This window comes from Coenobita brevimanus, chromosome 63 (genome assembly GCF_032717465.1).
Source record: "Coenobita brevimanus isolate Jiangsu-jjx chromosome 63, ASM3271746v2, whole genome shotgun sequence".
NCBI lineage: Eukaryota > Metazoa > Arthropoda > Malacostraca > Decapoda > Coenobitidae > Coenobita > Coenobita brevimanus.
The window spans coordinates 2,014,851-2,086,939 of NC_137016.1; positions in this window are offsets into that span (position 1 = coordinate 2,014,851).

Here is a 72,089-nt window from a genome sequence, read left to right on the forward strand (position 1 = left end):
GGAAGCTCCGTAACACCAATTCCTAAGCGATTTGTTTTGCTTAATACACATTACTGTCCTCTTCTGTGTTACATAAAGAACCCTGTTCAAATAACGTACAAAACCATACTAATCAGCCCTATTCAAAAATAAATTGATAAGGATGAGGTGTTAGCGAGCTTCGTTAACCACCCAGAATACAAGCCTAAACCTATGGACATGGCATATGACCTTCTGCCCCCCCTCTTTTCTTTTCTTTTCTTTTCTTTTTCTTACGTTAGATAATTTTACTAATCTCAGAGGCACGGCAAAGCGAAAAGGTAGAGAGAAAATGGCTGTCTTCATATATGTTTTATCTGAGAATTAAAAAAAAAACTTGCATTTTACTACGTCTAATACTATGTAGTTTTATCCACCTCCGCGACACGCAACGCAGCCAATAGGATAAGGCCTGCATTCCAAGACTTGCAAGAAGTCTCGTAGCACATTTTCCTTTGCTATTTATTATCCATATTACACCTTTGCACCCTCTTGTTTTACTTATAGCCTTTTAATGTGGACGTAGTTTGCATCATTAACATACATGACGATACCGAAGTGTAACATGCAAATTAAATCGCTAAGGAAGGGGCATCACGATATCTCCAACAAAAAATGCGTCCTTAAATCATTTACTAATACACTATACATGCCAACATAGGCAAATATGAATCAAGTATGCCGCATCAGATATGTGAAATCTCTCATGAAATCAGCAAAATATTTCATTGAGTATAGGGAGTAGTATCTGAAATTTTAGAAATATCTCATGAAACTAAAGAATATTATTTTATGAAACCTAAGAATTTTCTACATGAAACCTAAGATATACTTTATGAAACATACCTGTACATGTATACCAAATGAAATAAGAAGTACATCACGAAATCTGTAAAGTAAATCATGACATATTGGATGAAAATCATGAAATTTTCAAAGCAACATAAAATGTGGGAAATTACATGATATCTACGGAATACGTCATCAACTTCACGCCGGCGAATGACTAGATAGGACATTTGAAACCTTTGATATGCCCCATGAAATCCACGCACGTAAATGTTAATTGCGAAAAATTCATGCTATCCAAATGGGGAAATGCTTATCAAACCTTGAGACGGTAAGGTGATATGCTGGTTGGTGACGAGAGGGTAATTTGTGATGGTGTAAATTAGCGAGTGTGGGTGTGAGTGTAGGTGTTGTGGGAGTGGTGGTGAGAGAGTGGGTGGGTGGGTGGGTCTGTGAGGTCGTGCTTAACTATTACTTTTCATCATTCTTCTTATCTCCGAGTAGGAAAGGACGTAGAGGAAGGAGTGAAAAGGTGGAGGTTTAGAGATATCGATAAATGGATAGATATTCAGATAAATACACATACTCGTATTGAACAAAACATATATATATATATATATTATCTATCTATCTATCTATCTATTTATCTATATACTCGTATATTCGTAGAGAGAGAGGGAGAGAGAAAGTTAAATCTTACAAGAAAGGCCAAATGAGAATTGGAGAGACAAGTTTGGGAAAGGCTCTTCGTGTTATTGGTCTGTGAGTGAAATGCGTCGGTGGGGCTTTCCTCTGCGGCGCCTGATGTGCTCCGGGGCTCCAAGTTCGAGTTGTCACAGTTGTTTTGACAGGCAGGACCAACTTGGACTGGGGACTCATTCTGGCCACGACTGGTGCGAGATGCTGCTCTTGATCAACTTGTCGCCTTCGCCACCTGCCTTTAATCAACCTTTTTACTCCTGTATCCTCCAATCCCCTCACTGGAGTGGTTGGCCGTCGTTCTCACTCAGTTTTTAGATGTGTACCTTTATTTCCTCTTTTCCACTACGTCAGGGGAGTCCTTAAATATATATATATATATATATATATATATATATATATATATATATATAATGTGTGTGTGTGTGTGTGTGTGTGTGTGTGTGTGTGTGTGTGTGTTTACCCGCCTGTCTATCTGTCTGGCTTTCTCCAAAGTCTTTGGAAAAGACCAAATTTTCAGACTCTGAGCATAAGTTTAAAAAAGAAAAAGCTTTAAAAACAAACAAACTGAAGGGTTGACACCAAAGTTCCATTCACTCTGTAATTCACCTTTATTTCTCTAACATTATCATGTATATAACTTTAACCTCAACCTTATCCTTTCTTGCCGTGCTACGAACCGACGATACGTATTATTGACATTTCGGATAATACAACTTTCACGTAACCCTATTATCCTTTTACGATGCGCTGCGTACTGACAAACTGTATAATATAGACATTTTTAATTATATTTCTTCTTCTTCGTAACGTTCTTATCCTTCCATGCTGTGCTAGGGACTAACAAGTTTTAATACACAGCAACGTAATAAGGAACACGAGAAGCAGTACAGTTAGCTGCTGATGGCCCCGATAACAACCACTTTGAGTAATTCCTTTTTTTTTTTTTTTGCTCCAACTGAACACACTGCAACTGCTTCTTCCTCGAGTAATGCCATATTCATTTCCAGCCTCTCATCCCCAGACTCCCTGATTTTCTATTCATCATCCTTGCCTCTTTTACGTGCCGTTCTCTTTCATCCTCCCCTCTCGTCTTTCCCCCTCCCCTCTCATTTCTGCTCCTGGTGATATGTGGAATTAATCACAGGCGTCCTAGTGGCTTTGGACGGGGATATTCTTCTTTATTTCGTGTAAGCTTTTGACATTGCCCTAGTTACCCTCTCCCCTCGATCCCTGTTATCTGCACATCTACCTGCTTTCCTCGGTTATCATAATGAACATCTGCCAAATAAAAGCAGGCAGAGGGGAAGCATATACAGGTATGAACACAAACCTAGAATGCTGAAAAGTTTGTTGCCGTTTCAGTTTGTTATTTTACCCCCTACAATACTGAGCTATATTTAAGCATTTCCATACACTTACACATTTTATTTATTGTATTCTACTGGTTATTGGATATTTTATACATCCAAGAAAATTGTCGTAGTAGTGATGGGAAAAATGAAGGATGTGTAATTCATTCCTCCAGCCCGAAAAATCTATCCTAATCTTAATTCAGTGGTCTCGAGGAACCAAAAATAAACAGGAAAGGTGGCCACTAGAAAAAGAAAGGAGTTCATGTTTCCTTGCTACCACCAGCTGACTGGGGTTTAGGTATCCAGTGTTATCTCACCTTGCTTAGGCCATCCACATTTAACCATCTAAGTTCAGTGATGTCTTTTATATTTCATTCTTCCCACCACCAGCTAATTATTCTCTGCTTAGGCTTAGGGATGATATCTTGCAGTGAAGAAATTGAAGGTTATGATCGAAACGTTTCAGTTCAAATAGCCTTTCGTAACCTGGAAAAATCGTCTGGAGACAGGAAGAATAATATGTAAGTAGACTTCTCTCTCTCTCTCTCTCTCTCTCTCTCTCTCTCTCTCTCACACACACACACACACACACACACGAATAATGGACGATCAGGTTAAAGTGATGATGATGACGATAGTTGTCATGTAAGGTAACTTCAGGATAAAGGGACACGGAGAGGTACAAAGCTAATTAACAAAGATGCCCAGATTTCTTGTTTCTTTTTTTTTTTTTTTTTGGCTACTTTCACACGATTTTGTTCAACCTAAGAGAGACTTTTCTGCCTGGAGACGTTCGAAATAGCCTTCATTAACCCATCATTGATACTCATCATGCTTAGGGTTAGTTACATCGTCTGGGGGTGACAGCACTGAAAAGGAATATACCTCATGGGATTAAAAGGGTTGATAAGTGACAGAGAAGTAAATGGAAAGGACTATTAATCAGCCTATCTATCTGTCTATCTATTTATCTGTCTTCACCTCTAATACAAATTTCTGTAACCAGTGCTTATCAAAGGAAAGTTGCCTGATTTAAACTTTCCTTTTCCCTTCCATTCCCTCGCCTCCTTTTACCATTACATTTCCTGTCATTTCCTTCTTTAGTCTCCTGTCCTTCTTGCTTTCTCTCTTTCTTCTCCCTTCCTTCTTACTTTTCCTTATCCCTCCTTTTTTATGACCATATTCCTCCAGCTTCTAATCTCCTACCTTCCTTCTCTTACGTACCCTTTTTCTCCCAGCAATATCCTCCTCCTCCTTCTCCAGGAAATGGTGGAATGAAGGAGGGAGGTGGGGTGAGGGGGGGTGGAAGAGGAGGAAGAAAGTGGTAAGGGAGATGGGAGATGGGAAAGGAGGGTTAAGCAAGGGGATGAATGGGAAGGGGAGGAAAAGGGGATGAAAGGGAGGAGGAGGAAATGGGGAAGGAAGAGATGGACGATAGGGAAGGTAAGAGAGGAGAAGTGGAATTAGGTGAAAAGAGAGAAGGGGAAAAAGGAAGATAGAAAGGGGATGAGGCGGGGTGAGAGGGAGGGGAATAGAGGGGGTGTGAGACAGGGTTAGGGGAGAGGTGAAGGAGAAGGATAGAGAGGTGGAGAGGAGAGGGGAGAGAGAGAGAGAGAGAGAGAGAGAGAGAGAGAGAGAGAGAGAGAGAGAGGAGGGGAAGGGTAAGGGGCAAGTGGAAAGAGAGGGTAAGAGACGAGGTGAGGGGAGAGGGGAGGGAGAAACATAGAGGGAACAGGAGGGAGAGATGGGTGAGGGTATGGGGCAGGAGTTTCCCTGCTATGCCTTATAAAATATTTGACACCCTCTGTTCTATTATATCTCGAGGTGCGGTGGGCAGCTGAGAAAAACACAGGGAAAAGTAGTAGGAAGGAGGAGGAGGAAAGGGATAAGGAAAAAATGGAAGAGAAGGAAGGGAGAGAGAGAGGACGGGGAAAGAGGAAGAACTGGTGAAGAAAGGAGAGAGAGAGAATAGAGGAGGAACTGAAGAAGGAATCCAGAGAGAGGAAAAGGATGATGGAGGAACTGGAGGAGAAGGAAGAATGAGAAGAAAAGGAAGGAAGATGTTATGGACGGGAGAGGAAAAGTGAAAGGAGGGGGATATGGAAAAGGGAGGGAAAGAGGAAATAGGAAGGCCTAGAGGAAAAGGAAGGGAGAGAGAAAAAAGAAGGAAGTACTGGTTAGAAAGAAGGGAAAGAGGAACAGAAAGACGAGAAACTGAGGAGAAGGAGAAGCAGGAGGAGGAGGAAAAGATAATGAGAGAAGGATAAAAGGAGGAGAAATGAGATGAAATGGAAGGAGGGAAAAGGAAATGTAAACAGAAAGGAAAGGGGTGGAAAGGAAGCAAGAGGAACAGCGGAGAACGGTTAGCAATGGATGGAGGAGAGGAAAAAAGAGCATTAGGGGAGGAAAGAAAAAGAAAAGTGGAAAGGAATGAGATGAAAAAAGAAAAATACGAGAGAGAGAGAGAGAGAGAGAGAGAGAGAGAGAGAGAGAGAGAGAGAGAGAGAGAGAGAGAGAGAGAGAGAGAGAGAGAACTGCCAGAAAAGAGGAAGAAGTGGAAACAAAAAAAAAGTAAAAGAAAAAAGTAAGGGAATGGAAAGATAAATATTGCTAGAGAGAGAAAAATAAGCGAAAGAAAGAAAGGAAAGAAATGATAAGAGAGAAAAAAAAAAGGAGGTTAAGAGACTGGAAGCAGGGAGGAAGGAAAAGAAACTACAAGTTGCAGTGGCGGATTAAGGGGGGGGGGGCTGACTGGGCTGCAGCCAGGGGCCTCCAGTATTTGGGGGGGCCCCAATTCCTACAGTTTATCAACAGAAAATCTGATACAAAAGGTCACCTAAGGGGAATGCATGATTAAGGGCCCTCCAGGGGGGCCCCTTCCCAATCCCCCATAACAAACCTTCCCTCAGGTATTTCCCCACGGCTACATTAACAATATATTTAAGTTATCATTATATAAAGTAATAAAAATAACAATAGGCCTACATACAACTTAATTGGACCGGTGCATAAAAATAAAATAGTTACCGGTTCAATTACGTTTGGGCTGTGGTTTTCTTTCATGACTTCGTTATTTTATGCAGATATTTTATACAGATATTCAGGATAATTTCTCCTTTTTTATTGAGTTATATTATGTTTAGTACATAATAATTACTATAGTATCTGTGAGACCTAGAAGAGAGAATCAGAATATTATTATTTATAAAGTATAATTTTATTCCTACTCAAATGCTGAAGTCTTTGTTGACATGACACTCCGGTACTCGTGTGTAGTAGAGGGAATCCAAGACCGTCCTAGGCGGCCAAAATAGCAACATTTAGACGTAAGTTTCTCTATTTGATATTTTCATTACTTCTTTTATAAAATGGAGTACCTCAAGCATTATTGTGAACTCTACTAAACGCACATCGGAAAGACAGAACAAAGGTGCAATGCTTCTGCAAGCCGACCTGCCACTTAGCAGCTGTGCAGCATATTATTGTACAGAAAAAAGAGAAAATTACTCTATCACTATTCCTCACTATGGTGGTATCGATAGGCAGTTCCGGTTTAGGTTTTGTGTTCTGCTTACTTAGTTTATTTTTACTAAAGATAATTATCGAGTAGGCCTAATGCCTGACGATTTTTCCCATCATTTTTTATCGTGCTTTTCGAGCTAAGAAACACGGAAAGATTAGGTAATTGTAAAAGCATATACCGGTAGTACCTAGTTTGGTATTGTTAGGTTCATTTTAATAGGCTAAGTAAACCTAGTTACCTCCGCCAACGAAGTTGGAGGGGTTATGTTTTCACCCGTGTTGGTTTGTTTGTTTGTGAGTATGACACATTTCTTGCAGAACATATTAGTAAGCATGCCAACAATGGACGTGGACACACATCGTATCTGTCTTCATCCATCTGTGAAGAGGTGATTGAGCTCATGGGTCAAAAGGTATTATCTGTTATTGTTGATGAAATTAAGACTGCAAAATACTTCTCAATATCTGTAGACTCCACACCCGATATCATGCATGTGGACCAGCTGACAGTGATAATCCGCTATGTTATAGAGTCAGGCCCAGTTGAGCGATTTGTAAAATTCATACCAATGTTTTCTCACACTGGATCAGAAATTGCACAAATCATTCTTCAGTTCCTAGAGGAGAATGGCATAGACATTGAAGATTGCCGTGGACAGTCATACGACAATGCGAGTAATATGAGCGGCAAGTACAATGGCGTCCAGGCCATCCTTCGTGAGAAATGCAGTGTTGCTTATTATGTTCCATGCACAGCACATTCTCTTAATTTGGTTGGAAAATGTGCAGCAGAAGCTTCTGCTGCAGCCAGATTTTTTGATTTTCTATAAAGCCTTTATGCCTGGTTTGTCACATCTACTCATCGTTGGCAGGTACTCCGAAAACACTTGGAAGGGCTACCTGTTACCAAGGCCTTGTCTGACACAAGATGGTCAGCCCGACATGATGCTGTTAGAGCTGTAAATAGAGGATACAGTAAGAATATTTCAGCACTAGAAGAATTGGCAATGGATGAAAATCAGCCACGAGAAAGTAGACTTGTGGCAGAAGGACTTCTGGAGAAGCTTCAGCAGCTAGAAATCTCAATCTTACTTGAAGTATGGGACACAGTTTAAAAGAGGTTTCAGAAAACCAGCTTATCCCTTCAAGAAAGTGGACTCCCTTTGAATGCAGCAGTTAATTTGTTGAAATCTCTCCTCGAGTTTGTCATCAGTCAGCGCTCGGAATTTGAAAGCTATGAAGAAAAAGGAATGATGAAGTCAGTGGTCAAAGAATACAAAGAATCTTCAAAACGACAAAAGAAGAGGAAGCACCAGTTTGATGAAGGTCCTTCAGCTGAAACAGTATTTTCACCCAGAGAAAGTTTCAAGGTTGAGGTATTTTTACCAATCACTGACAAGCTAGTTTCAGCTCTCAAAGATCGTTTAAATGCTTACAGAGAAATTGAGGATAAGTTCGGCTTTCTTTCCAACCTAACCAAGCTTAGCAATGATTCCATCAGAAAAGCAGCAAATAAAATTATGGAAGAATATTCAAATGATTTTGAAGACTGCTTTCCTTCTGAATTAGTACAATTTTCATAACTATTCAAAACTGTCAGTGCCCAAGAATGGAGTAAAGCACAGAGCACAAGCCCAGAGTCAAGGATGTTATTGCTTCTGAATGAGAATAAGTATACTCAATGCTTCCCAAATGGCAACTTCAAACTGCAGTGGAGAACGATCCTTTTCCAAGTTGAAAAGAATAAAAAATGAAGTTCGAAGTACCATGGGACAGCAGCGACTAAATCAGCTCTCTCTTATGAGTATAGAAAATGATATTGTAGAGAAACTGAGCTTCACTGGCTTAATCAATGAGTTTGGCTTGAAAAAAGTTCGTAGACGTGCAATGTAATGGCAGCCTAGTATCATATTTATGAACTGTTCATTCAAGTTTTTAGGCTTATTATTGTTTTGCAACATTAGAAAGAAATTATTTTCATATAATAAGTTTGATACGTTAGAGCTGATGTTATTTTATGCTTTTAACTACATTTTTACCTCAGGCTTTGCATATTGATTTTCTTAATGCCTTATTTGAAAGGGGTTTAACAAATCTGTCCTAATTGTGATATCGGTAAAGATATTTTAGCTTTGACTTAGAGATATAGGTCATTTCAAACCCAATCAGTTGGCTGCTGAATACAGTGATTTTCGATCTGAATAAAATAATCGAGACTCGCTTCGCTCGGCAACTGTTTGATAAAAGGGCCCCCACCTGAAGTTTAGCCAGGGGCCCCATGCACTCTTAATTCGCCCCTGACTACATGATGGAGTAAACTGGAAGGAAAGAGGAGACGAGAAGACGGAAGGAACAGAAAAGAAATGAAAGAAGATAAGGAACTGGAAAGTTGAGGACAATAAGACAGTTACGAGAAAACAAAATTCCAGAAGAGACAGAGGAAACAAATGCATAATGACAGCGAGGCAGAAGTATCTCTAAAGTACTGAAAGCAGGGAGAAAAATAGAACGAAATTTAATAAGTAATAATCGCTCCTATGGTACCCCTCCCGAGGCTTAGAAGGTCGGGGGAAGGTTACTGCAGTCCAAAACATAATTTAGTTACACGTACAGACTGATCTCTCCCTTAATAATAATGATGATAATAATAATAATAATATAAATGTAGCCTCTCCGAGATTTACATTCATGCGCGCAGTACAAGACTGTGAATCCGGTGATATATTTTAATTTACTCTTACTGCCTCCAGACGATGCTCTTCATTTTTAGAAACACCATTTTTTATGTCTAGGTCAGATTCAAAGAACATTCACTTCTTCACAATTTGGTTTATCTCGCAAAATGAATAAAATCGTTTGAAAGTAGCAAGAATGAAAAAAATAAAATACTTAACTGGGGTGAAAGGGTTAACTCCAACTGGTGCTTTAGATCACTAGGCAGAGGAAAAAAGGAAAACGAAAACAGACTGGAAAAAATGGTAAAAGCAAGGAAACACAACGAAATTTGAGGAAAGAGAAATAGGGATAAATGAAAGGGAGTCCAGGTCAGCAAAGAGGAGAGCTTATGGAGGATTTCAGATGGTAAGGAGACTGGGATGAAGGCCAGAGAAAGAGACGTAAGAGGAAGTATTAAGGAATGTAAGAGCGTGTCAGAGGCAAGAAGACGGACAGGAAAGAAACGAGGGCCAGGTAAAAGCCGAGGCAGACTAGTTAGTGAGTTCAAAGGCAGAGTGAAGTGAAGAGAGTCGGGGGGAAGTGAAGAGAGTCGAGCTGAAGATTTACGGACACCATACATCCTATACCAAGAGCACAGATTTTCGGTCCGTTCTCTTCTTGCCGCTCTGGTATATATCTGCTCTATTTTTTGTGTTCTGACCCCTCCATTACTTCATCTCTTTTTACCCCTGCCTTTACTTCTTACATTATTAGTGTGTTCTTTTTGTGATTCAACACTTTTAGTAATGAAATAACTGTACGGCGTTGACAACAGTATAAGAGAACAAGACTGAAAGATTACTGTAGGACTGTCGGAATAACGTTTACAGAAAGCCAATAGGAGGGTAACTCAGGTGTCTGGCTGAAAAGGTCAACGTGGAATATTATCTTGGTTACAAATGTTGTCAGGTCAAACTGATGTTCCCTAGAGTCACTGAAGGGCAAGAGCTGAATCACATAAGGCCGAATATACCAGTCGTTTGGGAAGGGCGGAATATATACAATCTTGAAGAGCGACTGTCAGATTACGTAATACAACTTGAAAAGTGGAATTACCTGCAGGATATCCTGGACCCTAGGTGCCAGTTACAAAGAATAGTTTGAAAATTTAAATTACATCAGGTGACTTGAAGATCACTGCGAATGATACGGGATGAAAATGAAGTAATCTGGAGTTCAGGTGACAGTATATGGGACAACCTGAGGGAGAGTACCAGAATTAGTTACAGAGAACTTGGTGTACCCTGAGGGGCAGAGTAAGCTGAGGTGGCTGGAAAAGTACAATAATGCCCGTGCAGGAGAACATCTAGATTATCCGGAGATCTTGAAAATGGGTAGGACGAGGTTTGATTAAGGAGATCCTTCACAGAGTTCTACAGCAATTCAGTTAATACCTTAAAACACGGAAGTCCCTTTTTTTTTTCTTTCTTTCTGCGACGGCCCAATATTTATTCTGTGGCCACAAGCTCCACTTCTGTACAAGGGTATTGTGGATGGCTCCCACAATTGCACTAGGGAACGAGTACGAGCGTGTAACTGATGCCGAGGAAGATGAGCGTGAGGAAAACGTTCGAGAGAAGTTGAAGAACGGAGATGGTGATAAGAACACCAATGAAGGAGATAGATAACTCTAACGCCTGGTAAAATTATTTAGAGAATTTTTAGAGTACTCTCCTGGGTTTGCAAAATTTCTGGATGGCGACAGAAGACCGATGACTGCAGCAAGTGTTATCTGGTGACTAATGAAATATTGTTGCTGGTCCAAGGGGTGGCGCAGGTGTTGGGAAGTTTCTTTAATTGGTCAAGGTGAGGCGCTTTGAGAGCAACAGATACCAAAGTCATATCCTATTTTCATTAGAATGCAACTAAAAAGAGTCAGTAGTTTTACTTCACTACCAACTTTGGAAGGACACAAGTCAAGAGTAATAGCAGTGGAGATGAGTTGAGAGAAGCCTGTGGAGTTACCGGTACATGGAGAGAGAGACATAAATGAGGAAGTAAAGCAGCGTCTTGGTTTTGACATGTATAAGACTAACAGTGATAAGACAGAAGCTCTGAGAGTGTTTGGCCATGTGGAGAGGATGGAGAATGATAGACTGACTAGGAGAGTGTATTTAAGTGATGTGGAGATGGAAGGGGGAGGGGGAGATCAAGGATGAGATGGAGAGAAGAAGTGGAGATAAGAGTGGAGGATATTAGTGTGAGGAAGGACAACCAAATGGCAGAGAACAGGATGAAGGCGTCCGGTTATAGATCGATGGATAGATAGGTAGACAAAGGAAGACTTTCTTTGTGCTAAACTTCTTTGCATGTGCAGTATATTTTTAAACCACAAAATATTAAGCACTCTTGGTATCACCGATAATCAGTATTAGTTTCCCTTTTGATAAATTTCATTATTATTATCAGGTCTGACAGTCATATATCTAACAGTTTCTACGTCCTGTCCTCTAATGAAGCCTTCCATCCTTCATCAACACGCACGAGTAACTTAATAATTCTTCACTCGTCTGGCCTTGCTGCCTCCCCCACCCACAATCCCTCTCCTCCCCCTTCTCGAACTCCCTCACATTTCCTTCTCCCTCCCCCACCCCCTTACATCCCTCTCCCTCCACGACACCCTCACATCCCTCTTCCTCCCCGCACCGCATTCCTTCCCACACCAATATCTCGGATGCTGTTTGAGTCGTTGTTCTCTTTCATTTGTACTTCTCTCCCTGCTATCAACCCATCACATCTCCCCCATTTGTTCTTCTCTCCCTCTTTCCACTGCTTCTCCTCAGCCCTCTTCTACTTCTTCACCTCTCGCTCTCCTCCCCACTCTCATCTCCCTCCTCCACCCCTTCAAATCTCCCACACCTCTTAGTCTCTCCCACCCCCAATTCTTTTTCCCATCACTTCATATGCCCACACCCCCACGCCACCAGCACACCCTTTCTCCTCCCCGTATCTTTTCCTCCTTTCAATCTCCCTCCCCTACTCCACGTCTCCCTCCTCGTACCTCCTTCTCTCTAGTTTTTCTCTACCCTCCTCTCCCACCCCCTCACATCTTAGTCGGTTTTTGTCTGTGAGCGGTAATCCCTTCAGTCAAGAAGGCTCCCTGGAACTCTGTCTGTCTGTCTGTCTGTCTGTCTGTCTGTCTGTCTGTCTCTCTCTCTCTCTCTCTCTCTCTCTCTCTCTCTCTCTCCCTGTCTCCACCCCAGTAAACCCTTATCCGTTATCCCCATCTGTCAAGCCCTTCACTACCGCGTCTTTTCATATTGTTCCTGCTTCAACTAGACGATAATATTTTGTGGTTAAAGCCAGAGGTGAGACCCACTGTGGCAGACGGGCTAGATACATTCTCCTTTAACTACTATACTCACTTCACCTTAACTTGGCTCAGATTTTCGTCCTTTTGCAACTTATTTCCCGTGGCTCAGTGGTGGTAAAAGACAATGCTACAGCTCGACACCCTTTCCAAAGCACTTCTTCCTGATTAACAGTATACTGCAGTGTTAATTGCTCGTTAAAATCCAGTATTCAAAGTGGAGAGATGGCAATTTTGGGCCAAGTGAATGTTAAAAGGTTATAGACGTTTTCCCCACAGCTAAATGATGTCGTCAAGTGGTGGCAAAAATAAAAACAAAAAATAAAAGAATCATCATAATAAAGAGGTACAGGTGGCGTCAAAAGTCCTGTCCCCTCTCTTGCCTCTCTCTCTCCACGGACGAAGGAAATCGGTGTGGTGGACCTGCTGTAAAAGACGCCTATGGCACTGCTCTGAGGCCAAAGGAATTAATCAGTATCAGTTGCTGCGGATAAACCACACTGATTTTCAAAGGGCATGGAGAGTTGGGCAGGACAGATGCCATGACTGATGCTGGGTGTACGTATCAACAGGCTAATATGGATTTTACACTGGAACATATTAGAATACACTCTGATCACTTTAAATAGCCGTGAAATTGCCATCCCACCATCTTCATCATTGCCCAACAACAAAAGATTAATACTGGAATATGGTGCTAGTCACGAAGAAGTGCAGTGGAACGGATGTAGCGCTGCAGTACTGTCTTATTCTGCCAGTGAGCAACCTGAAACAAGTTGCAAAAGGACGACAATATAATTCTGGTTAAATATGAACGAACTGCAGGTGTGTGTGGAAACAAACTGATAATAGGTGCTGGAAAGCATCCTTGATTTCTGTATTCGTCAGTAAAGAAAGCGCCTTAACACCTTTTCCTTAGCGATTTATTCCTGGTTATGGCACGGTAAAATTATCTTGCATGGTTATTTCAGTAGCCAGTGTCGGTATTAGACTTACAGATAACATACAGGCGAATAGTTAAGGTATAGTATGCGAAATGAATCGCTAAAGGAGACGTGCTACGAAACCTAGCCAGACGAAAAGAAGAATCCTGTTATTGCTGTTGTTGTGACCCCAGGTTCATCCAACAGGTGAACCCGGTGGACTGCAGACTTAAGTTCCTGTTCTCCTGCACTCCACCATCCTTCTTTAGAGAGGTGTGGAAGCAGCTGAAGGACAGAATATCCAGGCAGAAGAGCCGTCCGTTTATATCGATGCCATCACGTGAAGGCGTCCCTCTTAGCACCATACGACCCCTACACCGAAGGAAAAACGGTGCTATATCACTAGAGGGGAAGTGGATGGAGGACAAGGATGATGAGAGGTGAAAGCGAGGGTAAAAGAACTGAAAAAGACGAGAAGAACGAAATGGAGGAGTTGGACAGGGAGGGAAAGAGGTCTGTAAGAAAAATATAAGAGAGAGAGAGAGAGAGAGAGAGAGAGAGGGGGGGGGGAGACGAAGAGAGGAGAGTGGAAAGGCGGAAGTAGGAGACAGAAAATGGAAAATCTTAAGGGAGCGATAAGGAAAATAAGTGAAAGAAAAGGAAGAAATCGGAAAGATGAGAGAGAGAGAGAGAGAGAGAGAGAGAGAGAGAGAGAGAGAGAGGGTGGGGGACTGATGAGGGCAGAGAGGGAACTAAGACAAGAGAGGGGACGTGAAGGAAGTGAGGGAAACAGAGAAGGTTATAGAAAGAGAAATGGGACGTAACAGAGGTGATGGGGCAGGTGAGATGATCCGGGTCGTAGGAGTAAGGGAGGCGATGGAGGTTAATAGGAAGGTGTTTGGGGGGAATGTCAGGGGTAATAAAGACAGGAGCAGGCGACGGAGGAGTGAGGAGACTGAAGATATGCAGTCAGGGCCAAATTATTTTCTAGTGAAGAAACTCTCTAGTACCTTTTTCTTTGCCAGTTTATTTCCCCGTATGGCACTTTATTTTTCTCCCAGACGTTGGAAGCAAGGCACTCTACGTCAGTGTAAAATATGTATATAAATAATAAAAAAAGATGGGATATATAAATTAAATCGATAAAGAAGAATGGGGGGAAAAATAAGCATGGGAGAATACTGCTCTTTTTTTCACTACCCTGCAACCTTTTGTTTATTATGACTCAATTAAAAAAATCATTGCTAATTTAAGTCAACTGACGAATATCCAAATGGCGCTAATCATTTTACCGTGTTAACAATCAATCTGTTGTTCGTTAGTGCACTGATCCATGGTTAAAGTGAAGCTTTTACGCCTAACTGTAAAGAGATTTAATCGTTGTATACATGGATTTGCTTTCTACTAAATCTGTAATCGATATAGATTTTCAAAACGCAATCTGTTCACAGTTCTCCCATGAAGCGTTTAACACCGTCAGTCCGGGTACCTTATGCATATTTTATTCTTGCCACGACCAAATGACTGTACTAAACTTAGAGCCATGCATAGTAAAAGGGTTGAATGAAAAGTATATCTCTCCCCACCAGTTCGAAAAAGTTACTTATGGTGAATGAACTGGTCTAGAGATGGGAAAATTAAGCTGAAAACTGTGTCATCGTTGTGAAAAGATTAAGACCAGTATTGTAGGTTAATGAAGCTCCCAAGCTCCTTTCTCTATTCAATTTATTTTGTTCATTACACCTTACTGCTATCTACTGTGTTACATAAATCCTTCCAATATCACCATACTCTACATAAATTACGTACAAAAGGATATTAATCATCCGTATCCAAAAATAAGTCGCTAAGGAAGAGATGTTAGGGAGCATTCTTAAACGACGAGAATAGGAACCTAAGCCTAACTGTAAAACAATCTAATTAACGTTGTTGGTGCAAGCGTCAGAGAACAGCATCATAACACTATGCTATTCATATTTCTAGGTGTGACACGGAGTTCAATGACAGGTGCTTTCACTGACTAATTGTACCCACTCTAATTAATTACTGACTACCTAACGCTGAACCTGATCCTGTCGCCCCCATAGCAGGGAATGTGCGTGTCATTAGGTGTATTGGGACCCGCTGCGTTGTGTGAAGACCTGATATATTCCCGCCATTTCCCAACACAAGGCCAACAAGAGCTCCCCATTTCCAGCCCCTGTCAAAAGCATCAGAATTATGTAACAGTATGGGCTTGTTTGGAAGATCTATTCTAACCTATTGTTACTGCCGCTTCTGGTGCTGGTGCTACTGGTGCTGCTGGTGCTGTTGTTGTTGTGACCTCAGGCTACTCTGAAACGTGAACCCGTGGACTGCACGCTTACTACTCTTCTCCTCCAGTCCATTATTCTTTTTTCGGGGGGAGAGGGATGTAGCTGAGGGCCTCTTGTATGACCAGGCAATGGAGCAGCGTGATCGGTGCCACCAAGTGAAGGCGTCTCTTCCCAGCACCATTAGCTTATTGGAATTGTGTACATCATGAAGCTGCAACATTTCCGGTCCAACTTTAACATAAGATGATTTAAGTCGAGCTTTTGTATCTTCATCCTAAATATGTTTTCAGAATGTGGGTAATAATTCTTCCATTTGAAAAATTTGCGACACCAGGTACTTAGAATCAACACACATGGGACTGTTAGTTTCAATTCTTACCTAAACGAAACGTCATGAACTCGGGCCCCGAGCTGTACACGCAAAGCGCCGCTCGGCATGTTCCTGCCAAGCCTTGCACATTGACTCACCATACAGCCTCCATGACACTGCTGACCTTATCAATTCATCGTCCCTTCATACTTTATCACTGACAAAAGTTTGGTTTAAATCCGTCCAGGAGTTCAGGAAACATCGCGTCCACGATGATATACTAAGTCGACCCCATATGATCTTGACCTCTGACCCCTTCACCTTCCTGAGCCTAATCAGTTCATCGTCCCTTGATACTGTACCACTGAAAAAAGTTTGGTCAAAATCCGTCAAGGGGTTCAGGAGATAACGTACCCACAAGGATAAACTAAGTCAGCCGCATAAGACTTTGACCTTTGACCTATTGACCTAAGTAACCTAATCAACTCATCATCTCGTACTGCATCACTGGGAAAAGTTTGGTGGAAGTCCGTCGATGGATTCAGGAGATATATCACCCACAAAAGTGTTACTGACGCATGGACTCACTCCCGCACGCATCCATCCATGCACGCACGGAGGGACAGACCAATCACTTAATGCCTCCTCCACCGTAGGCATAATGAATGCAACAAATTTTCACTTACAACAAACTTTCCATCTTACGCATCCATAGGAAAAAAAAGATTTCACAGGTCCATTTGTCTTTGTCCTAACTCGCCCATATGATATATATATATATATATATATATATATATATATATATATATATATATATATATATATATATATATATATATATTTTCTCACTTACACCAGAAGCAAGTTGAAGGAAATGTAATACACAAGTTTTTCTCTCGCCCGTAAACCCACTTAATATCCTAGAAGTTCACCTACAGTTAAGTAACATCTACAAAAGATACAGCTCAAAGATCATATAAGGTCCATCTCTTCCCACCTATACCTAGCCTCAGTCGGACTAGACACCTTCACTTCTAATAAAACCTACATTAAAAAGTGATCACTGGCTTCGATAGGTCCGCTTTCTCTCAACTACAAACTCAACTACGCCAAGGAGTCACCAGTCAAAACACCTACAGTGGAAATAGGTAAAAGGCAATGTCACACGTCTGTTTTCTTTCACTCATTTTCCCATAACTCTCGCAAATATTTCAGCTGCGAAATAGGTGGAGTGAAAGGAGTGATTTTGATATAAGTACGCTGGATAGTGAGCCGTAGTGACGAAGTGGGGATGATGCCCTGTTACCTCAATGTCGTAGATCCATTATCGACATCACCTAATGCGGGTGACGGGGAGGGGAGAGGGATAGAAAAGAAGAAATAGAAAAGTGAAGAGAAAAAAAAAAAAGATAAGAAAAATGAGAAGAGCTGACAGGAGAAGAGATGACAGGAGAGGAGAGGAGAGGAGTGAGGAAGAGGAGGCGAAGCAGGGCAGGCGTGAGAGCAGAGTAGAGCTGTCGTGGGAAACGGAAAATCAAGTGAATCACGATAGGGACCAGAGGGTGAGATAGGCTGGGTAGGGGTATGGAGGTAGGGAGGAATGGGGAGGGGGTGGAGGAGGTGGGGGAAAGGGAGGGGGAACGGGAGGGCGAGGAGGTTTAGGGGATGGGGAAAGTCACTGGGGAAAAAGTGGATGGGGGAGGGGGTAGTGGGGTGGGAAAAAGGACAGAGGAGAGTTGTGGGTGGTGGAGGGAGTCTCGGGGTGGAGAGAGGGTAGAATAGAGCTGTGGATGGTGGAGAGCGTTGGTAAGAAGGAGTTTGGGGTAGTGGGGTGGATAGGAGGGTGGGAAATGCTGGGGATTCGCAAAATTCAAGAGCAAAGGTTAAAGAGGATCAGACTGAATAAGCTGAGAGAAGAAAATAAAGAATGAAAGAAAAGTTAATTGGGAGCTGAGAATGGAAGAGAGGTAATGGAAAAGAATAAGCTGAAAGAAGTAAATAAAGAATGAAAGAAAGTAAATTGGGAGCTGATAAAGGAAGAGAGATAAAGGAAAATATGGTCGAGTAAATCAAATGAAGAGGACTTGAAAGAGAGCTAATAAATATGAGGATAACATAAAATAAAGGTTAGAAGCAGGAATGCTGAAGAAAGTCGAAGAGAGCGAAGTACAAAGGAAAAGAAGGAACAGACTTGAAATAAGAAACTGGAAGAGGACAGGGAAAAGACGGTTTCATTGCACAGGAGGAAGGAAAGCATTAAAGACTGGAAACCAAATAACAGAAAGGAAACGAAGAAGAGATGAGAGTTAAATAAAGGTGAGAAGAGATTGGAAATAAGGATCTGAAGGGGACAGAGAAAACGGGGAATTGAGAGGAAGAGAATTAAAGGCTGATAGCAGAGCAGTACGAGGGAGGTGAGGAAAGAGAATGAAAAGGACTGTAGAAAGGAAAGAATAATAAAGGAAGAGGACAGATATAAGGGAGTGCGAAAGAGTAAGAGAAAGGAGAGACGAACGAAAACTATGAAGTGGAAAAATATGCGATGTAAGCGAAGTAAAAAGAAAACTAAATCAATGCAAGGAAAAGAGAGGAACAAAAAAGGAGGAAATAAAAGAAAAGATAGGAGAGTAAAAGAGCGAAAGTGAGTAAAAGAGCACTGAGTAGGAAGAAATGAGAGTAATAAAACAAAAGGAAAGAGAGATACTGAGAAAAGAAACAATAAACGATAACAAAGGAAAGAAAGAGAGTACAAGGAGACATATGAGAAAAGAAGAATTAAAATGACAGAATAAGGAGAAACACGAAAGAAAAGTTATATATATGATGAAATGTGTATTATTGTGAAGGATAATAAAAGGAGGAAAACGTGAGAAAGTTTACTGCAATAACACTAGCAAATGAAAGACTAACCAGAAGACGGTGAACAGGAAGTGGAATAAGAAAACCTGGAGAGCTGAGGAAAAAGTTGGGTGAAATAAAAGAAAGGAGAAACGCGATGGAAAAAGACAAAGTGAAAAGCAAAGTACTAACAAAAGAAGCAGAAAAAATGGGAGAGACAGAAGAAGAAAGACAGAGAAAAGAATGAGGAGGAGATAAAAGAAAGAGTGGGAGGAAGGCAGAGAATAAAGGACCAATGCAGGGTAATAGGAGGGAATGAGAAAAGATGGGCTTGAAAGAAAAGAAATACGAGAAAAAAGAATATTATTAAATAAGAGGAAGAAACGGTGCAAAGGGAGAAGCCAAGTGGCCATAACTTAGAAGACATGGCCATGGAAGAGGGGAAAGGGCCATGAGTGGGTTGTAAAAAGTAGGGTAATAGGCAGGATGGGGGGAAAATGTGATGTAAAAGAATGGGAGACGCGAGGGGAAAAGAAATGTTAATAAGAGGAAGGCAGAGAATAAGTAAGTAGAGTAACTGGAGTGAAGGGAAAAAAAGAGAACAGAACAGTTACAGGAATGGAAGAGAGATGCGAGAGGAAAAGGAAGTCTTACTAAATGAGAGGAAGGAAGAGGGAAAAAGAGAAGAGGTTAAAAGAAGGAAGGGATATAAAAGAGGGAATAGGGTTATTGGCCTACTTGTAGATGGAAAAAAAGGGCCATGAAAGTGAGGAAAGGGGAATTTATGAAAGGGATGGTTATGGAAGAGACAGATGGACAGGAAGAAGAGGGCCATGGGAGAGGAAATATATGGCCATGGGAGGGGAAAAACATGGCCACGGAAGAGGAGAGAGGACCAAGGAATGGGACTGATGTTCGTGGGAAAACACTGAGGGTCATGAGAGAGGGAGAGGGCAATAGGAGAGGGCAGAGAGTCCTGGGAGAGTGAGGAGGGTCATGGAAGTGAGGGAGGGGCAAGGAGGAGGGTAGGAGGACCATGGAAGAATCTGTATGGGCATGGAAGAAGGTGGGAGGACCATGGAAGAATATGGAATGGCATGGACAAGGAGAAGGACATTTGGAGGGACATGAAAGAAAGAGGGTGGTTATGAAGAAGATAAAGGAGGATGGAAAGGGGAAGAGGGTCATGGAAAAGGTGGAAGGCCAGCGCAGACATGAGAGGACCATGGCAGAGAGGACAGGGCCATGGAAGAAAGGGAGGGCCATGGCAGAGATAAGAGAGCAGCAGCAGACGGGAGGGCCATTGAAGAGGGAATAGGGCAGTGGAAAAGAGGGGATATGGCCACAGAATATGGGAGAGAACCATAGAAGAGAACTGATGGCCAAGGTAGAGAGGGAGGAGGGGGAATGAAGGCCATTAAAGGTGGACGAGAATAATGGATATGTAAGGCAGAGTAATACAAGTTAGATAAAAATAGAACAAAAAATACAAGGAAGAATGCAAGAGAGATCACAGGAAAATTCAACATAGAATAAAAGCTAAAAGAAAGGAGGGAAACGGAGTAACGAGAGGGATAAGAAAAGAGAAATTTAAGTACAAGAATGAAAGCGTGGATATGGAAAAACTGAAGAAAGACAGGGGGACAGACGAGGAGGGAAGCATAGGAAAAGTGGAGATAATAACAGAGAAGTGAGCTGAATAATAGAAAGGAGAGGCAAACGCGGGGGAAAAGAAATGGGACAGTAAAAGTAAAAAAAAAAAAAAAAGGAGGAGGAACTAGTACGGGTGTCAAGAAAAGTAAATGAGGGATGAATAATGGAATATTGTATGGTAAACAAGGGAATACACACACACGAGGGCAAAGAGTAAGTGGCTAGACGAGGGAAAAACCCGAGATACAAAAACTTTAAAAAGAGAAAATAGAGATGACTTCATGACAGGGAGGGATGATGGGAAAACAGAAAAATACGAGAATGGAAGAGAATACCCGAGAGAACGGGAGCGGTAAGATGGGTAATTACATATAAGAGCAGAATAAATGAAGTGAAGGGAGATAAGGGAGAAGCAAGAGGAAGTAAATAAAGGAGTGAATGAGACCCGTAGGAGAGATGGGAGAAACTTGAGAGACGAAAAATATGGAGAAGCAAGACACAAGGGGGGAAAGAAATAGCAAGAGGTTAGCAGAATGAAAAGCAGAATTAAATATAAGGTAAGAACAGAGATGAGGGGAAATAAGATAAAGCAAGAGAACAAAGGAAGAAGGCTGAGTGCCAGTGGCATAAAGGAGTGACGTGAAAAACAGAAGTAATAAGAGGAAAGAGATTAAGTCAGAGAAGGAGAATAAAAGATGAACAAAATGCAGCCAGAAAAGCCGCAATGTTTGTTGCCGGACTATTGAAAAAAAAAAAAGGGCTTATTTTAAAACACGGGACTCCGGCGAAAAGTACTTTACCTTGACCTTCATACTAACGAAAAAGAACATTGACATCTTCTCGGCTGCTGCCAGAGACACTCCAGATGCCACATCAAAGGGCAAAAATGGGCCAGACCAAGGACTTCAAATGGCCAATAATAGGACCCCAAGGCTGCAAGTGGTTGTCTCGAAAACACAAGGGTCTGGCACAAATCACAATATATACCTACAGACTCAGGACAGATCTGTTTCATCAAAACTTAGCTTCAAACCTACGTAAGTGTACCCGAAATAACGAAAACGTAGCACAAGTTAGTGAGTTTTTATTTAAGGAAAACTAAGTCTCTCAAAAACTGTGCAACTTAGGGCAAAACTCAAACACGATAATCCCCTTCCAAAACCAACCCATAAGATTTCCGTCTCCTTTAAATATTCCCAAAAGCTATAAAGAATCAAAACTTCAAAACATGTACAACGTAAAATGTTAGAAAATCATAAATACGGTATCTTGAAAACCATACATCCTAGGGCAACCGACCCCATTCCGGAACTAACCCATCAGATTTCAACCCCTCTGCACATTCCTAAAGGTTAAACACCAAATTCTCAAAATTTCAAGACTCACCTACTCCACAAACTCATGACAGAGAACAGATCCCACAGTAAGACAACGTAGACGTGTCAGGCGCTAGGTTGGGCAATGTTAAGAATGCTCCCCCCACTGTTAATTAGTAACTCAGTAACTCAGTGGCAAAGGTGTTTTTAAGCCTGGCCACTGGGGGCGGGGGGTCTGAAAATGAAATATAGCAAAGGAATGAAAATTAAATAAAATGACGGAAGAGGATATATGAAGAAAATTGAGTGATAGAATGGACAGTGAAATAATAAGAAAGAATTGGCATAAAGAGGAAAGAAAGTAAATAAAGAAAAGGAGATGGTGCGACTGAACAGGAACAGAGAAGAGAATATAGGATGGAGGCAGAGTAATACAATAAAAGCTGGATATGAAGGCAAGAGTTTGGAAGCTCAAGGAAAATATAAAAAAGAACATAGGAAATAGAGTAAAACCAAGGATGGGAAGAAAGAGAATAAAGTTGAAAGCGGAGTCAAAGGAGAGGTAAGAAAATCAGCTGGATGAAAGACAGACAAGGTTGTAGATAAAGATGTGACGAGAAAAGTGAAGAAAGACAGCGATCAAAGAAGGGAAAGTAAGAGACTAAAGGTTGGAAGTGGTGCAATATGAGAACCAAGATTAGCTAAATAAGAGAGAAAGGAGAGGCTGGAAACAGAGAAATCAAGGGGACAGAGAAAGGAAGTTGCGAATGATGGCGGGGAAAGGAAGAGAAGAGAAAAAGAAAGCGGAATTACAGAAGAGATAAAGAGAAAAGACAGAAGTGAGGGTGGAAAGTATGAAAGAAAAAATACAAGGAAAAAGGAAAAGTACTGAATTGGAGGGAAAATATAATGCCTTGAAGCACAGTCAAAGATAAGTAACAAGCTGAAGAAATAATAGAGATTGGAAATGAGGAAATGAAGAAGACCTGGGAAACAAAGATTACAACTGAAAAAGAGCAAAAAGAGCAAAAAACAGAGAAAACCCGAAGCGTATGAGGGAAAAGAAGAGAGACGAATGAACAAGGATACCGGATTGGAAATAAAGAGTTCAAGAGGAGGGTGGAACTGAAGAAAAAGGAGTAAATGAACAGAAAAGAGAAATACAACGTCACAGGAGGGCTGAGAAATGGGTATACAATAATGAAAGGATGAGGGCGACACTTGGGGATAAGGAATAACAGAGAAAAGACGACAGAGAAGAGAAGCAGAGAAATAAGGAGGCAAAGGAACAGGAGGAGGAAAGAGAAAAAAGAGGGACTGAAAGTTGTTAAAAATATAGGAAATGTACATGAAAAGCTGAGACACAAGAAAAGAAAGAATTATATGCAAGAAGCAGCAGTAGAGGGTTGAGAAAAAAGAAGCGAATGGAATAAGATAAAGGAAATAAGTTGTAAAAAATATGAGACAAAAGGAAGAAGAATAAAGCAAAGAATGTAATATAAGGCAAGAAGGAACGGGAGAGAGAAAGAGGAGAGGAATGAGAAGCAGAATAACAGAAAGTGGATCAAGGAGCGGATGGAGTAACAGAAGAGTGTCACAATGGAAAGAATATAAAGAATAGGAAAAGAGAAGAAAAATACAATTGAGGAATACAGAGAAAAACGCATAGGACTGAAGAAAGTAAGAAAGCATAGCATGAGAGTAAGTGAGAGAGAGAGAGAGAGAGAGAGAGAGAGAGAGAGAGAGAGAGAGAGAGAGAGAATTATAATGTAAAATGAAACAGGAAATGTGCCAAGGGAAAAATGAACTGGAGAATGAAAATAAAATAAGCAAGAAGAGTAATATAAAGACAGGGAAAAAAATAAGGAAGAGAATCTAAGGGAGAAGCAAAAGTTAAAAGGATGAGAAAGGAACACAGGATAAACTACAACAAACAAAGATTTAGACACACGCAGAGAAACAAAATAAGAGTAGAAACGAAGGCTAACGGTGGGAAACAGAGCAACAGAAGGGAAAAAGAGGAAGGAAGATAATATGAGATGGAAGCGGAGTAGTAAAAAAGATGAGAAAAGTGAAGATGAAAAATATAAGAAACACAAAAATACAAGAAGACAAAATTAAAAGGGAGACGATAGGATGAAACAGGAATGCAGAGTAATGCGAAGATTAATGAAGCAAAAGGAAATGCACTAAAACAGGATTTATGAAAGAATAAAAATTGAAAGAAAACAGAATGTGTGTGTGTGTGTGTGTGAGAGAGAGAGAGAGAGAGAGAGAGAGAGAGAGAGACGAAGACTGGACGGCAGAGAGGGAAAAAAGTATGGACAGATAAAATGAAAAACGGTCACAATGGAAAAACAACAGGAAAAGGAATGATGATATACAGAAAAGCATAACAGAAAAACTGGAAGGAAGAAACTAAAGCTGGGAAACAGAAAAATGAGTACGAGCAGTGAGCAGAAGGAGAAAATAAAACACGAGAAAGGAGGAAAAGGAAAGAAAGAAAACTGAGAGAAACGGAGTAATTGGACAGAAGCGAAAACAAAGGAAACGCGAAAACGAAAGTGATAAGATTTTTAGTAGGAACGACGATGAAAAACAAGAGGAATTACAAGGGAGACGAGATAATAGGAGGGAAAAATGATAAGGGAGAGAAACAATCTAGTACAAAGGATAAGGACGAAGAGGAAGAAAAACAACTGACGAAGGAACCAGCATAATAAAAGGATAAGTAAGGAAAAGCGAATAAAAAAAACAGCAGAGAAACTAACAAAAGTCGAAAGAAGGGAATCCAAAAGAAGATAAGGGAGAGAAACAATGTCACAAAGGCAGAGGAAATGATCAGAATGAAATAAATGAAGGGGACAGCGATATGATGGGGAAAATACAAGGAAAAAGGAAGAAGAACAAAGAGGATGGGGACAGAATAAAACTAGTGAAACTAAAGAAAAGGAAGAAGGCGATTAAATGTAGTCTAACAGAAAGGACGACAAAAAGAAAGAGAACTAAAAGAGAAAAACATAAGGAACAATTAAAATACTACAATGGAAAGGGGTAGGAAAAACAAAAGAAAGAATAAAAACAGAAAATTATAAATGGAAGGATAAGTATGAAGAGGAAAATAAATAAAACTAAGAAAGAGGCTGAGGGTCGAGGAAAAATGAAAGAACGAGAAAGAAAAATTAAGAACTGGAGACTTAGCAGGACTGTGGTGAAAAAAATATCAAATAAAAGAAAGGAAGACAAGACCCAAGGTAAAGACAAAAATTGTGCTCTGAACTAGACCGGAAGAAGAAAAACTAAGCGAGGAGAGGGCGTTGTGGAACAGGAGGGAGTCGGAAAAGAGAAAAAGGAATATAAGGAAAACTTCAGGAAGGAGGAAGGAGAAAGAAAAAGTAAACGAAAAAAGGAATTGGGATGCAAAGAGAAGAAAAATATATACGGTATATATATAGAGGGAGGAAAAAAAAGTATGTTGAGATAATGAGAGATAAAGAAAATACGGAAGGAAAACACAGATGTAAGAAAGTGGGAAGGGAAACCGGAAGTAAATGAAAAGAGGAAGAAGAAAAGGAAGAAAATGAAAAATGTAAGAAAGAAGGAAATAAAACAAGGAAAAGAAATGAGGAGGATGAACACAATGAAAAGAACCATGAGGGAAAGAGAGGAGACCCAAGGAGACAAAATGAAAACTCAGACTCTTGCAACTCACTCTCAGTTGACTAAAATTGGTGTATACAAGCTGGGCGGAATACTAGAGTTGTCCCGACCATGGAAGGGTTATTGGCAACCGTATAGCCACTCACAGGCTCTTATAAACACACACTTAACTGAATAAATCGTTTGGTGTTGGCTGGAAAAGGATAGAATTGGAGATAAGGAATATCAGTTAGAGGTTAAAAAAAGGAGCAGCTCGAAGGAAGGGATTGAGTGAGAGAGAGAGAGAGAGAGAGAGAGAGAGAGAGAGAGAGAGAGAATGACGAACAAGGAAGAGAAAGGAAAAATAATGGAGAAAATGGTTGAAATAGAGAAGAAATTGAGAAGCGAGGAAAAAAATAAAACGATAGAAAGGACAGAGAATAACAGAAAGCAGGAAAAAGAAAAAGAGAAGAAGCAGAAAAAAAGGAGGAAAGACCAGCGAAAGGGATGGTAAACAACAAAAAGGAGATCTAGCGCGGAACAAAGTGGGAGTGAACGCCAAAAAAGGGAAAGAGAAGGAAAACTAAATGGAGGAGAGTATGCGGGAAAAAAAAAAAAAAACATACGAAAGCAACACACACACACACACACACACACACACACACACACACACACACACACACACACACACACACACAAAACAAAGTCAGTTACAATGAAAAACCAAGAACTGGGGCCACAAACTGTACGTAAAGCGTCGTTTGGTATGCCTCCGTCAAGCCTTCTACACGGACTCACCATTCAGCCTACATGACAGGGTTTATTGCGGGCTGAAATGAGACTAACGATAGACTAAGTGGTCCCCATATGACCTTGACCTTTGATCACTTAACCTAGCGGACCTAATCAGTTCATTGTCTCTTCATGCTGTATCACTGACAAAAGTATGGCCGAAATCCGTAGTGGGTTTCAGGAGATACTGCGCCTAAACCCGTCTGACCTTGAACTTTATCCCTTTGACCTTGTTGACTTAATCAGTTAATCGTCCCTTCATACTGTATCACTGACAAAAATTTTCTCGAAATCCATCAAGAGGTTCAGGAAACATCGCGCTCAAACCCAAATGATCTTGACCTTCTACCGCTTGACGTTGCTTATCTAATAAGAGGCTTCAACAAACCTGTTTCAGCGGTCTGCCACCAGGTGGTCTAGCGTCGCCCAGCCTCGATTAAATATTTTTGCGGGGTTTTAAAGACCTGTGAAATTGTACCTAACACTAAGTTTATAATAATCCTGCTATTTATAGGAATATTTTTTCCTATTGAATCAAGCACATATATATATACCTGTAAAGAAAGAATAACCAGGCTTTCAGAGACTCTTAGCTTGGGGACTAAAATAGTGTGCTGTCTATTTACATATATTTGAATAAAGCGTGTGCCGTTAGTAAAAGGAGATTACCTTCAGGACTTCTGATTTGTGTGTTTTTAAAGTATTAAGCAGTTCCTCTGAAAATAATGTACTGAACGATTGCTTAGTTGGTGAGTCAGCCATAATAATCCAAACAAACGGCAGTGCGGTACGACACTATAATAATAATAGAATACGAGGAGTTGAAGTTTAAACCTACTAAGCTGTGCAGTGGAGCCATTGAAACATTTAAAAGAATTATTTGTATTAGACTTGGTATCTACTAAGATGACCAAGACGTCCAACAGGTCCGTATTGTTAGGAGAAGTCATACGTCAGGCAGGGCAGCATATCGAAAGGTGTTGCTTAATATGCGGCTACACATCTATTTTCTTTTGTGGATACTAACGAATGACAAATATTTTAATCACTGTTTACTTACTTTATGGATGGTTCTAGTAAAATTGCCTAGGTTTTGTCTCTATGTTATGCTTACAGAGGTGAGTGGACGAACGAAAGCTGAGTTTACAAAATGACATTTATAATACATTATATATAATCAAAGGGCTCCCATTTTGTAATTTCTTTGTACCATATCATGCCATCTGGGTAAATTGATGAGTAAAACATGTTTTGAGATGTTTTACAGTGTGTCAAAATTAAAAAGACATTATGCACTGGCTACTTTTTCAATGCTTACCCCGCATCAGAGCTGGGCGATGGAAGCGAACCTAGTGGCAGATTTCTGAAACAGGATCTGGTGAAGTCTCTAATCAATTCATCATCCCTTCATACTGTATCACTGACAAAAAACTGGTCGAAATCCGTCGAGGGATTCAGGAGATATCGGGCCCACAAGGATAAACTAAGTCGAATGACCTTGACCTTTGACCGGTTGACTTTGCTGACCTAAACAGTTCATTATCTCTTTATACTGTATCACTTACAAAAGTTTAGTAGAAATCCGTTGAGCGGTTCAGGAGATATCGCGTATACAAATATAAACTAAGTCGACCCCATAAGACCTTCACCTTTGAGCCCTTGACCTAGATGACCTCATGAATTCACCATCTCTTCATCCTACATCATCGACAAAAGTTTGGTGGAAATCCGTCGATGGATTCAGGAGATATTGCGCCCATAAGAGTGTTATAGATGCACAGACCCACGAATGCACGCACGGACAGACCAATTACCTAATGCTTTATCCACCATAGATGGGTGGAGGCATAATTAAAGAAAAGAAAAGGTAAGAGGGGAAAGAAAAAGAACCAAGGATGTGAAAATGAAAGTGAAAATATCAAAGAAAATAAAAGGAAACGGGAGTGAAAAAGACAAAAGAGAGACGGTTGGATTAAAAAAAAAAATAAAAAAAAAAGGCAGAAGAAAGGGCCACAGTAAGTACAAAGAAAGAAAAAGGGAAAAGGCGCAAGACATAAAGTTAATAAAGTTCTTAAGAGGTAAACGAGATAAACCTGATACAAATGCAGAAGGGGAAGAGAAACAAAAGAAAGTAGAGCAATAATGGGGAGAAAAATTTAAAAAAAGAGAAGAAAGAAAAAAAAAAATACGGAATAAAAGTTGAAGGGAGAAAGGAAGAAATACAGAGCACAAGAAAATAAATAAATAAATAAATAAATAAATAAATATATATATCGGCGGCAAATAAACCCCTGGAATAGAAAGTCATGAAAATCGGACGGGACGTACATGAAGACTGGGGGAAATAAATTAAGAATATGGTCAACAAAGAAAAATGCAAGGAATGTCAGATTAAGAGAAGCCTGAAAAAATATGGAAGTATGAAATAAGCAGCAGAAAATATTTATATGATCCTGGATATTTTAGAAATTGTGAAGCAAAGAAAGTCATGAAAAAAGAGAATGTGTACAAAAAGAAAAAGAAGCAAAATGTGCATAAACAAAGGTAAGCTGAAAAAAGTAAAAAAACTGGAGAGGAAGGAAATGAAACCAGAAGAAAAAACAAAATACCAGGAGAAAGAGAGAAGGAGGGATATGCTACTTGAAAAGGAATAAATGAAAACTTAGTTGAAAGGTAAAAAGAGAACAAAAGCTTCAAGGGAGAAAACTGAAACAGAAACTGGACAGTAAGAAAAAGTCATGAGGCACAGGGGATGTGAGTGAAAAATGAAGTGAGAGGCAAAAGAAAGTAAAAACAAGAGAAAGCTAGAAGGCATTCACAAAGCATGTACCTCTGCCAGTGCCATTACTATTAAAAAGGATTCGGATTCGGATTCGGATCTGGATCCGTGAAGGTATTGTGTGGAATATAAAGGATTCGGATCCGTCCCCAAATTTAATCAGTTGTTCCTTCTCCCATGGCCACCCTTCCACAAAATTTCACTGAAATTCATTGAGACGTTTTGGAGATATTGTGCGGGATACTCCGGATTCGAATCCGCCTCAAAACTTAATCAAAATTCTTTCTTGGCCCATGGCCCACCCTTCCATGAAGTTTCATTGAAATTCATTAAGAACGTTTGGAAATATCGTGTGGGCAAACAGACAAACATAGGCGAATACATAACCTCCTCCAACTTCATTGGCGGAGGTTAAAAAAAAAAAGAACGAAAAAGGTGGGGAAGGAAAAGAAACCCAAACGAGAGGATGGGCAGAGAAGAATTACCCCTTTAAGAGTTGCAGGACAGCGTATATTAAGGAAGGAAAGGATAAAGAAAAGAAATGAAAGAATATCAAAGGCAGAATAAGAAAGATAGAATATGGAAGGTAGAGTAAGATAGGTTAAGAAAGAGAGGCAAGTGACAAAAATAAAGAAAAAGAAAGGGAGAACAGAAAATGACACGAAAATTACTTCAAAACAAACTAAGAGACAAAGAAAACCCTTAGAATCATAAGGGGAAAAGGAAAAGGAAGATAGAACACGAATTAGAAAGAAGATTAAGAAAGGTAGGACAAGAAAGACAAGAAAAATAAAAAGAAAGAAGAAAAGGAAAAGAGTAAGTAACAAGAATAAAAATACATTAAACGTGAAGAAAATGAATAAAACAAAAGGAGGAAAAAGAGTGGGAAACGGGAACACGAACAAAAAGAAACATAATAATGCGACATTGGAAAAGAGAATACGACCAGCAAAATTGTATTAGGCGGCAAAAAAGAAAAGAGAACACGAACAGAAAATTAAGTAACGCAGGAAAAGAGAACACGAAAACTATAGTAACCCAGCAAAGAGAAAGAGAACACGAACAAAAAAAATATTAGTACAGTGGGAAAGGTAAAGAGAATACGCATATAAAATTCAGTAACACGGCAAAGGAAAAGAGAACACGAACAGAAAGAAAAAACGAAGAGAAAAATGTGGTAACGCGGGAAGTCAAGAAAATCGGAAGGGAAGGGAAGGAAGCCCGAAAGGCAAGGGATGGGCGCATAGGAATGACTGCTTGGGAGGGTTGTGGGATGGCGTAGAGACGGGCTTAAAACAGTGTGTACCAAGCCGGAGATGAATCCAACCTCTAAATTTACTCTGGTAATCTCGCTGCCTTCCCTCGTTACTCTGTTGCATTCTCTTTATCTCCTCCACTTTCTCTCCTCCACTCATATCTCTTCAGTCATTCTCTCTCTCTCTCACCTCCTCCTCCTCCTCTGTTTTTTTTTTTTCCTTCACTCAGCTGTGCATCTCCTCTGTATCGTTGTTTTTCCCACTTACTCTCGTCTCTCTCTTGCTCTCCCCCGCGCTCGTCTCACTTCTCCTTTAGTACCTCCTCTATGGACTTTGTTTCTGCTGTGCTTGTTTATCGCTCTGATTGCTAGAAATATTGCATAAAATTCTTTGATGAAATTGCACCAATATTTGTTATAATGACTGATGTTCAGTGGCGAAACAGGTGTTAAAATTTTTAGCGATAATACGTCAAAGGACAAGGTCTAAAGTGGAATGACTCTCCAGTGACGGCAGTATTCGTTCTATGAATCACTAGCGGGGAAACCCGGCGTTGCCCGGGTAAATTTCTATGAAGGTGGATACCGGCATTGCGTGGGACCCTGGATTGCCAATCCCCCTGTGTGAGAAGACCCCGGGAGTTCCAGTTTACTCACTGAACCAATGGTCATCCTTGGTCACATTTCCCCTGGGATATACTCGTATTCCCCATGGACCTATTCCTATAGTAGCCGCAGCGAGAAATGAACGCTGTGGTGGGGCAGGCGGGATGACCGGGTATTCCCCCACTATAGCCATATCCACATGTCACCGACCATAGAGGTAGGATGTCACCGACCATCGGCCACCGCTGCAGCCCCGCTCCATGATCCTTACCCTGTGTCCCTGGCTTTCTCTTTCTCTCTTGGTTTCTATATAAACTGGTGTATTTCCGAAACTAATTATGAAATTATTATGACTTTTGTTCCACACCACCACTGAGGTAAAAATCAAGGAGAGTTTTCTGTATAAAGGTTCCCCCCCCCTCTTGTCTGAGGGCAGGTCAGTTCTGGCGAGTGTATAATTATAGGTCAGGCGGAGGTATCGGCAAGGCCGCACTCCCCCGCTCATATGCCACATTTAGGAGGGGGGGGAAACCTTTATACAGAAAACTCTCCTTGATTTTTACCTCAGTGGTGGTGTGGAACAAAAGTCATAATAATTTCATAATTAGTTTCGGAAATACACCAGTTTATATAGAAGCCGAGAGAGAAAGAGAAAGCCAGAGACACAGGGTAAGGATCATGGAGCGGGGCTGCAGCGGTGGCCGATGGTCGGTGACATGTGGATATGGCTACAGTGGGGGAATCCCTGGTCATCCCGCCTGCCCCACCACAGCGTTCATTTCTCGCTGCGGCTACTATACCATGGACCTATTTTCCCACTACCCACCCATCCACCTACCATCCTCACCCACCCTGCTCACCCACCTGCCAACTTATCCAAACCATTTACCCACCTCCTCACCTTCCCACCTATCCTGCTTAACCACTTAACCAGACTCACCCACCCATCCTGTCCACCCACTCACCCACCCACGCTGCCCCACTCAACCCTGCCCATCCACCCCACTCACTCTGCCTCTCCACACCCATCCATCCACCCAACCCTGCCCGCCCACTCGCCAGCCCTGCCCACCCCACCAGTCCGTCCAGCTATCCGACCAGTTGTAGCTAATAATGATACAGCTGTAGTAGTAAATAACTCCACAGTAATTGGTTACCGTGTTTCCAGTGATGGCTTGATTATATCTCCAATTAGTTCTAATCTTGGCTATCATGAGCGCCTGTAGTTACCGTAATGTTCACCTTGAAATTCTTTGTAAAAAGATAGATAGATAGATAGGTAGATAGACAGATAGATATGTTGTTTTTTCCACTCACTGCTGTTTTAAGGTCTCTAATAACTCCTTTTTTTTTTTTTCACTCTTCTTCCCATTTACTTTGAGTTTTCACGCTTTTATTTATTTTTTGCATTAATATTTGTGTTTTTCGTATGTATCTTAATTAAAACGGTTTCCAAAAAATGTTTCCATTTCAGTGGCCTTTATCACACATTTTTCTGTTACTTTTTATATACTTTTTTCATACCAGTTTCCAGTGATTCATCTTAAAGTGTACAAATTACTTTTCAGTCATCTTAATTTCTGTGGTTCTCAGTTTTCTGTTACCGATGATTTCCACTAATTCCACTTGTTTTTAATGAACTTCAACATCTTGACTTCCCAGCTTAATGTGCCCCTTATTTTTTTTTTTTAATACAAATTTTCTTCATCCATTTTAGTCTGTATGCTTTCACCCTTTTATTCAGCATCTTTAACTGTCCTTTTTATTATTCATTCCTGCATTACCTGTCCAGAAACGCCTCGTCTGACGTTTCCCTTCCTGCCTTGTTTTTCTGATTTCTTCATTTGAGTATTGTTCCACGTTCTTTTCTTCTATCAATCTGTGTAGTTCTTCCTTTCGTTCGTCTTCCTTATCCTTGTTTTTCCTCTCACTTCTGTTTTATCACACCCAAATTGCACCTTCTCCATTGTTATCCTCTCTCTCTCTCTCTCTCTCTCTCTCTCTCTCTCTCAATTCTTTTTGATACCCTCGCTCGAGAAGCGAGAACAGGTGTTGCTGTTTTGACTGGTGTGTGTGTGTGTGTGTGTGTGTGTGTGTGTGTGTGTGTGTGTGTGTGTGTGTGTGTGTGTTTACCTCCCTGCCTGCCTGTCTGTTTGTCTGTCTAAACAAATTAATTCTCAGTTCTTATTTGAATTTAACCAAAAATGGTGAAAGGGCTTACGGTACAAAAGAGGTCCAGCTACTGTGTGTGTGTGTGTGTGTGTGTGTGTGTGTGTGTGTGTGTGTGTGTGTGTTTTAGAACACGTCAAAGTTTAATATCACGGGGCTAGGTCAAAGTTTGTTCTAGGAATGTCAGTTAATATAATTATTATTCAATTTGGACCATACTTTGTGGGCGGGTTGAGGGCAAGGCAAGATTAAAAGATTCAGTTTTGAAGAATGTCAGTCAAAGGTCAAGGTCACGAGACAAGACCAAAGTTAGACCCGTGTGTCTGTCGGTGAATGATATAAAAATATTTGATCTGATTTAGGTCAAACTTCGTGGAAAAGCTTAGGATCACCCAAGGCGCTAACCTACTGTTTTTGAGTAATAGGCCAAAGGTCAAGGTCACATGGGAAGTTCAACTTAAACATGTTGGAATAAACTTTGAGAAAGGGTTCAGAGTAAGACAAGGACAAAAGGATTCTATTTTCGGAACAATCAGCCGAAGATCAAGGTCACAGGGAGAAGTCCGAAGTCAAAGTTCACATGGCAAGGTCAGCTAAACAGGTCTGATAACACATGGACTTAATCTGATCAAGGGTCAGGCATGAATGAAAATATTAGCCTTTAATACCAATCAGTTGAAGGACAAGTTCACAGTAGTTTCAAATATTCAGCCCTTCGCCCTATTGGTGGGCGCAGGTATTGCACTTTGAGTGTTCTTTCTTGTTTTAAAAGTGTTTTCCACTTTTTTCTTGTGAGTTTTTGTTAATCTTCAGTCCGTTATATTACCCTTAAAATCAATCAATTCACTTTATTTGTCTTGCTTCCTTTCGGTTAGTGTTATTTGTCACATTTTCCCTGCTTTCTGTGCCGTCTTCTTTTTTTTTTTTTTCACTTTCCTTCATCCATATTAAGTGGATCTTTCTTTCCTTCTTTTTATTTGCGGCTCTTTTCCACTGATCCATCTTGCTTGATTTACTAATTAAAATTTTACCTTCCCAGTTCTCTGTGATTGTTCACGTATTTTTCACAGGTTTTCTTTACTCATCCTTGTCTCTTCATTAGCTTTGATTAATCACTTTTTCTTCTTTTTCTTCCTCACTGATCTTACCACTTTACTTTCATCTTCCTTCCCCTACTTTCATTCTCTCTTTATTTTCATTTTTCTACTAGTTTCTCTCATCTGTCTTGTTTGAATGGTTTCTCTCTTCCTACGTCTCCAGATTTTTTTCCCTTTTAATCCTGTTTTATCGCTTCCAAATTGAACCTCCTCATCTCTCTGTCTGTCTGTCTGTCTGTCTGTCTGTCTGTCTCTCTCTCTCTCTCTCTCTCTCTCTCTCTCTCTCTCTCTCTTTATCGATGTTTTTTTCTGATGCATTTTTCGTTTCCTCATAAATCATAGTTATTCTTCATTCCCAGCTAATTTCACTCACTCTTGTTTCATTACCACCACTTCATATACCTCCCTCATTCTACCCTTCTTATGTACTCTCCGTGCCTCTTCTTTATTTTATCTTACTCTCCCTTCATCCCCGTTAGTCTATCAATTTATTACTTTATGTAGTTGTTTCGCCACCCACATCAGTTGTAAATGTTCCCTAATCATCTCTCCCTCACTCTGCCCTTCCTATGGAGTCTCCTTCTCCTTTTAATATTTTACAAGTTGCTTAATTACTGAGTCAAAAGTATTAATAACAAAGTTTAAATAAAGTGCCATTGGCTGCCATGGTCATGAGGACCAAGATAATGCCATATTTTCTGTCAATATATCCTAGAAGTCAAATTTCCTTGGTACTTAAAAAAATTGATAAATAAATAAATAAATAAATGCTAACCAGTCTTTGGTATCAATCTGTCAAAGTGAAAAACAGAATATGAAAACTGTCAGAACTTCGCTTCCCTAATGTGATTACGTTGATGAGGTTACACTCCAAAACTCCAGTACCGAGAAATAATCTACCGGGTAGTGCCTCAGTTACCCTTAAAAAGAAAAAAAGTAGCTTTAGTCTCCCTGATAATGAAAAAGTAATAAAAATCCCTTAACTTTTTTTTCGCTTGACCAATATCAGCCAGTGGAAGAAGTAAATGACAAAAAAGTTACATCTCGTTCAAGTGGACAGGTTACAGCCAAAGATTAATAGACAAAGACATTATAGACAGCTAGATAGATAAACATATACATGGATAAATAGATGGAGATTTTATTGATCACGAATTCACATGATGCTTATGCACAAAATCATGAGAACTAAAATAACGCTTCAGTTACCCTTAAAATTTACTTGTCACTAAATTTTTTGTATATATCAACAGCTCAGTCCATCTCTAATGTGGTATTTCACCCAGCAGTACAGGGAGCTGGGTATTACTTGTAAATTCGACTGTTTCGTGTCATATTCTAGGGGATAACTGTGACTTAGTAAAAACTGACTGCTTTAATGGGTCTTCTTACTTCTTCATTCTTTCTTCTTCCTCTTCCTCTTCATTCCCCTCTTCCTCCTCCTCCTCCTCCTCCTCCTCCTTCTCCCTCCTCCTCCTCCTCTCCCTCCTCCTTCTACTTCCTCTTTCTTTTCTTCCTCTCCCTCTTCTTCTACCAACACGCTTGTTTAAAAAATCTAAAGGGTCAGTGATTGCAGTTATGATCATTCTACAATCCAAAATTCAAGCGAAATTTCACATAGTTCTTCTAACCCAACTTCCATGACTTAAATAAAAATAAAATAGTAATAATAATAATAATAATAATAATAATACCGATCTTTGTCTCGAATATCTGCCTATCAAAAAAAGAAAAAAAAAGATCTTGGCTGCAATGGTCATGAAAAATACATCACCTCAGTTACCCTCAAAGTATCATGGTAGTGTAACATCCCAGATCCTTAGAAAAAAAGGGGAGAGAGAGAGAGAGAGAGAGAGAGAGAGAGAGAGAGAGAGAGAGAGAGAGAGAGAGAGAGAGAGAGAGAGAGAGAGAGAGAGAGAGAGAGAGACAGACAGACAGACAGAGACAGAGAGAAAGATTTAGTACACGGAGGAGTTAAGCTAGAAATCTGGGAGAGGATGTACAAAAATGCAGGAAATATTAATACACGAAAATAAACGTTGAGTACGAGTGGTAGTACAAAGGTACTGGACATCATCGATCAACCTTATCCTATGGTACAGAACTATAATTTGTACTGATAACACTGAGTAGTACGTTATTATCTGCAACCTTCCATTTTCCTTCTCGCAGATTAGGTGTACAGAAGAGAGGCCGCGTCATATTTACCGTACATAACAATATCTGTGGGTTTTCCTTCCTGGACTTTACGTTTTCATGCTCCCTCTTTCTTGCAAATTACCTGCAAGCAAGAGATATGGTAATTTTGCAGTGTTTCGCAAGTTCTCATGCAAGTACCCCATATACGGTTATACTGTCGAAACTCTCCCTTGTAATGTTAGTCTGTCGCCAAAATTAAGCTGCAGGGGAAGGAAGCTTTGGCTAAAATGCGCTACCTATCACAGTTTTAACATTCTACTGGAAGTGCCTTGTTTAGTTATTTCCCCTTTACTATCTCTTTCCTCTTTTTTCTTACTGCACTCTAAATATTCCGCGTGAAGAGGAGAGGCTATAGTGGCGTACACTTTATCCCAAATTTCACTGCTAGAACTCCATATTACTTTTTTTTTTTTTTTTTGTCTCCATTTCCTCCTTCCACGTAACTAGAGTCACCAAAATTAACCTGGAGGGAGATGGAAGTTTTGATGAGAGTGCAGTATATCTCTAATTACATTTTGCTGCCAGTGAACCAAACAGTATTAGGTTGCTTCATTTCGTTCCTACTTCCTCTTTTCAAGCAACTCATGTATGTATCAAATTAAAGTTGCAGTATGAGAGAGAGAGAGAGAGAGAGAGAGAGAGAGAGAGAGAGAGAGAGAGAGAGAGAGAGGGAGGAGGAAGAAAACCAATCAACTTCACTTTCACCGATTCGTGAAAACAAAAAGTTAGGATGGCCAGGTTAACTGGAGGCGGTGGCTCAATCGGTAGAGAGGTGGCCTGCAGTCCTAACGGACCCAGGTTCGAATCCCGGCTGGGGCAGGGAACAGTTTAAGGATTTGAATTTCATTCAAAGTAGTGTAATTTCGCTGACACACACACACACACACACACACACACACACACACACACACACACACACACACACACACACACACACACACACACACACACACACACACACACACACACACACACACACACACACACACACACACACGAAAAAAAAATCTTCTTCACTCTGTTTTGCTTACCAAGCCACCAAAGTCAAAAGTGTGAAATATATATATATATATATATATATATATATATATATATATATATATAAGGCGTCAGAAATCGTCACATCTTCATTGCGGCGAATGCGTTGAAGCTCAAAATTCTAGGAGAGGATGAAAATAAATCTAATTCTCTTCGTACTAAAGAAAAATAAAAAATCTCCACATCTTACTATTCCTTGAGTGCCGCCTCGTATTAGCATAAAAAAAAAAAATAAGGAGGGGGAAGAAAAGATGAAAAAGAAATATGAAAAAGAGTAAGATATAGTACAAGTGGTTCCGGTCGTCAGATTAAGGCAAAACATTCCAGCAAGAATTAAGATGAGTCTGCACTAAAACGTCTTTGGTGTTTGAAAAAATAAATACTGCTCCACTTCTGTCTTGAGTGAAAACTTACCAGAAGAGAGAGAGAGAGAGAGAGAGAGAGAGAGAGAGAGAGAGAGAGAGTGTGGGAGGGAGAGAGAGCGTCACGTCCCGTTGTAATGGTTAGACTGCAGCCCGGAATTTCAGTAGCGGAAAATTAACACAATGCTGTCATCAGCCTCTCAAATTCCTGCTCCTCCCCCCTCCTCTCTCTCTCTCTCTCTCGCTACTTAAAAATAGAGGGAAAGAATAACTATCTTGACAATTTACTTTCTCGCAAGTACCAGCCCGTCAAAGTGAAAATGTAAATTAAAAAGTGTCAGTCTCGTTCCGGTGTCAGGTTACATTCCAATTTTCGAGCAAGAATTAAGGTAGAGGTCCAAGTTTTATTTCCTTTGTGGTGAAAAAATATCGCCCACCTTGTGTCTCGAAAACCAACCTGCCATTGCGAAAAACTAGAACATGAAAAGCTTCAGTCCCGTTGGGGTGGTCGCGTTTAAAGTCAAAATTCTAACATGGACAGGTGTGGGTTTGATGGCTAGACAGAACTGCAACTGGGCGTGAGATTGTCAGTGGGCGAGCGGGGACACCACCGATCCGCTACATTCCACACCCGCGCCACACCTCGATCTGGCTTCAATATTTTCACAAGCCGGGTGGAAGAGGGGGTTGGGGTGGGGAGTTAAGCATCCTGGCTCTAAATATTTTCAGGAATCAGGTGGGGAGTTAAGAATCAGAGCTCAAATATTTTCACGAGTATGCTTGGGGAGAGGGAGAGAATCATGGCTCTTACACTTTCGCTAGACTCAGATAGGGCAAGGGAGTGTGGGTGAGTGGTTAAGAATCCTGCCATCAATATTTTCAGGACTTGTGTGGCGAGAAAAAGTGTGTGGGAGGCTAAGAATTGCCCTTTTAGTTCTGCCACATACCTTAACGCCTTCGCTACGCTGACAACTTTATTTATTATAGTGACAGAAATATTACCTTAGTGACTCTGTGAGTGTATTTAACTGGGAAGGAGGAGGGTGGGGACAGTCCTTTTCATTCTGACATACTTTAACACCTCCGATAATATAACAAAGAATGTTTTAGTCACTGTAGTTTACGGTCAAATGAATTTATTTTATTTATGAGTGACCTCTCGGATTCAAGTGTTAAAATGATCGTCGCTCATAGGGAAAAAAAAAAAACACTCCACAAATGAGCTTCACTGACAAAGCCAAAGCTCATTGAGGCCTAGAGGTCTTGTTTTAGCCACAATGCCCTGGACAATGAGCTGCGAGATAAGGTTTCTATTCCATTCAGTTGGAGAAAGAAATAATTCTACTCTGATTTATTTCGTCCGGTACTAATCAGCGAAAAAATCAACGAAACCTCATCACACAACTGGATTAATGTTTTTCCTTTTTTTTTTCCTTTTTTTTTTTTTTTTTGTCATAGGCAGAAAGGGAGAATGAAAGTCCTGGCAATAATAGAGGCAATCGGGGTTAACTTCTCTGCCCGGGCCAATATTTGTTGGTTAGATGAAAAATACTGGAGGGTCAGATATGAGTCCACAGCCCCTCACTCCCCCCCCCCTCTCCACCCCTTACCCCCTTCCACCGTAAATGCTGGCCTTCGTCTACACCCCTCCCCCCCTCCAGAAACCCATCCCTCCCTCATTTTTCCTCCCGATATCATCCACCTCTCCACTCATACTCATACTCCCCGCATCCTTTAATATTGCTCTTCGTCTACACCTCTCCCTCCCACCCACCCACCCTACACACTCCATGAACCCCCTCCCACCTCCATGCATCCCTCCTCCCCCGTCATTTCCACATTGTATCATCCATATTCCTCCCACATCCATATACCTGATCACCAGAATTTCCTCCGTCTCCTCCCTAACGTTTGTCCCGTTTACCATCGTCGTCCGCACCCCCTACCCCCAGTTTTTGCCTACATCCATAACCTGTCCTACCATCAGTACCCCTACACTCCTCCATAAACTCCCCTCCTTCCCCTAATGGCATATCCGCTCCCCATATCATCCCCACAGCACCATTAGCTCCCTCACCACTCCATTAGTACCTCCGCCAAGGAGGTTATGTTTTTGTCGGCGTTGGTTTGTTTCTCTGTCTGTTTGTCTGTTAGAGAGATTACTCAAAAAACTATGAACGGATTTTGCTGAAAAATTTTGGAGGGGTAGGGTATGGCCCAAGGAACACTCCAATAAATTTTGGTGGTGATCCGGGTCATCATCCGGATCCAGGAATTTTTGAAGGATTCTTTACTATTGCCTTATAGTGGCAGTTTCAACACTTTTGCTCTTAACTCGATAAATAATGCCTTGGCGGAGGTTTGCAAATCGGATTTCTTGCACTCCACCACTAGCTCTCTTGCTATTGTTATTCATGTACTCCATCACTGTAGCTTCTTTCCCACTCTATGCACTCCACCCTTAGCTCCCTCCCCACTCTCACCCCATACTGTCTCCCTTTGCTCATCTCTGTATCCCACACCCACGTCCCCATTTCCCCCCACCATCCATCCTTAAATCCCACACCTACGTCCCCTTCCTCTCCCAGTTTCCCCCAACTATCCACTGTCTCATCTTTTCTACGTGGCATAGGAGTTTTCGAAGCATCGTTTCCTTAGTGACTAATGATCCATAATATTCCTTAGCTTCTATTATGTGTCATTTTCATCATTCAGTACCAACATATTTTTTTAGCAGTATCATAAAACAGGACATTCAGACGCAACGTGCAGACTAAATTGCTTACGAAGTGGTGCTTCGAAATTTTCAAAGCCACATTGAATACGACTTATACACCTAAACTATTGCCCCCTCCATTCTCCATGTCTCCCATACCCCCCCCCCCGAAATCCCCCCAAAATCATCTGAGCGTCATTACACCATCCATTATCTCCCCACCTTCAACCCTGTACTCACACTGTCTCCCCCCCACCCCCATCCTCCTCCCTCTGCCCACTAGCTTTTGTATCCACAATGCTATAATTCTTTACTAAGCGAGCGTGGCGATTCCACCCGTATTATACAAATTCATGATCTCACGGTAAGTAATTTTGGTACATATACGACGCAAAGTGTTAACTGTTGAATTATGGCTGCAGGAAGTGATTGGAGGAAAACAAAATATACCTATTTTGGGGTATTTAAGGAAGCGGCCAGGTTTCCCAACGGCAGTGTTTACAGACGATCTCTCCGACTGGCCGCGTTGTTTACCAACCATCTCTCCGACTGGCCGCGTCTGTGTATCAAACATACTCAAATGTAAGCAAAAATAAACACTATTAACCGGGTCAAAGCAATGGCATATCTAACGATTTAACCAAACTTAACCTACAGTAACCTTGACTAACCTAATCCAACCTAACCTAAAGCGTTTGACAGTGCTTCGAACGTTAGACATGGCCATCTGCTGGTAGACGTCGGCGGAATATTTACGCATTCTAAATCCTCATTTATAACTCTCAAGGCTAAGTTTATAAACATGCCCAGTAGCCGTGGTAATCCAGAAAAAATAACAGATAACCTGTGAAAGACTCATTTCAATAGAAAGTATGGAAAGGCCGCACCCGTTTGGTAAAGAATTAATCGCAAGTCTTCCTATTTTCACTCCGTTGTCCTCTATATCCCCATCTTTTACATCATTCATCAATCCTCCTATCCCGAACGTCATCTCAACACACTTTCGTCACTTCCCTATCAGTCTCCACGCGCGCACTGCCCCTACAACTCTCCCATTTTCTCTCCAACACCATCTCCCTCCCTTTTCTCTCTGCATTTTACATTATCTTCACCCCTACCTCATTCTCCCACTTAGTACCAGTTCCCTTTACTTTCAATCACCACTCAATCTCCTCACCCACTCCAACTCTACAGTCAATTGCCTTATCCTCTCCCTTACTCCCTCATCACTTATTTCCTCCCCATCTTCGCTCCTGGACCGCATCACACTCCACCGTCACCCCTCGATCCGCACCCTCACCTTCATCCTCACACTCCACCACCTACTTTCTCACCATCTTCACCATTGCACTATCCCTCACCCCCATCCCTGCACCTCACAGTCATCTCTTCTCCATCTTTCCTCTTCCTCCCATCCCCCTTTACCGTCTCTCCCCTCTCCATCCCACCTTTCCTAGTATGGTATGGAGGAGAAGAGGAAAATGTAAGTCTAAGTCCATATGGAAAAAATACTGGAATTTTATAGCTCTCGGAATTAATGTATTATATTTCACCATACCCTTGACAGCTGACAAATTTTCTGGAATGCACGTGAATATATTAATACCTGCCTGAATTTTAATAAGGAATATGATATAATGGTTCGGCATAGGATTGCAGGCTATGTGTACGCGTTACTTACTAGCAGAGTAACAGAAAAAAAAAGGAACAGTGTAGAGATTGAAAACTGTGCACTTGTCTTAATTTCACTGAATCATGAATTATTTGTTGCTTTTGGTCACGGGCTCATCTTCAACTTGAACCCGGTGGACTGCTGGCGTAATTGACTTTTTCCTGCAGTCCACCATCCTACCTTTTAAGGAACAGGAAGAGTTGAGATGTGTTGCGTAACAAAGTAACTGAATCGCCCAATTATATCAGTGCCACCAAATGAAGGCGTCCCTCTCCAGGATCGTGAATTGTTTCAAGGGACGAATTATACCCCCACGTGGAATTATGTTTACTGAGAAGAAACTGGTACGCTTTCGGCCCATTTTGGTCCTTCTTCAGGTTGTTTCTTTAATAAACACAAGTTCCGTAGACAGGTATAATTCTACAATACTGTGTTCACTCATTTGGGCCAGATTTTTTCCTTCTTATTTCGCATAGTACAGTGGCAGAAAATCACAATACTACAGCATTACATCATTTTCACATTTTTGTACTAGTATCATATTCTAGTGATAATCTTTCGTTACAAGATGGAGAGATAGCAATATTAGGCCAAGTTAGAGTACAAAAGGTATACATACTAAAATAACGTGAGTCTGTTATATACATTATCATGACAGCTTCCACCTACCTCGCTCCATGCATTATGGCATCAAATTACCAGACAATTATAACTTACTATACCCCTTTTACTCTAACTTGGCATTAACTTGCCGTCTCTCCACAATGAATTCCGAGCTGTAGCAAGAGATGATCACTCGAATATGATGTTAGTCACGAAGAATTGTTATGGCATGGATATAGGGCCCCAGAAATCAAATTCTGCCACTGATTTAACATAAAATAAGCTGCAGAGTGACAAAACTCTGGGCCAAGTTAAAGGTAAAGCGACTATAATTATCATGTATGTTAAACAGATTGTTCCAGCTCCATCCCCCTCAGTGCTATGACAGTTGTATTTATTCCATTCCCACTACCTCAGACAATTTCATTCAGCTTTGTTGAGATCCTAGTTAAAGAGGATCTTTTTTTTTTTTTTTTTTTTTTTTGGCATTCTCCAACATGTCCGTTTGTAAATTCTCCTCTAAGCTAATGAAAACTGTCTGGAAATAGGAGGCATGAATCATCTTGTGTCACTGTATTGGATGGATTAATCACTTTTATATTATCATCATTCCTAGGATCACCATCATCGGTATTGGAATAGATGTTAAACGTAAATAAGTTAAAACCATAATATATATACAAAGTACACAAATCTCATTTCTAGTTGGACCATTTCAGCTACATGTTATAGCTTAGCAATATTTCATACGCTAATTATTTATTCATCTGCATATCTGTATATTTATTCATCTGCATATCTGTATATATATCTGTATGTCAGTTTATCTGTCTATCTAACTATCTATATCAGTATCTAGCTATCTATATCTGCATCTATCTACCTATCTATCTGTCTGTCAGTCAATCTCTTACATGACACTGCATTCGGTGAGAGGCAGACTCGACATAAGGATCCTCAGGCGTTACTCTCACTAATAACTACAAACCCTTGTTCCTGACGCTCATCACTTCTCCCTTGCCAGTAACAAAAATGTTTTCTGTCATCACTCTCCATTCTGTTATCATCATCATCATCATCATCATTATCAAAAGTGGAATGGTGAGGCTAAAAACAAAATCGTTAGCATTGCCACTATACTCGCTCTCACTGCCATCATCTTCACTGTATTAAACAACATTATTTTTCACATATACAATACATACGTGTCACTTTCCCCACCCCAGCCACTGCCACTCCAATCATCATTATTAGCACTGTTAATACAACCGATAGTACCCCCACTTTCATTATCAAGAGTGGAGTGAGGACAATGTGAAAGGGAAAAAGAGAGAGAGAGAGAGAGAGAGAGAGAGAGAGAGAGAGAGAGAGAGAGAGAGAGAGAAACAATATACGGAGGAGTAAATACCTGGAGTGAAGTTAGTCTCTGTCAATGTTTGGATCTCCACCCACCCACCTCTGCAATATACACACAAGGAGTGACAATAAGCTCCCCCACAACAATGGAAATATAAGCAGTATTTCAGGACTTTACGGTAATATTCAACATCTCTACTACGGTGAAATATGCTTGTAATTTATTCATGAAAAAAGCCAAATTATATTATTCAACTTACGTGACACCTCTTTATAATTTTAATTCATCCCTTCGGCTCCAAGATAATTTTATTTAACTTCTTTTGCTAAATAGAAGGTACTATTCAACACTGGAGAAACCTCAAGAGAATAATTATTATGCTGTATGGTGGTAACTTCATTGAGATAAATTTGAGACAAAGTTAACACTGAAGAGGTTAATGGAGAGTTTTCCTAACTCCTTCAGCAATAGACGCTTCGACTTCAATGAATAAAATCCTGGGCAGCTGTATAGGTGCCATAAAAAGTGTCACATACGAAGAGGGTTAATGAGGAGCGGTTCTACTCGCAATACTACTAGAGTTCTCCCTTCATCTTAATAAATTGTCTGACAGTACTCTCAGAAGCAATAATTTATCCCTAACGCCCACCCTTGCAGACAGAGCCAAGGTATGAAGCAAAAATAAGCAGAGGGTGAGAGGGAGGGAGAATAAAAGTGAAGGTGAGGAGGAGGGCGAGTGAGGGTGAGTTCACAGTTAAATGATGGGGAGGAGTGTGGAAGGTGAGAGACATGACTGACCAATGGGATTGTCTGCTGAGGGACATAATAATTACCGGACTACCTGTCATCAGCGAGCCAGGTACATTGCAATAATAATATTAGATGAAAACTTGACTATTATGCTTCCATCTTGGATGACGCCCAATGCTGGCTGAGTGACATATGAACAAGTTGTGACTCCAAACAACTTCTATTAACTTTTCCATCTATAATCAATACTTTCTGCTATTTGATATTTCGACACAGACACACACACACACAGACATTTCATACAAAAACAATGACCATCGACTTCGTCTACCTGGCTCAATTGATTTTTCCTTCAGCATGAATGGAATAAAAACAAATCGCGTTTACCAGGATGATTCGATAGTTTCTTCATACGCTGGTTAGGAAAAACAAGGATTGGAACTATATGGTGATGATAACGATGATTACGATGAAATAACGACACAGGCCAATCTAATATGTACAGAGAGAGAGAGAGAGAGAGAGAGAGAGAGAGAGAGAGAGAGAGAGAGAGAGAGAGAGAGAGAGACTACACATATATTAGTCAAATGACATAAGCAGCTCTCGCCCATAGCCACTAATGCCTCACACCTGCATTACCTTGATGACGCTAATTAGTAAAGCTCTCTAGTATGCCTGCTTTAATTACTGTACACCAATGCATGTTATGTGGTCCTTGTTTCATAAACTTAAAATTCATCAGATCTTTCACATTATCGACTTTATCCTGAATTCTCATAAACTTTGTATCATATCACACGCGCACACAAACACACACACACAAGCACACATACACGCACGCGCGCACACAAAGCCAACCGCATGTGCATGTGCATGAACACACTCACATAAATGCGCACGCACACAAACACGGACGCACGCGCACACACACGTGCACGCTCTCTCTCTCTCTCTCTCTCTCTCTCTCTCCTTGGGGAGGTGGTGGTAGACTGGTAGTGTGGATACAGTGGTGCGGTGGCCTTGGGTCTAGGTGGTTGCTGGTTTAATCCCAGTTATTGCAGGGAACACTGTCAATTTTAATTCAATACGGTATCACTATGCTCACAGCTCTCCCATACAGCCCCACCAGCACGTTACAAGGCCAGTCTATCATTAATATTTTTTCTCTAACTTGACGTAGATTTTCGTCTTTTGGTGGCTTGTTCACGTAACTCAGTGGCAGAAAAAGGGGCACTGCAACTACTCTGCAGCGTTTCCGTGGCACTTTTTTGTGGGCAGGACCATATTTTAGCGTTAATCTCTTCTTACAACTCAGCATTAAAGATTGATACATGGGAATTTTCGACCAAGTTAGAATAAACGAATGTGACACCAGAGCACGATATCTAGATGTGACGTCGATAGGCTATCACACAAGGGACAGCGGGTATTAGCGGCCATTTGCCAGATGATGGATGAAGGCTGCGGGATATAGGCCCTCTGTTGGTGTGTCGCAGATAGAGAAAGGGACCTCTGAAACAGGTTTATTACCTTACATCCATAGTCCGATTCATATTAAAGATTCGGGTTACCTATTGTGTTTATCCCTTCGGTACGACTTTTTTTTTTTTTTTTTTTTTTCTTATCGGCCATTACCGAACAATCTGATACAGTCTACGGAAGATCTTTTACAATGAAGTTGTTAAAGCTGTATCTTACCCCTACAGTTCGATTAATCTCATTTAAGCTGAATAAGATCGTCTGGTAGGCACACGAATAAATACAAGATGAAGGTCTCGAGATGACTGTAGTTTATCACACCCTAAAAGATGACGGAGGCTAAATGAATCACAACCTACTACATCACGGTAGCTAAATGAATCACAGCTTACGTTATAGCTGTGGTAGATGAATTACAACCTACTATATGACAGTGGTTAAATGAATCACATCCAATAAGAGTTCCGTAACTGAGGAACAATAAAAAAATATTTCCAGGGAAATAATGGCGCCTGTGAATATAACGCGGGCGGTCTGGCTGGCGTAATGGCGACTCTATGTTATGCTGTCTCTCACTGTGTCCTCCTTTACTGCTCTCGTTCCTCTTTTCCTTCCTCCTCTCTTCCAGTACATTTCCTCCTCTTCCATTATCTCCTCTACTTCCTTTCTTCTGCACAGTACGTATCTCCTCTCGTATTTATATTCTCTTCCTCACTTCCACCACATTTCTACCTCTCCATTACTGTTTTCTTTTCCTATTCCTCTTCACTATTCTTCTTACTAGCACATTTCTCCTTTTCCATTATCTCCCCCTCCTATTTCCATCGTCTTTATTTTTTTCCCTCCTTCCTCCTCCCTCTTTCCTCCTCCTCCTCCTCCTCGCTCTCCTCCTCCTCCCCTCCTCCTCCTCCCCCTCGTCCTCTTCCATTAACATTTTCTCTTTCCTTCCACCATTTTCTTCCTTTTCTTTCCCACCAGCTTTATTCCAAAGCTTGCTTCTCATTCTCCAGCCTGTCATTTCCTCCCCACTACCCCAACAGCCATTCTTTTCTTCCACTCATTATGCCACTCCTTTCAGCCTTACACATAAACCAGTCTCTCCTTCCAGTATTTAAAGGCAGTCCCTCCGTTCAGTTTTACTCGAAAGCCAGTGTCTCCTTCCAGTCTTACTCCAAAGTCTGCCTCTCCTTCAAACCTTACTTTAAATCCTGCCTCTCCCCCAAGCCTGATTCTAAAGCCAGCCTCTCCTTCCAAGCTTACTATAAACCCTGCTTCTCCTCCAAGCCTTACTCTAAAGCCTGTCTCTCCTTACAGCCTTACTCTAAAGCCTGCCTCTCATTATATGCTTACTCTAACGCCTGCCTCTCCTTCAAGCCTTGTTATTAACCCTGCCGCTCTTCCAAGCCTTACTAGAGCCTGCCTCTCTTTCAAGCCATACAATAAAGCCTGTCTCTCCTTCAAGCCTTGCTATAAACCGTGCCTCTCCTTCCGTCCTTACTATAAAACCTGCCTCTCCTTCAAGCCTTACTCTAAAGTTTGCCTTTCCTTACAGCCTTACTTTAAAGCCTGCCTCTCTTTACTGCCCTGCTGTAACGTCTGCCTCTCCTTCAAGCCTTACTCTAATGCCTGTTACTCTTTCCATCTTTACTCTAAAGCCTGTCTCTCTTTAAAGCCTTACTGTAAACCGTGCTTCTTCTCCCAGCCTAACTTCAAAACCTGTCTCTCCCTCCACGCTTACTCCAAAACATACCTCTCTTTTCATTCTTACTTCAAAGTCTGCCTCTCCTTCCAGTCATACCTCAAAGCCTACCTCCATTTCTAGTCTTAGTTCAAAGACTGTGTCGCCTTCCAGCCTAAATAAAGCCTGCCTCTCCTTCAAGCCTTATTCCAAAGCCTGCCTCTCTTTTCAGCCTTATTAAAGCCTGCCTCGCCTTCCGGCCTTACTCCACAGCCTGTCTTTCCTTCCAACTTTTCTTCAATCCATGCCTCTTTTTCCAGCCTTATTCCAAATCGTGCCTCTCCTTCCCTCCTTGCTCCAAAGCTTGCGCCTCCTTCCAACTTTACTCCAAAATCTGCATGTAACTTCAGCTGTACCCCAAGAACCTGATTACTCTTTCAGCCTTACTTCATCTGCCTAACTAAATCCTCCAGCATAATTTACCTTCCATCCGCAGCTTAATTCCATCTCACCTTTTTTCCACTTTTTTTTTTTCACTTCGTTCCCTAGCTTCCCTCATCACTCCTGTCCCTCACTCGTCCCTCTGACCTTCTCTTGTCTCCATCTGTTCTCATTTTCTCTGTTCCCTATTGTACATTTTCCTCGTGATTTTTCCCACTGTTTGTTTGACTCCCTGTCTGTTACATATGTCCAGGTGTCTGACTGTCTCTTATTGCCTTTGTCTCTGTGTATTTCTGTCTGTTGTCTGTGTATATCTGTATCTGTGTGTGTGTGTCTATGTGTCTGTCTATGTACTGTACTTGTCTGTCTGTGTCTGTCTTTCTGTCTGTCTTTGTATGTATGTCTCTGAGTTTTTTTTTATGTCTCTCTTTGTATGTATGTACGAGTATAATCTGTCTATGTATGTCTGTCTGTCTGTGTATGTCGGTCTGTCTGTCTACCTGTGCATGTCCGTCTGTCTGTGCATGTCCATCTGTTTGTGCATGTCCGTCTGCCTGTGTATGTCTGTGTGTCTATCTTTGTACGTCTGTGTGTCTGTGTATATCTGTGTGTCTGTGTATGTATGTGCGTCTGTCTGTCTATGTATGTCTGCGTCTGTGTATGTCTGTACGTCTGTCTGTCTGTGAATGAATGTACGTCTGTCTGTCTGTGTATGTATGTGCGTCTCTGTCTGTCTGTCAGTGTATGTACGTCTCTCTGTCGGTCTATGAATGTACGTCTGTCAGTCTGTCTGTCTGTCATTTTGTCTGTCTCTGTTTCTGTCTGTCTGTCTGTTTTTCTGTGTGTGTGTGTGTGTGTGTGTGTGTGTGTGTGTGTGTGTGTGTGTATATGTTTGTCTTTCTGTGTTTATCTGTTTGTCTCTCTGTCCGTGTCTGTCTGTCTGTCTGTCTCTGTTTCTGTCTGTCTGTCTGTCTGTCTGTCTCTGTCTCTCTCTGTCTCTGTCTCTCTCTCTCTCTCTCTCTGTATCTCGGCGTCATCCACTTTCTCCACACTGGGTTGGTAATTAGTCCACCGCTGTGTCAGGCCTCATCACCCCCAGCCTCCCTCACGCCCCTTCTTCCCTCCCCCGCCTTTAATATCCACTGCATATATTTTCACTTTTACCCCCAAGCTTAAAAAATGTGGCCTTCCAATATGCGCTTGGGGCTCGAATAACGGTGCCGGCAGCGAATACAATACTCGCTAAACTCCACGTGTCCAGGATGCTTTTCCGCCCTCTTCTCTGGCAATTCAGTTTCTCGCCCGTCAACTTGCATGGACCTTGTTTGCTCCTGTTATTTTTATGCACTGGATTTGGAAGGCATGAATGGTGAGTGAAAGGGCGTGTGACGTATTTTAAATGCTTTAGAAGACGGAAGGCAAACGAGAAAGGCATGTGCTTACTTTTCCTTTTTATCTGTGACTACAAAAGCAAGATTAATTTAAGCCTTCGCCTAACCTATACGTGATGACTCACAATGCCTTTCTCCAAAGTGCCCAACCACCCACCACCATCTTAATCCATCTTGTTCACTCCTCTCTAATCACCTTACCCATTCTTTTGCTATCTCCATCGACTTCCGAAGGGGAAAATAACTTCCCCTCACCACTCTGCGTAAATCTTCTTACGGTATTCTCCCACTTAACTGCTCAACCACTCGAACGCCACCTCAGCGAGTTCTACTCAATTCTCTCTACCAACTCTCATTTCTACCCTTGTCCCCACAAATTCTCTAGGAGAAAAAATTACTGTCCAGCCATCAGCCTCCTGCCCAAACACTCCGTAACCACCCCAGCTCATCCTGCCCATCCTCTTTTTCCATCCCATCTCCTATACCTCTAAAATTTCGGGCAAAAATCTTTGACTTAAAGCTTACCGGCCTATATACAATGCCTATCTTTACAGAGTATTCACTCCTCGTCATGACCCACCACTCGCCAACATTTCAGTCTGTCCTGCCCACTCATTCATTTTCAGCATCAATAAAATCTCACCACGGAAGCATTCCTTGTATACGCCTGATATTTACTAACCGTATATTCAACAGCTGAATCTGAAGAGATGTGATGGAACTGAAGTGGCCTAAAATGAACTGTAAGGACCTGAAATGGACTCAGCACAACAACATTGGTTTAATTTGGTATCAGGCACAATCAGACATGCAAGGAAAACAGCTGACCGAAATGGACCAACCTTGCTCTGACTGGTTCTTTGGATGGCTGAAAAGACCTAAACCTACAAGAACAGATCTAGACTGACCTCAATGGCTCTCAGTGGATATGAAGGGACATGAAGTTTCTGAATAAGCTTATGTTGACTGAAATGGAACTGAAGTGGCCTGAATGGATATTATGATGAACTTGAATGCACACATATCTACTTTGACCTTATCGGGCCTGATGCCTGAATGAACTGAACCAACTTGACTGGACTGCATCTGACTTTTCTGGGTAAGTTTGATAGTGAAGGACTTGAATATCTAATACATAAAGCCATATGAAATGACCTGATCTGGCATACCTCGATGTGAAGGATCCAGAACTAACTTTGCCGGATATAAATAGTCTCAAATAGACCAACAAGTGCTTCCGTGGGCCAAGAAGGACCAAAATAGACCAAATGTACCTGAAATTACCTGACGACCACACTGGTTCTGAGTCACTTGAATGCATCGATATTAACCTGATTGGGCTTGAATGGCTCTTCAAGTCTTACCTGGACAGGAGCCGAACAGAAGTGGACTTCCCTCTGCCCTCGCCCTTCTTTTGCTTTCCTCCTGCCTACCCTTCATCGCACCCTCTACCTTCCTTCCCCTCTTCCCACCATCATCCATCCTTCCTTCCCTCCCTCCTTCCCATCTCCCTCCTTCTATCCCTTTTTCCCACCTCCCTTCTTTCCATCTCATTCCTTCTATCAATTTTTCCATCCCTTCTCACCTCCCTCCCTCCCTCCTTCTTTCGTACCCCCCCCCTCTCCCCCTTCCCTTCCTTCTCACCTTTCCTCCATCTTTTGCATCCTCTTCTATTTCCGTTTTTCCACCTCCTTCCTCCTTTTTCTTCTTTCCACCTTTTCCTTCTTCCCTTCTTCCCATCTCTTCCTTCTCCCCTTCTTCCCATCTCTTCCTTCTTCCCTTCTTCCCATCTCTTCCTTATTCCCTTTTTCTTACCTCTCCGCTTCCTTCCCACCTTCCCACCTCGTTCCTTTCTTCCCACCTTCCTTCCTTTCTTCCCACCTTCCTTTCTTTCTTCCCACCTTCCTTCCTTTCCTTCCTCCCACCTTCCTCCTCTTCACTTCTTCCCTCCCTCCCTCCTCCTCTCCTTTCTTCCCACCTCTCCCTCTCTCCCTCCCACTACATTATTATAAGGATTTTTCTCTCCTCGGGGCTCCTCTTCCACTGAATGATCTATTGTTCCCTCAAGCGCCACTCCGCCTTCTTTGCCTGATGAAGAAACACGCTAATATTGAGAACCTGGAGACGGCATGAATAAAAGCATAAGAATACGGGAGGAAGCTTATATGATCCAATTAAAAAGGAGTGCAAATATAGGAACAAATTTCCGTAAGCATGAATATAAACGTAAAATTAAAAACCAAATTTCATTGGAAAGAAAAATAGAAAAATGAAGTACTGCTGTAAGTAAAGGAGCGATTTTCTCCAGGCGACTTTATTAAAATTCGAGGAGACACCAGGTAGCAATAAAAATAAATTTCCAAAAATAATGCAAATAAAAAGGTAAAAAAAAAAAAATAATGAAAAAACCCACTGTTTAATCTAGTAAACTTGAATAATCGATTTTACATGATAACAGCAAAAATTAAAAGTTGTTTTCCATTATTCAAAAGAGCATGAAATAAAAAGCAAGATCCCATTATTTAACACGAATTAACAGAGCGAGTTTACACGATACAGAAGCATAAGAATAATACAGTGAATTTCCACGATGATAATATTAGAGAAGAGCGTACAGTTATGAAAATCGAGATGATATTATTTTTAAAAAATAAGTAAACTTCTATTATTTAAAAAACGGGGCAAGAAATAAAAGACCGTAAGATAAATGTGACTTTCCATATTTCAGAAATGGAGAGAGAGGGGGGAGATGGAGAGAGGAATTTTGATGATAAATTCTAAAAATTCATTATATTAAAAAACTGATCCAAAAATACTAGAGCAAGCTTTCATTACTGAACACAAGAAATTACCTCCTTTAATTTGATGATGTATTTTCTGTGTAGAGGCACGAGAATATCTTACCACAGTACATAACATTTAGAGACATTAATATGCTGTTAATATGTAATACGGGGGTTTGAGGGAGTCTTGTCTAAATTCGAGAGAGCTGGAGGAAACAGCAGTGGAAATTCTAGCTAGGGAATATCGCACAAAGCGCATCATGACGTCATGGAAAGTCACACCACACACCTGATGAAAATCACCACAGACTCCGACACGTGCCCATAACCATGCCACCTCCAGTCACATGCGAGGGAAATTGAAGAGACTGGTCAGAAGGGGTTGGGACGCGATAGGAGAGAGAAGAGGCACAGTGGAAAACGCAGGAGTAGAGGGCATGGCGTTAGGTAGCATAAACCGCCCTCACCTTAGTACTGTTCTTGTCAAGATAATTCCCTTTTGAGAATAAACTACAACCAAACCCCAGGCTCATATTTATCTTTCTCCTGCCACCCACGGCACTTGAAAATTCTCTCCTACAACAACCCTGTAATCTAACACTTTGGAAACGACTCGGCCACAGCTACGAGATCTGTTTTAATCCCCCTACCTCCAAACGACTTTCTTTTCAACTTAGAACAGTCTCCAGGTGGTTCAGGGGTTTATGAGGGCTGTATCAAACTCCTCTAATTTGAACAGTTTATGGTAATCTAAATATAAGTCGTCAGGAGGCAAGGAGAATTAAGTAGAAATAATATACCAGGTTCTGAGGGGTTAACACAAGAGCGAGTTCCATGGTTAATAGCCTCATGGTTGGGACAGCTCTAGTAATCTATTCCAGCTAACTCAAGACGATTTTATTCAGCTGAGAGGGAGTCCTGCAATCCTGAATGCAAATATTGGTACCATTAACACCCAGACGGTCGGGACAACTCCGGTACTCTATATTTCAGCTAACGCCAGACGATTTTCTTCGGCTTAGAGTAAGTCACAGGAACCTGGGGGTAAGGGAAAAAAAACAGGGATGTAAAAAAAAAAAAGTGTATTTCCATGATTCAATTATTCGTAATCCTCTGCTGGCTAAGAATTTTTTCTCGGAATTAACTGGGAGAAATTTCCTTTTAACAACAGCAGGCTTGTTGAACCGGCTGTATTTATTCAGTAAATGTATATATAAGCAAAATTATTAACTCATTTAGAAGTCGGAAGCCTGGTGAGTCTACAGCCCACCTTCTACAAAATACTCAAACCCTTGAAAGTGAGCGATTTCTCTTAGCTTCAGTAAAAATGGTCTGGTGACAGCAAATTTCTATTGCAAATGTCGGTGGTATAAAGCAAAGGTCCTGTTTAACACAAGATTTTTCGTTTATTCAAGCTATCACCAGAGGAGTGAATTCAGGTTAGGAAAGATCCCTTGTGTTATTCCTACTTACAATTTTTAAGAACTCTGTCACTACCACTACTACACGCGCTCCACAGTACCACATCTTCACCACCACCACACTACCACACCCTCACCATCACCATACCATTACACCTTCAACATCTACACCACCATACACCACCATACCCACACTCTCACCACCAGACACTACTACACTCACCACCACAAACTACTACACTCACCACCACAAACTACTACATTCTCACCACCACACGCTACCGCACTCTCACCACCACCATCACACCACCACCCTCACCATCACCAAACAACCACACGCTCACCATCATCACACTCCCAAACCCTCACCATCACCACATTGCCACAATCCCACTACCACATCTTTAACACTTCAACACCTTCACCACCACCATAACCATATACCAAACTTCCGCACTCACACAACCAGCCTACTCCACTTCACCACCATCTGAGACTTAAAATGCTCGCATAAGAATATTAACGTATTAAAATACATTAGTGCTAAATCCATTTTGTCACCTACATGGACACAATGTACTGTGGTCCTAGTCTAATGTATCCAGCCTTCTTTTTGGCAGCTTACAGTCAGATAAACAACTATCTTCCCAGTTCTGTCCGAAGAGAATTTGCAACAGGCGAAAAACGAGAATCCTATCTATACTATTACATGTTTCAGATGGCTCGGCTTTTCCGCCATGTATTCGTCAACCTTTGAGATGACTCTTATTTCTCTCTCTGTTCATCCACCAACCATTCTGGGTAAAATCTGGTGGCAGACTTAAGTACTTGAATTCAGATGCGTTATTTGCTAAAAGTTTATTCTTGTTATCTCCAAACGATTTTATTCAGGTGAGCGGAGACTTTTCGAACTGTTGGGGTTATATTGATCCTCCATCAGCTCCTTCACACTTGACTTTTCTCCTTATGCTGAATGAAATCGTCTGAAAGTAACAATGATTACACATAATTAGATCAAAGTTTTTTTTTTTTTTTCTTATGGTTGAAGGTGTTATGAAAATCAAATTAAGGTACTCTCCTGGATCCACCTCCCCCCTCTTCTTCCCTAAGACCTCGAGTAAGAATTAAGAAAAAATATCAGTGAGGTACAATCTGACGCTTGTAAAGTTCTATGTTCACAGTTTGCCATATTCCTTCCTTCCTCGCTGTAGACCAGGTTTATCTTTTATTAATCTGTAACCCTTAAACCAACTTAATCCTTACCCATTCACCACCATCTCATTAATTAGATAGAGTGTAACATAGAACCTAGATTAATAAATGCAGTTAAAATTACCGGTAGATAACGTTCGTCATTAACTAATCGAAGGCTGCGTTATCACATCCACCAATACAAGAAATTTTAACTGAAACCCCAAACATTTCTGCATCAACAACACTGCCATAGTGGAAACTACCATTATTTTTGTGCACTGGTAAAAATGCAAATAGGTACAATTGATTCTGACAGTGTCAAGTAAATATTAGTACATAACAACACGCTCAGGTCGAACTTTGACCTTACCCTGTGACCTTGACTTTTGACAAACTGTTCTCGCAAACGAATCCCTTCGTTCTTGCCCTACAGTCCGTCCACCAAGTTTTCTCTATATCTGATTATAACTGCTTAAGTTGACTCTACCATGTCACCTTGACCTTTGACTTAATATTCTAAAAAACAGAAGATCAGTCTCCTCGCTGACCCTCAGTCTTACGAAGGTTGTTTAAAATTGGATGAAAATTGTTTTGGAATACTGGTACACTACGACTCAGCCCCTTTCATAGTCCGTGGCATAATGTTATGTTTTCAGCACATAAAAAGTTGAAACCTACAACCAGGTTCATAAACTAAATGGAGCAGGAAGCGATGTGGTAGTAGTTTTGAACGACCACACTACTTCCTTGAAACTGAATAGCAGAAAAGATAACATTAACGCTGGTGAAGTATGAGATTAATAAACTCTTATGTTTGAAACTTGCTAGATTTCACCTCGCTTGCTTAGACGACGACGCAAAAGAGATTAAAGGGGCAGAATGGCTTGCGAGAAGGAAATAAAAGAGGGAATGGCTCCCTTCTTGAAACTCTTATAAGATACGTTTGCAGTTGCATTGGAGGCTTCTCTTTTCATTGCCCAACCGGTTCCCTCTGCATGCTTCGTGATTGATATTTAGAAAGCACGGATCTCCCTGACTGAAGATGCTATGTTTGATTTTACTGTTCTCATATCATTCGAAGGTTTGAGGTGCTGGGAAAACGAGGCGGACTGGCAATACTCTGGAAGTTTGGTTGAAGCAAAAACATGAGAGGCAGCCACGCTCTCGAGAACTGTACTTTTAATTTCCCCCGTCTCTACCACCATCACTCTTTCACCAGACGTACCTTTGCACGACTGAAAATTGAAAGTCTGCAAAAGGAGGACGTCTTGAAAGATTCTCGTTGTTTAAGGAGTATCTTAATTACCAAAGAAGAGGTCCCGCGTATCGAAGGGATTAGAAATAAAGTCCATTAACTCTCCCGTGCAGGTCGAGACAACTTTACTATTGTCCTTAACGATAGATGATCTTATTCAGTCGAGTCATAAGAGCCTGAGTGTTAATTTCGCTATCATATATACTTTCATGGTCGAGACACCTGTGTTTCAGATAATGACAAACAATATTATTTAGCCAGGGGAATCATAGGTGCCTAAGTATTAACAACCCAATGTATGACTATTAAGAGACAAACAGCAACGTGCTTTGAGAGTGGTCCCGAGAGGCAACTCCACCTGGCACAACTTTGGGCTGTATTTTGGTGACACTCGTAGGTGACTTCGTAGCACTTCTTTCTTGGCGAATCGTTTTGTATAATTATTACAACTTAATAATCTCTTGCATATCATTTATGCATTTAAGATCAATGTAGTCTGCATCAGTGACATACAAGATAATATCAAGGTGCAACAGGCAAACTATATCGCTGGAAATATGTGCTACGAAATCTCCATAGCCACTCCGAATATGACCCGCTCCCTCAGGTTGGGGTTTCTTCCTTGGGTCATGTTGGCTGCCTGGCGGTGCGGGTTGAGCTGGTGGAGGGACAGGCTGCCGCTGCTGCTCTTGATCAGGTTGTGATGACGACATGCCACGCTCACCTGACGCGCCCAATTTCCTGAGAGCCTCTGAGTGTTCGTGTCTGAGTGTATTTCATTGTCCTAATGCGATTCTGAGTTTCGGGTTGGCCATAAAAGCATCACAAGTTCAGGGAAAATTCGAGAGACTTGGAATAATTGAACTTCCATTTGAAACAGGCTGGGTTTCATTATACTTTTTAATTTGCACCGCGTTATTTCATTCGGGTGCTGTGGATGGCGAGGTATTTTTCAAGTGGAACCCGACGGCTAATTCCAGCGGGCGAGCTGGTAAATGTAGGTTGGTAGCAGCGTGAGCGTGTGCCTGCCAACCCTACAATAAAAACAAGCCAAAATAAAATTCGGCCCACCATCCACATGCGCCACCTACACCAGCACGTCAATACCAGGTACACCAGCCAAGCCCCAGCCCTCACCAGGCCCTCGCACCAGCCTTTACTCACCAGCCCTCACTCTCACTTCACAACCCCCTGCTCTCCCTCATCTCTCACATCCCTACCCTCCCTTTCATCTCACAGTCGCCTGTCCTTCCTTTCATGCCTTTCCTCACTCATTTCACAGCACCCTGTCCTCCCTCATGCTAGAGAACTCTGCCCTCCCTCACTTCACAGCTTCCCGCCCACCCTCACTTCACAGCACCCTGCCATCCCTCACTTCACAGGGACCCTGCCCTCCCGCACTTCACAGCACCATGCCCTCCATTACTTTACAGCATCATGCCCTCCCTCACTTCACAGCATCATGCCCTCCCTCACTTCACAGCATCATGCCCTCCCTCACTTCACAACGCCCTGCCCTCCCTCACTTCACAACGCCCTGCCCTCCCTCACTTCACAACGCCCTGCCCTCCCTCACTTCACAACGCCCTGCCCTCCCTCACTTCACAGCACCATGCCCTCCCTCATTTCACAGCGCCCTGCCCTCCCTCACTTCACAGCACCCTGCCCTTCGCCCTTCTTCACTTCAGAGAACCCTGCCTTCCCTCACTTCACAGAACTCTGCCCTCCCTCACTTCACAGCACCTTGCCCTCCCTCACTTCAAAGAACCCTGCCCTCGCTCACTTCACAGCGCCCTGCCCTCCCTCACTTCAAAGAACCCTACCCTCTGTTACTTCATAACGCCCTGCTCTCCTTCACTTCAGAGCACCCTCCCCTCCTCCACTTCAGAGCACCCTGCCCTCTCTCATTTAACAACACCTTGCCCTCCCTCACACCATAGCCCCAAATCTTTTTTACCCCATAGTCCCCTGCCCTCCAAAGCATAATATCCTGCTTTCCCTCACCCCACAGCACCCTGCCCTCCTTCATCTTAATGCCCCATGTCCTCCCCCATTTCAGTGTTCCTTGTCCTCCCTCATCTCAATGTCACACGTCCTCCCTCATCTTAATGCCCCAGGTTCTCCCTCATCTCAATACTCCATATCCCCCCCTCACCTCATGGCCCCTTGCTCTCCAAAGCTCAGCACCCTGCCCTCCTTCACTTCACAGCACTCTGCCCTCCTTCACTTCACATCACCCTGCCCTCCTTTATTTCACAGCACCCTGCTTTCCCTCGCTTTACCCTTCTCTCCCTCATTTCACAGACCCTCCCCTCCCCAACTTCACAGCATCTTTCCCTCCCTCATTCCACAGCATCCTGCCCTCCCACACTTCACAGTCCCCTCCCTTCATATCACACGCCCCTGACTTCACTGTCTCCTGTCCTCCCAATCTTCACATATCCCTGCCCTCCCTCATCTCACCCTCTCTCACACCACCATCACCTATTTTCTCCCACTTCACATCTATCTCCCCTTCCTCACTTTACACTCCCTTGCCTTTATACCCCTCACCTCTCCTTGCCCTTAAGCCATCTCTTTCATATCACACACACCCATATGTAATCCCTTCCCTCACGCAACATCCGTATGCCTTGCCTGACCTCAAACTCTCCCACATCACCCTCCCTTTCCCTCTTTCCCTTACCTCCCTCACCTCAACCCTCCTTCGTCACACCCCCTCACTACACACACCCCTACCTTCACCTCACGACTCTCTCAGCTAACTCCTGGCCTCTCCATCACATCTCCGTCAGCTCACGTCTCTTCATCTCACGTCACCTCTTCTTAACAGCGCCGCAGTCATGACATCCATCCAATATGCATGAGGGATCTGAGGCTGAATATCATTAATGGGGTATTACGTGTCCTCCTAATGAAGATGGAGGTGTGGTGGTGGTGATGCTAGTGATGTTGGTGATGATTGTGATGACTGGAGATGGTGGTGGTGATATTGATGATGATGGTGACGACTGTAAAGGCGGCAGATGATGGTGATGGTGACGGCTGTGATGACTGAAGATGATGATGGTGATGCTAGTGATGGTGACGGCTGTGATGACGGGAGATCGTGGCGATGATTATAACTGACTCAGTGATGATGGTGGTAACAGTGATGGTTGTTATGACCGGAGATGATGACGGCGATGATGAATGTGACTGATGATGGTGATGATGATGGAAATAATGATAACTGTGATGACTGGAGATGGTGGTGGTGATAATTATGACTGATGATGGTAATGGTAATAGTAATGGTGACGGCAGAGGTGCCTGGATATGATGGTAGTTATATCTGTGATGATGTAGATGATGATAACGATGGTCCCAGTTGCTAATGATGGCGGAAGTATATATATGATGATGACAATGTGAAAGAGAAAGTGGAACTGACTGTTACAATGACAGAGACAGCTAATGGTGACGACGGTTGTAATGCGACGATAGTGATGATGGTGATAACGATGGTCACGATTCCCAATAGTGGTGGAAGGGGTATATTGTACTGTAGGTGCAGCCACAGTTCTCCTAGTGGTGCATGGTAGTATTAAGTTTCTGAATATGGAAGCTAAACATTTGTGTGTGTGTGTGTGTGTGTGTGTGTATTTCCCCCTTCCACTTGTCCTCTCATTATTTTCGATTCTTTCCTGTGTCCTTCTCACTTTCCAGCCTATCCAGTTATTTCCCAGCATAATCCCTTCAGAACGGGAAATCCATCCTGACCTAGAGCAAATCATCTGAAAGTATCTGAAATCTAACACGAAAAACCCTAATAGCAATGCATGGGGTAATGGGGAGTGTTGCAAGCCCCTTCACCCCTGGTTCGCTGTCTGAAACGACGCACACATAAATTCATCTTGCGGGCTTCGTAAAAAAAAAAAAAAAAAAAAAAAAAAAAAAAATCATCTACTTAGTCATGGGGTTTAAATAAAGGCACAAAAACAAGAGAACAACAACAAGTGTGCAGTTCATTCATTTTTACTTGGCCCAGATTTTCGTCTTTTTGCAGCTTATATTGAGCATCTCAGTGGCAGAAAAAAAGACAATACTACGACTGTATGTCATTTGTAAAGCTCTTCGTGATTAGATCCATATTCTAATGTTAACCTATTGTCAGTGTTCTAGGGGGAAAGTTAGCAACTTTAGGCCAAGTTATGGTGAACAGGTTATAGTTCTTTACATATTATGGTCCTAGGCGAAGATAAGAACAGTTAAAGTAAGTGCCCCACAATCACAGACCCAATCAAAACAGTAAACCTTTGCGAATTACAAGAAGACGAACTGGGAACGCTTCACACAAGACATAAAAAGCATCCGAAAATGTCAGCTTGAACTCCATCTCAAGCACTTACAAAGCAATCACAGCCTAACACAGACACATTGCGATAGCCAGGAAATCCCCCACCCCACACCTCGGTTTCCTACACGCCCACCAATACTAAGAGAGAGAGAGAGAGAATCAATGACTGTTAATTCTGCATATTCCCGTATGTCTTATTTGTATCTACTCAAGGTACTACGAGGCGATTTTATAATGACAACAATTTCTAACTTTCCGTTCGAAAAATTGTTCAGGAGCTAAACATTATCGTTTGAGGGAAGCAACAACAAAAAATTACGTCCTTGGGTTGAAGGGATTAAAATACAACGAAGAAGTGATTTTGGTCGTGCATAAAAGTCCTTAAAGGTTACCTACTACTAGAGTAATATTTACCGAAATAAATTTCCGCTGAAGTGAAATGTCCGTCTCATGTTCTCGAACCTGCTATTTCTCAATGCAGTCTTTATTTTCCATTTTACCACTGTTACAAAGAATCCTGCCCATCCCCACTTTAGCAATTCAAAGAGAGCGCCAAAAATCACCCAGTACCGGACTTTGAGTAGCCACCGTTTTTAAGTTCATCAATGTAACGAAAAAAAAAAAAAATGCAACTGGTTTCTAATTAGCCTTTAACACAACCTTTCATTTCCAACCCGTGTCCGAATGGCTTTAGAGCTGAACAGATCATGACCCAGAATTCTGTGTTCTCCAGTGTTGCTAGAAACGTTTTCTAGGAGCACTGTTGCTCCTTATTTTGCTTTTCCAAGATAAAACTGTCGAGGCTTTCTCAGCCATTATCTCCTCAAGGTAATCCATCGTCCTTTATGGTGCCTTGAGTAATCCTTTTGAATATGGTTCGATCCAACACAAGGACAGATACTTAAGAGGGTTTAGCAGTATGTTTTCCTATACGTTCGCACGTGTTCGCGCCCTATCGAGTTTTCCTTCATTATATTACAAGAAGCCGGGAGTGGAAGGGGCATATGCACAATTTTCCCCCCATTACCTCGATAACTGTCTATAATATGAAGAGCCCTCTAGGTATACAGAGGGGAAAATGGCACATACTCTCCTAATGCGGACTTAACATGATTGAAAAGAGGCTTATTTGCCATTTTCCTCGACATCTAGATAGTAGTTATATTAATCAGCTTAGGTACTGGAGGGAATCGCACTGTACATATACCCCTGCTGTTACCGGCTCCTCATGTGTACACAGACTCTCCCTCACGAACAGTCACTCCAACACAATCCCCACATGCATTTTTCACCCCGCACTGCAGCATCTTTCTACACTTACTCTACACCCACTCCTGCAGTATGAGGAAAGGGCAGGGTCACTTATCCATACTTATCCAAAGATAAAAAGTGGTGTTAATTGAACCTAAGGATGGATAAGTTGCAGGCCTGAACGTATACTGGTATGGTAGCTCTGCCCGTCCATTTCAGGTGTGTGCAGTTCAATGGCAACAAGACACATCGGTACATACATACATACATACAAACAAACACATGATATCTTCCAATTTTGCATTTTCTCACAAGCTCCATCATTCATGTTCCGAGCACGCCATTGTTTCAGCTTTTCTGTTCCCATTTTCATTACGTGATATAATTTTTAGAAACAAGTAATCCCAAGCCTCTCTTTCCTCTTTCTCTCCGACCTCTTTCTCTCCACAGCATCCATAATCATTTCTCTTGCGTCCCGTGGTGCCAGAGACACTTATGAGGGTCGGGTATTTTCACACAAAGTGCAAACATTTGTCACCTTTCCTCCGCCCACCCCTCCTCCTCAGGGAAAGCCGGTGGTGGACCCGGCTGAAAACTGTGGAGGGAGACCTTTAAGTGAAACCAGTAATTGCCTGCAAGTGTCAGGGTTCACCAGTGTCAGATGCGGGGGGGTTGCAATATCATTTTCGTTGCCCCTGCTGTGTAAATAATTTTATCCAGGACGTCTAGTGTTGAAGTAGTTTAGCATGGCAGTGGCATATCCCTCTAGTTATGAAATTATCTCTTTCGGTTACAAGAGACGGTTTGTGTTGAGGTTTATGCTGGTTTTGTTTAATCCCCCTATTCCCAAAACGCTCTCCTAAGCAAGAAAAGTCTCTAAAAAAAAAATAAGTCAACGAATTCAGTGGATTGTGATACTAGGAATCCTTTGCAACTGTTAGATTCGCCAGCCTTGGAGTCAGGTGCACGAAGGGCCAGTATAAACACCGACATTTACTATCTAACTAGTTACCTGCATATTTTTCTCAGTCTGTCATTAGAAATCCTCTCTAATAGCCTGCCTACCTGCGGACTTACACCTCTACCTGCCTATTAACCTTTTTACCTATCTATCTGTCAGTCTGCCTGTCTGTTACCCAACGTTGCTTCCTGTAATAAGTGGCTTAGACAAAGAAAGCTTCGGGAATGCATGACCCTACTCAATATCTATCCCTCTTCCCAAAACGCACCATCTTCCCTCGTATACTCTACTACCTTATCTCTTCCCCCCATACTCCCTGCTACCTTATCTCTCTACCTTATAGTCTCCTTTACCTCTCCACCATATTCTTGGTCTTTTTCGTTACCTTCCAACTAACTCTCATATATTCCATTAGTCTCTCATGCCTTCTACTCTGTGGTTTGCCAAGCAGTGTTTTTATTAACTTCAGCCCGGGGGTGTGGTGCTGGAGAGGGACGCCTTCATGTAGTGGCACTGGGTATAACTGGCGGTGGAATTGCTCAGTTACACAAACGTCTCCGTGCTTCTACTTGTCCCCTCGCAAGGAGATTGGTGTGCTGCAGGAGAGGGGCAACTTCAGCCTGCAGTCCACTGGGTTCACATGCAAATTAACCTGGGACTGCGAGTACTACTACTACTTCTAGAAGGAGATTTTTCTTTTTTTCCACAACACAGTGTGGTAAGGAAAAGAAAAAAAAAAAGCTTTTAGGGGTAATTATGGTATCATTTGCGTTTGCTAGTAGCCTCCATGTTTCATACAGGACCCTGCTGTTGAGGAGGTTGCAAAGTTTTGTTGTGCTTGTTTATATGATTGTAACTACTGTCTGGCAAATTATTCTGCTAAGGATAGACTCTTCAGACTGGAGAAGTTGGGTAAAACCTTCACTAACCTCTTTACCATCAAGGGGCGCTTTTTAGTTACAGTATAAATAAATACATCAGTAAGTCACTTGGCAGCAGCAAGGATATACTATGAGGAGTCCTCGAAGTGCTGATGGTAGTTTTATAGTTAATTTAACATAATGATATTCTCAAACACGTAGACGCGCACTACCATTGAAGCACATCACATTTGATTGCTTAGCCCGGCTGTTACGGGGTTTGTAGTTTTGGATTAGATATTACGTTTATTGCTCATACATATGACCTCATCGACATGTCATCACAACACTCACATTTACCATAACACTAAATCTATGTGTATTACCTCTCCTGCACCACAAAAGAAACGGGTGGTGTATAAAGGTGCCTAAGTGCCAGGTTATGTGTGAGGGCTGATGATGAACAGCTTTCTTTTGATGTGTCGCGGGATGCCTGCTGGACATCGAGAATGGACCATTTGGAATCAAATGCTTAAAAAGACAGTATAAACAATTCTTACACAGCATATGCTATTATCAGTGAGTCTGAATTACGACTACGACAACACGGATGATGACGATGCTAAAGACACTAATAGTACTGACTGACGACGAGGGTGATAATTACACTGAAAACTATGATGATGATGATGGCAACGATTATGATAATGACGACGACGATGATGGAAATGATAACAATGACGATCACAACTACGATGGTGATAATGACATCGACGATGATGAAGAAGATGGCACTGCTTAGGACGTCCAACCCATGCACCTATCTCCCTGCACCACTCAGCGACAGGAAGCTGTGGGACAGTCTTCTATGAATAATGTTTAGGTTAAAGAGAAAGACGAGGGGTGCGAGAGGAGATAACGTGGAGAGGAAAAGAGGAGAGGGAGGGATGAAACGTGGAGAGCGTACGGAAATAGGAGAGGGACATGAAAAACCAGAGGAATGAAGAAGAAAAAAATGAAGGGGAAAAGGGAAAAGGGGAAGAAAGTGGACAGGGCGGGAGAAGAGGGCGAGATGAAAGGAGGAAAGAAGGGAGAATGGCGAAGGAAAAGGGAAGGAGGGAGGAAGGAAAAGTGAATGGAGGGAACAAAGGGGAGAGGAGGGAGCAAGAAGGAGAGGAGGCAGCAAGAAGGAGAGGAGGGAGTAAAAAGGAAACTGGAGGAAGAACAGAAGAGGAGAATTCAGGAAATAAGAGAGGAAGAGAGGAAATGAGAAGAAAGACGAAAAGAGAAGGAGGAAGGAAAAAATCTAGAGGGGATGAAATGGAGGGGAGAAGGAATGATAGGACGAAAATAGAGAGAGAGAGAGAGAGAGAGATCTGTACGTGTGTGTGTGTGTGTGTGTGTGTGTGTGTGTGTGTGTGTGTGTGTGTGTGTGTGTGTGTGTGTGGAGTAGAGGGAAAAAAACAGGTAGATGTTTTGGCTGGGCAACATAAAACGACATTGGCTGCTCCGGAACAACAGGGGCAACAAAAGCTGCGATACAAAGAAAGCAATTCGTGTGGTCTAACAGTACGGCAGCGGTAGTATAAAAACTGCGTTCCAGGTTATTTGTTTGTCATGTCAACACGTTTTCTGACCCCTCTCTCTCTCTCTCTCTCTCTCTCTCTCTCTCTCTCTCTCTCTCTCTCTCACACACACACACACACACACACACACACACACACACACACACACACATCAGACACATCAGACACATCAGTATATAATCTCATCTGCTCACGATACAATCCCATTAGAAAAATGCCGAAGACAGCAACTTGGCTCCCTTCCCAGAATGTAATATTAACCAAATCAGACCGGGGATGCCTTTATTTATTTATTTATTTATTAAGTTCATTTCTTACTTAGTTGCGTATTATTTCTGCTGCAGACTAATTTCGTTTGATTTAAGGATGAGCGTAAGAGAAGAGGGGTTTATGAAGGCTATAATGTAAGCTCTCCAGTCGAAATAACAACCTCTGCACTAAGTAAAAGAGTGTGAAAACAGCTGTTAAAATGCATAATAAATAATAATAGTATAAATGTCATGAAGCTAAATTTCTCAGTAATTTGCTACATAAATGAGACATTATTTAGCTAAGGGTTATCATCATCAGTACGATGGTTTAATTTTGCTATACCTTTGTCAGAATGAACTAGTCATATATATATATATATATATATATATATATATATATATATATATATATATATATATATATATATATATATATATATATATATATATATGCTGTATATTTATATTTATATTTGTGTAAATATTGTGTGGTAGGTGGGGGCGCTCACCATCCACTCACTTGATGTAGTGCAGCTCTCGGGTGTCTGCCCTTTCCTCTCCTCTATCCTTCTTTCCATCCATCCTCTTCTGTCTTTCTTTCCTTCATTCTTTCCTCTTTCTTCTGCCTGCAGGTGACTTTACACTCCCTCTTGCGTCTTTCTTTCCTTCATTCTTTGCTCTTCTTTCTGCCTGTGGGTGACTCTACACTGAGTGACAAGCCAAATGGTTTCCTGTACACCAGGAAACCATTTACTACGCTGGGTGGTAACCATATAACCAAATTTTGGCGCCCTGGTGGTTTAGTGGATAACAACGGTGCTCCAATCGGATTGAACCGGTGAAGGTTTATATCCAAGAGGTGGTTTGGGGTTTATTGCTCACGTAATGCCACTCAGGGATGAGTGAGGCTGGTCTCTCTCATCTTAAAAGCCAGGACCAACTTGCCTAGCCCCGGGCTCCTACGCTCCTCATGGAGCAACGTAGGATTAGATGATGATGATGATGAATTGTGTAAATATTTTTATATAACAGTACCAGTTATCCTGAAGCTATAATTTTTATTTATTTTTTTATTATATAAATAGCACTTATCAGTAAACAGCCTAGTTCACCCCGTCTGCAATTCATTGCGGAGAGGGTGTATATGATCGATGGCGTTTTTTTTAAATTTATCTGTGAGTCAGTGCATCGATTTTCTCTTGAACCAATGAACGGATGATCATCAAACTTTGCCCAGGTATTGAGTATGTGGAACGGAGGAAATGATTCGATTTTGGTGAAAATCCAGAAAAGGGTAAGTGTAGGAGTGGGAGGGGCCCCAAATTTGGTGCGCGGAAGGGGTATTGTGACCTCGGGTCACTTTGCTTTAGGTTTACGAGTTGATTTCGTCTAAGGGAAGTATACCTCGATGTATTTCGGAGCAAAACTTATCTGATGAAATAGACATACATATCAGCGTCTACGTCACTGTGAAGACAAATATCGACTATACTATCAGGTTATTATGTGCTCTCATTTTAAACCTAACCCCTGTGAATTTGAGCCATGATTGTGGGAATCTGAGCGAAATGCATATTACACAAATCTGTACGCACTGCACAGCTGAACAAACCAAGCAGATAACAACTTCATGCTTCAGCCTACTATTAACGCTACCATCATTATTAACCAATCAGTACTGCTATTGGCCATTTCCTTACCGTCAGTTTTATCACTAAAACAACTCTCCCATTGCCTTACTTGTTCCGGAGCTATCCTTCATATGAACGAAGTGAAACGGGAATGCTTTGGGTTGCATGTGATGTGTTGCATGTGTTGTGTTGCCGAGGAAGAGTCGTTGACAAGATTTACTGTATGTAGGAGAGCCGAGAAAGGGGGAGGAAGGTTGGAAGTCACGTGGCACTACCGATGTGTAGTTTCTCACTCTACTCATTGTTCATTGTTTTCTGATGGTTACATACTCACACTGTTTTCTCATACACTGCACTAATGTACTTAAACATACATTTTCTACCGCTAAATACTGCACACATTCATCGATAATCAAACGCGGCGCAGAGCACATGCTTCAACTGGGGAAGATATGGTCACATGGCATAAAGAGTTGTGTGGTTCCTCGTTCAGCATATTGTTTACCACTTCTTACACTATCACAGTATTCCTTCACACACTGCTCTCCCCAGTTACATCTGCATCATTCTTCTTCGACTAAGAATTAAGATGCCGTGATAGTCGGGAGTCTGGCCGAACACTAACACTGCATAGTCTTGAGGTCACTGAGGTGAGCACCTCCCTCCCCATGGCCTACCTGTTGCCGCTTAATGCTAATTATTATTTTTCAGTGATGGCGACAGCAGCAGACAAGTGTCGATCCTGGCAGCTCAGGGAGTACCATATACTGCAGAAAACTGCAAACCGTATATTTTAATAAATGGCAGTGGATAGAAAAAAAAAAAAAAAAACAGTTGAAAACTGTCTTACTTGGAGCCCATTTTCCTCCCCGGTCGTCATGTGTTTTCACGTGCCAGTAATAGTGGAATATTTACATACGATACTTCAACATTTCACACAGAATAAGTTTCCGTTACTGTAATGCACAGGGAGTAAATGTAAATGTTTCTTCCCCATAATCTTTCAGCGACTCGAATAGAAAATGGAAGTCTGCACGAAAGAAAACGTAAAGTTGCTGTCCCTGTCAGACCCTCACCACAATAGGCAAGACGATGAGTTCAGCTTAACCGTGGGTCGCCTAAAGGCAAAGGCCCTTTCCAATAACCCATGAATGGGATATTGGTAAAAAAAAGAAAAAAAAAATGGGAGACAAAATCACAAGCTCTTCCCAGCACATTGCAATAGCTGCCTGTACTAACGGAGATGTACTAACGCCTCTCCATAAGGTCACTGTATGTAAGTTAATGCTGTAGTCCCCATACGAGGGCCGACTTTTGGCTCTCATGTGACATTTCCCGTACCATAGTAAGGAAGAATAATGAGAGGAATGGGAAGTTAGTGTTACGTGTGGGGAAAATGTTTCCCGCTCGCCTGATGTTTATGGCCAGTCACAACACAGGATAAATCTCTCCTTAAAGGCGCCGGACAATCATCAAGTTTGCTGGGCATCAGATGACGAAGAATGGGTGTGGGTCATATTAATTGTATGCTATTTTGGGAGTGATACCTCACGCCATTACGGTGCAGTGCTACTGTACGGCAGTTACTGTAAAGCAATTATTGTACGCTATTGCTGTACAACATTGCCGTACAGTATATCAATATTACTATACAACGTTACCGTACACCACTTCCACTGTATACTGTACACTTTCTGTATGACAACTATACTACTGTATAACAGCACTGTACTCTGCACGCTACGACACTACTGTATACTAAAACAGCATACAACACTAATATTGTACGCTACTATGCGAAATAGTACACTATTGTACAATACTTCACAATCCACTACTTTAAAATGCACTTCAGTACAGTACACAGCGCACTGATGTACATCACTACTTTATACAGTACACTGCTGTACAACATTACCCTTTACGTAACTGTGCAAAACTGCTGTATAGTACACAACTGTCCAACTACAATGTACACCGCTGTACACTACACAAACGCCAGTGAGGAGCTGTTCACCTTTGTGCAAGGCAAGTGCAGACTGTACCCTACTATACAAGACTAATGTCTACCGCATTGCTGTACGACACTGCACAATACACTATTGTATAACATTATACACTGTACACTACTGTACAGTACTGAACAAAAGTGTATACTACTCTACGACACTAGGTATAATGGATATTGTACATTACTGCACAATATACTATTGTACTCTAGTGTACAAAAAGGTAGACTAAAAGAGAAGTTGAGCGATTGGGTACATATGATTTCAAGCAGATAAGGAAAGTGGAAGGTGTGTGCACGTTATTCAGTGAAGAAATCTGTGCAGCATGTGAGGTGGTGTCTGGGGTGAGGAGACAAGAGGAGTGCAAGGATCAGAATGATGGAATAAAGAGGTGTGACAAGGTGTGGCGCAAAAGCAGAAAGTATGTAGTAAGTGGAGGGGAAGCAGAGGCATGGAGAAAGTAGAAAGACGGAATAGAGAGTTATACGTAGAGAAGAAGAGAAGGGTGAAAATAGAAGAGAGTGGATGAGGAGTTTGGAAGGAATTTGTGTGTAAAGTGGAGGGAATGTATAAAAATGTTTTGGAATGAGGCAGAATTAGACAAGGTGACAAAAAAGAAAGATAAAAATGCCAAATTGCTAGTGTAGAAGAATGAAAAAGTGAGCAGACAGAGAGAACACTTAAAGGAATTGTTATGCATAGAGAATTATAGTAATGCGAGCATAAGTGGCTGGGGAATGGCTGGGAGGAGGGAAATGAGAAGGGAGGCAGAGATTAGAAGGATGGAAGTAGTGGAAGCAATGAAGATAAACATGATGGGAACAGCTCCAGGAACTGATAGAGAGTGTGGTGGAAGGTGAAGCACGGGGAAGAGATAGTAATAGACTGGATAGGGATGATGTGGAGATTGGCTTGGGGGAAAGGTAGTCCCGGAGGATTGGAAGTCAGCATAATTATTTCCCTGTACATATGGAAAGAGAAGAAAGGAATGTGTACTGTAGTATTCATAGGGGCATTTGCCTTTTTAGTGGAACAGGAAAAGTATATTGTAGGATACTTGTTGACAGTGTGAGGGAAATGACAGAGGAATTTGTTGGAGAAGAACAGGGAGGTTTTAGGAAAGGAAGAGGTTGTGTAGACCAGAAATTCACAGGGAAAGTTTCTAGAGAAGAGAAAGAAGCTGTATGCGGCCTTCATAGATTTGGAAAAAGCATATGACAGAATGGAGAGAAAAGGAATGTGGAGTATACTAAGAATATGTGGAATGAATGGAAATCCGTTGAAGGCCGTGAAGAGTATGTATGAGGGCGCTACGGCTGCAGTGCGTGTGGATGGTGAACTGAGGGAATTTCTCTCTCTGAATGTTGGGTTGAAACAGCGATGTGCCATGTTTCCATGGTTGTTCAATCTATATATGGATGGAGTTACAAAAGAGGTACAAGGAAGGACAATGGATGTTGGAACAGCCTTAATGTGAGAGGGCAGCGTTTGGAAACTTCCTATTCCGTTGTATGCAGATGATACTGCATTGTTAAGTGAAGGCGTAGGAGAACTATAAGCTTTGGAAATGAGTTTGGGAGTCTGTAAGAAACGGAATCTAAAGGTCAATGTGGGGAAGTGTAAAACTGTGGTCTTCGAGAGAAAGAAAATCACTGAATGCACAATGGGGCTGTATGGTAAGGAGATGGATAAAGTGAGTGCATTTAAGTACTTGGGTAGTGTGATGAGTAAGGATGGTAGTTTGGAGGATGAAGAGCTTGAAAAGGTACAACAGGAAAAAAGGTTTCTAGTTACTGAAAGTGCCAAGAAATAGGGAATGGGCATGGAAGCAAAAGAGTCGCTACATGACAGTATAGTGCTACCCACTCCAATGTATTGAAGCCAAACATGGACCTGGTTCTGAGGACCCAAATCAAGAGTGAGAACAATGGAAATTAGTCATTTGAGAGGAGCATGTGGAAATGCATAGGGACAGACTGACAAATGAGGAAGTGAAGGAGCGTTGTGGTGTGGATGTGGAGCTGATAGAAGGCTTTAGGAGAAATACGTTGAAGTGGTTGGGTCAGATGAAGAGAAGGGAGACTTAGAGACTAACTAGGAGAGTGTATGTGAATGACATGGAGGGGAGGAGAGGGAGAGGAAGACCAAGGATGAGCTGGAAGGATGGAGAGGTATAATAGAGAGGGGAGGTGCGAGCTTGGGGGAGGGCAGCATAATGGCAAGGGACAGAACGGAATGGAGGCGATTTGTTTGTGACCAACCCTTACACGATTAAGGCATCTGGCTATAGATCGATTTACACTACGTTACAAGGATGTACACTACTGTATACTATTTTAAACTATTCAAAATTATATACGGGGCTGCCGTACAATACTAATGTACACTGTACACCACTGTACATCAGCTATATTAGACACTATACTTTTGTACAATAGTAATATTCACTGTACACTACTGTGCAGTACTGTACACTAATATACACTGTACACTACTATGCAACACTAATGAACACTGTTCACTACTGCACAACACATACACTGTAAGCTGCTGATCAGTGCTACTGCCCAGTGTACACTTCTGTGCAAGAATGCGCACTATGCTGTTGTACAATGCTGTACACAGTACGCCACTGAATAAGACTATCGTACACTGTAGGTTATTACATAAAGCTGCTGTTCACTGTAAATTAGTGTACACTATATATAACTGATCACCTCTTCTGTATAGTACAACACCACAGTACGCTACCAAAGTTGAAT